General features: G+C 38.3%; 3 protein-coding genes across 8 annotated transcripts in view; all 3 read right to left on the bottom strand.

The window, feature by feature from the left end:
• FAXC (failed axon connections homolog, metaxin like GST domain containing) overlaps window positions 1-107 on the bottom strand; it is a 77,284-nt gene extending 77,177 nt beyond the window's left edge. The window contains exon 1 of the mRNA XM_032275206.1: window positions 1-107. This exon is cut by the window's left edge and continues 169 nt beyond it. The gene's annotated coding sequence lies outside the window, so the exon portion shown is untranslated.
• Window positions 108-16,093: 15,986 nt separating this feature from the next.
• Window positions 16,094-40,616, bottom strand: COQ3 (coenzyme Q3, methyltransferase). 2 transcript variants are annotated; one of them, XM_032275202.1, is made up of 7 exons: window positions 40,490-40,616; window positions 29,537-29,663; window positions 26,580-26,732; window positions 24,235-24,334; window positions 22,793-23,035; window positions 18,530-18,689; window positions 16,094-16,512 (listed from the first exon to the last, which is right to left on the bottom strand). In XM_032275202.1, exons 1-7 carry the CDS (start codon window positions 40,593-40,595, stop codon window positions 16,292-16,294), a joined length of 1,110 nt encoding a protein of 369 aa, XP_032131093.1. In that variant the 5' UTR covers window positions 40,596-40,616; the 3' UTR covers window positions 16,094-16,291. The 2 variants fall into 2 exon arrangements, with proteins under 2 accessions (XP_032131093.1, XP_032131094.1); XM_032275203.1 differs by lacking the exon at window positions 40,490-40,616 and adding an exon at window positions 40,036-40,392.
• A 4,368-nt stretch (window positions 40,617-44,984) lies between these two features.
• PNISR (PNN interacting serine and arginine rich protein) lies at window positions 44,985-71,687 on the bottom strand. Of its 5 annotated transcripts, none has more exons than XM_032275196.1 (13): window positions 71,244-71,373; window positions 63,554-63,640; window positions 61,847-61,965; window positions 59,576-59,764; window positions 57,610-57,833; window positions 56,062-56,233; window positions 54,470-54,660; window positions 52,085-52,222; window positions 50,963-51,062; window positions 50,187-50,240; window positions 48,875-49,045; window positions 46,886-47,972; window positions 44,985-46,653 (listed from the first exon to the last, which is right to left on the bottom strand). In XM_032275196.1, exons 3-13 carry the CDS (start codon window positions 61,932-61,934, stop codon window positions 46,623-46,625), a joined length of 2,445 nt encoding a protein of 814 aa, XP_032131087.1. In that variant the 5' UTR covers window positions 61,935-61,965; window positions 63,554-63,640; window positions 71,244-71,373; the 3' UTR covers window positions 44,985-46,622. The 5 variants fall into 5 exon arrangements, with proteins under 5 accessions (XP_032131087.1, XP_032131088.1, XP_032131089.1 ...); XM_032275197.1 differs by having other exon boundaries at window positions 44,987-46,653; window positions 61,847-61,961; XM_032275198.1 differs by lacking the exons at window positions 44,985-46,653; window positions 46,886-47,972; window positions 48,875-49,045 and having other exon boundaries at window positions 49,388-50,240; window positions 71,244-71,687.
• Between the last annotated feature and the right edge of the window lie 402 nt (window positions 71,688-72,089).

Raw genomic sequence — 72,089 nt, 5'->3', positions numbered from 1 at the left:
TTCGCAGAGACGAGATGTCTGGTTTTACAAATGACAACAAAATACTCTACCTAGAGAGGTTTCTTTGACAAACCCAGTTCAAGCTTTTTCTCTTTGAAGTCACTATCAGGGAACTCGCTGATAGAGGGTTTTGGTTGGGGGGGGTGAGGATGCCTCTTTTGGTTAAGAAAATCTAACAACTGTGTGTGTGTTCAGTGTATTTTTTTCCTTTAACTTCATTTATTAAAGTTCATAAGTGCAAAGAATAGAAGCTTATAATATATGCACAGATTTTACCAAGAGCGTGGATAGTCTTAAATTGTTTGGAAGAACTGAAGAAGGAATCGGGCCATGGAGGTGCATCACTCTTAAGGTGGAAGGATGGATAAAGGAAAACCTCCAGGCTTTTGCCTGAAGAGCAGAGATTGAGGCGAAAGAGGACTCCTTTTTTTTTCTTCTCCTACCACACCAGCTCCTTAGAACAGGCCATGAGTGTGGTCGTATTGTTAATAAATAATAAATATGGACATGTTGCCTCAACGAGACGCGGGACGGAGGAGGGGCTAGTGAGCTGGTGCCTAGGCATCAGCATGAGAGACCCCCAAAATCCTCCTGGGAACATGTGGCCTCCCAGGAAGAAGAAATGTGTGTGGTTGGAAGTGAAGCTCCCAGGAGTAGGTTACAAGGAGTGAAACCCAACAGCCTGCTGGGGTGACTGAGGTGGTCACCAGACGGTCTTCCAAGGAGAGAGGACAGAAGACTGCCTGGCCTTGTCCGTAAGAAGCAAATTAGTTAAGTTTGGGACCAGAGCTGCAGTACTCTGGAAGAGAGAACAAGGAGAGCTGGCGTCAGGGATTCTCCATGCTCCGTCTGTGCCCTTCCCACAGAGCACTCAGCCTTTGCTCTCAGTAAACACTGAGCCAATATTTGAAGAATGTAAGTTTGATGTTTGGAATCACGTTATTTTCGTATCTAGGTCTAGCCATGGGCATAAATTACCTTGAGTGGAAGAATATGGAAGGCAAGAAGGAGAGTCAATCCTGACAAATCTTATGTCCCAAAACAAGTTAGAAACCAGAGGAAGTGTAATATTTTTATCCCAGAAAGCCACTGACTACAATTCACTCTCACTCATGGTGACCTGCCCTACCCACTCATGCAGGCCGGGGGCCCAGTGCTGCTTCCTGGTAGTATCAGACAACAGTTGAGCTTCACCCTGTCTCTAGTTCAAACATGGTTTAAGTGTTTAGAGGCAGAATGCAGTAAACGTCTTTACGAAGCAGATGTGGGCCAGGCGCGGTGGCTCACGCCTGTAATCCCAGCACTTTGGGAGGCCGAGTCGGGCAGATCATGAGGTTAAGAGATCGTGACCATCCTGGCCAACATGAAGAAACCCTGTCTCTACTAAAAAATACAAAAATTAGCTGGGCGTGGTGGCGCGCGCCTGTAGTCCCAGCTACTTGGGAGGCTGAGGCAGGAGCATTGCTTGAACCCGGGAATCGGAGGTTGCAGTGAGCGGAGCTGGCGCCACTGCACTCCAGCCTAGCGCCTGGCGACAAAGCGAGACTCTGTCTCGAAAAAAAAAAGAAACAGATGTGGGCTGAGCGTAGTGGCTCATGGCTATAATTTCAGCATTTTGGGAGGCTGAGGCAGGTGGATCACCTGAGGTCAGGAGTTCGAGACCAGCTTGGCCAACAGCTCTACTACACCTCAAACCCAGTCTCTTCTAAAAATACAAAAAAAAAAAAAAAAAAAAAAGCTGGGCGTGGTGGCGGGAGCCTGTAATTCCAGCTATTCGGAAGGCTAACGCAGGAGAATCGTTTGAACCCAGAAAGCGTAGGTTGCAGTGAGCAGAGAGTGTGCCATTGCACTCCAGCCTGGGCAACATGAGCAGGACACCGTCTTAAAAAAAAAAAAGGAAGAAGAAGAAGAAGATGATGATATAGGTAAAATAAAATCTCACAAGAGAAACTAAAATGTCTTCTTAATCTGATGCAGATTAACTTTAACTTTTAGATCCATGGCATAGAAGAGAAGAAAATGATTATTGCTAGGGCTGTATATGATGAAAGGAGGAAGAGTAGACTAAGGAGACAACAAATCTAGGAGTTGGACAAATGTTTGGTATCAGAAAGTCAGAACAGGCCGAGTATGGTGTAGTGGCTCACGCCTTAAATCCCAGCACTTTGGGAGGCAGAGGTGGGCAGATCACATGAGGTCAGGAGTTTGAGACCAGCCTGGCCAACATGGTGAAACACTGTCTCAACTAAAAAGATACAAAAATTAGCTGGGAGTGGTGGCGAGCCCCTATAACCTCAGCTACTCAGGAGTCTGAGGCAGGAGAATCACTTGAACCTGGGAGGTGGAGGTTGCTGTGAGTTGAGATCACGCCATTGCACTCCTGCCTGGGTGACAGAGCAAGACTCTATCTCAAAAAAAAAAAAAAAAAAAGGAAGAAGAAGAAGAAGAATGTCAGAACAAATCTTTGGGGAGCAAGGAAAGCAGCTCCAGCTGTGAAGGCACCGACTGATGCAGGCCTCAGCCAGCTCTTCATCCAAGGTCAGACTGAGTACCAGAGGGAAAAGCTGTTCCACAAAGGGGTGCAAGCCAGCTGCAGAAAGATGAGAGACTCAGGCTCAGGGACCAAGGGACTCAACCCCAGAGGAGTGATTGCAGTGGGATGAACTCAGTAGAAGGGAACTGAACACAGCTGGGTTAACAAGAGGAGCTAAAGAGGCTGACTCTTCAAAGAATGGATCCTCAGAATCCCTAGTGTAGAGCCACGTCCCAGACTAAAGCCACAGTAGCTATTCGGGGCCCCCACCCTAAGTTGAAGGTGAAGGAGCTGAGCATGTCTGCACCCCAGCTCTCCTCCTCAGGCTCCTATAGTGAGAAAATATGAAGACTCTGGGCACTAAGCTGGGCATCTCTACTTCGCTCCTTCTACCACCACCAACACTAATTCTGATGACTTTTTTTTTTTTTTTTGAGACAGAGTTTCGCTTTGTCACCCATGCTGGAGTGCAGTGACATGATCTCAGCTCACTGCAACCTCTGCCTCCTGGGTTCAAACAATTCTCCTGCCTCAGCCTCCCAAGTAGCTGGGACTACAGTACGGGCACATGCCACCACGCCTGGCTAATTTTTTGTATTTTTAGTAGAGATGGGGTTTCACTGTGTTAGCCAGGCTGGTCTCGATCTCCTGACCTAGTGATCCACCTGCCTCAGCCTCCCAAAGTGCTGCGCCCAGCCCATTAATTTTGACAGCTTTGGTGCCGTATGCATGGACATTAGCTCCAAGCTAGAAGCAACTTATTTTTTTTGCAAGGACTTTTTCTTAACTAACTTTAATTGAGGTGTTATAAGACAAGAAAAAAGAAGGAACTAATACTGATTGAACACCTATTTGTGTTGTATAGTGATTTTTTTCCAGTAACGACTTACATAAGTATTGTCATTTCAGTTTTACAACTGAAATAAACTACAGCTCAGAAGAGGCAATTAACAAGTTCAATTCCCAGAGCGAGGTGATACTGGATCCAAGCATGTCTCACACCAGCCGCCCTTGGGCGCTCCACCACCTACATCAGGGATGTCCAATGTTTTGGCTTCCCTGGGCCACACTGGAAGAATTGTCTTGGGCCACACCTAAAATACACTAAGGACAGCTGATGAGCTTTAAAAATAAATCGCAAAAAAAAAAAATCTCATAATGTTTTAAGAAAGTTTAAGAATTTGTGTTAGGGCACATTCAAATCCTGGGCTGCCAGTTTGGATGAGGTTTTGACCTACATGGTCTGTCACACCAAGAACAGTGTGTGCTGGAGCGCTGTCCATGGTATTCCTGCTTTACACTATTAGTGTAGGGCTCAGTTTTGAACTGTCTCAACTGAATAACTACAAAGTGTCAAATGCCTGCCGGTTATACTGTCACCTTCTGAAAAAGGTAGCTTCAGATATTTTCTTATGCAGATATTGGCATGCCCTATGTCACAAGGGTCTACAGCCTTGCCAAGACAATTAGGTAAAGACAACTAAATCAGTGTTTCCCAAACCTTAAAGTACATGTGTCACCTGGGGCTCTGTCATGCTGATCAAACAAGAGACAATTAGATCACAGGCAATTGAGAAGGTGGGTTGTGAGAAACGTTTAGGACATTTTGAGTGTGGGCTTCTCAAATATTACTGTGTATATGAGGTTATTTATTAAAATGCAAAATCTGACTCAGTAGTTCTGGGGAGAGGCCTCAGAGTCTGCATTTCTAACAAGCTTCCAGGTGATACCAGACCACAGTTTGTGTAGCAATTGTCTATACCACTGGCTTGTGAGGAAGATCAAGAACTCTGCCCACCAGGTGCACCCCGTGTTGGATGGTTTCTAATCAACCCAATCAAGTCACCACCTTTTATTAGTTTGGACATCATACATTGCAGATAAGAGTTGGGGCAGTACTTCAATTAGAAATAGGAAGAAAATATATCAAGACTCTAGAAGACCAATTAGGAACAGAGAGTAATGCATATTCCTTCTGAGAAACTGACCTGATGCCCAAGTGCTGGGAGCTGAGGGAGGAAGTCATAGGGCAGGAGAGATATAAGGGGAGGGGATAGGAGAGAAGAGAGAAAGAGAATAGGCAACTCATCATTTCTTTGTTTCACTACCTGGGTGATTAATAATATCATGGAACATTTTTCAGGCACCAATACAAATAGTATAAACAAATGAACAAAATAATCTACATATTCAATTTATCCTAAAAATCTTTTATCAGAATATTATACTTGATGTTTTAAAGTAGAGCTTAAGAGATTTAAAGCCTTTCTCCTATGGTAATAAATGGATATGATGTGACACTATTGCTGGTTTTTACCTAGCAACATTTACTATGCTACTGCATTAAAATATCTCTATGTTATTCAAATATAGACAATTTAATTGATAATATTTATGAATTTTGTCATAAAGCTTCTGCTTTCTTGGCTTGATTTGTGGAGAGGACATCTCATACCAAACCACCCACCTGACATAGAATTTGTTTTTTTTTTTTGAGATGGAGTCTAGCTCTGGTGCCCAGGCTGGAGTGTTGTGGCATGATCTCAGGTCACTACAACCTCTATCCCAGATTCAAGCAATTATCCTGCCTCAGCCTCCTGAGTAGCTGGGATTACAGGAGCCTGCCACCACGATCAGCTAATTTTTGTATTTTAGTAGAGACGGGGTTTCACTGTGTTGGTCAGGCTGGTCTCAAACTCCTGACCTCATGATCTGCCCACCTCAGCCTCCCAAAGTGCTGGGATTACAAGGGTGAATCACTGTGCCCGGCCCATAGGAGAATTACCAATCCTAACCAACATTATAGCTATAAGCCATTTTCTCACCATAAGATGACTTTGCCTATATACTTTCTGATCCACTGGACTTGAGCATTTTATAAACTATTATGCAATTCTCAGAAAGCATGTCCTGCAAGATTAACTTGATGCTGAGAAAAGATATACAAGTAATAACCAGGCTCAGATGAGTGAGAGGCAATTGAGGAGGTAAATCATGAGAAGAGTTTAGAACATTTTGTGTTTGAGCAGAGTATTAGTTTGCCAGGGCAAAGGACAGAACCCTAAGAACACCATATTTAGAGAATGGGCAAAGAAAGAGGGGACTATCCAGGAAACTGAGAAGGAGCAAAATGTGGCAGGGTGTCAGGGCCACAGAAGGGAACAGGGAGTTTCAAGATATTTAGAGTTAGAATCAATCGTGTCACATGCTCCCAAAAAGTCAAGTAAAATAAAGTTAGGCAGCAGGGCAGACGTTACTGACCTTGGTGGGTAAGCCCGTTCAAGTGCTGAGGAGGCAGAAACTAGCTTGAAAAATGTTACTGTCAGTAGTGTTCAAAGTGTCTGTTTCCTCGTCTCACCCTTACCATACATGATATTCTTGAATGTTTTGGTCCTCCTTAATTTGAAAAAGCAGTGTCTCCTTGTAGTTTTGAATTTGTGCTTCTCTTATTATGTGTGAGGTTGAATGCACTTTTTGGAAAGATTCATTTCTATCTTTCTGTGAACTGTACATTTGTTTTCTCTTAAGAGTGAGGTCTCACTATGTTGCCCAGGCTAGACTTGAACGCCTGGGCTCAAGTGATCCCTCCACCTCAGCCTCCTGAGTAGCTGAAATTATAAGTGCGCACCTGGTCCTGAACTATGCATTTTTCATTTATTTATTTATTTATTTATTTATTTATTTATTTATATGAGATCTTAATAGAGAAAAATAACTCTTGGTCTGTAAATCAGAGTGATGTAAATATTTTCCCCAGTTTATCTTTCCATTTTTCCTTTTCTTTTATTTATTTATTTACTTGTTTTTGAGACAAAACTGCTCTGTCACCCAGACTAGAATGCAATAGCATGATTAAGGCTCACTGCAGCCTCTACCTCCAGGGCTCAAGCGATCCTCCCACTTCAGCCACCCCAAGTAGCTGGGACTGTAGGCAGGCACCACCACACCAACCTAATTTTTTCTGTGCTTTTTTGTGGAGATGGAGTCTCATCATGTTTCCCAGGCTGGTCTCGAACTCCTGGGCTCAAGCATTTTGCCTGCCTCAGCCCCCCAAAGTGCTGGGATTACAGGCATGAGCCACTGCCCGGTCTCTTTCAATTTTTTCTTCTATGGCTTCTTGATTTTCTATCATAGATTTAGAGTGGTCTTATCCTCTGAATGGGATGCTCAAATCAATTATTTCAATGTTCTGGGGTGACCTCAAGTGCTGGGGTGTATTAAAGAAAAAATTATTCTGATACTTCAGTTAAAAACTATTAAAAAATGTAAAAAAAAAAAAAAGTAATCCCTTATACAAGGGACTACTGCAATGGGGCTTTGCAATAGGAGAGAAAGATTGAGCTTAATTCCAAATACAACATGGAAAAGTAAGGATTTATAGCCAAGTGGCAGAGAGAAGGGGGAAGATGTCAGGAGATGGAAATTACTATGAGAAGACATCAAGGCTAGGAGGTTAAACTGGCCCAACGAGATTCCTGATGAAGACAGGCCTGGGTGATCAGATGCCACCTGGAAGATGAGAAATTTGATCAGATACTGAAGGTGATCAAATATCAAGGATGGGGGAATCTGGCTAAACTGACTTAGCAGCATTCTCTCTAAAATTGAACAATGCAAACATGGACACAGAAGTTCAAATGTTGAGGCTTAGTTAAGGAGAAGGCTTAGTGGAGCCTGACTAAAATTTGGTCAAGAGAGAGTCTTTGTCAGTTGCAACCAGGAAGGTAGAAGCCTCTAGAGATAAGGATCTGTTGCTGCCAAGATAAGACACAGACCATCCACAAGGACAGAGGAGTTATTCAAGAATATGGGAAGACTTTGGGAGGGTAAAAGAAAAAAGATGCTGTAATTAAGGGGTGTGAACAGAAGTGGGAGTTTGGAACTGAGGAGGAATAGAGGATGGGAGAGCTAGACCTGAAACTTGGAGAAGAATGAGCTTTTACCCAAAAGTAATGGCAGGCAGTGAGTGAAGAGGACATAAACCCCATCTCCAAACTCTCTGAGGTTCATAGACCATGTGGAACTTCCTCTGGCTGAAATCATGTCCTCATAGGAGAGCAGGCTTCAGTTGAGGTAGGAAGTAAAGGGCACTACAAAGAGCACTTGAGAAGGCAGGGTAATTGGTACATCATGAAATGGGACTTACAGGGGTTATAGCAGAAAAGTATAGAAGATTGGTGGGAGTTAGCCAAGAAAAATTTAAGAAATGGGGTGTCTACGTGTTAAGCAATGACCAGGGATAGCAGAGATCCTTATCAGGCTATAAGAATGGCACAACCATCTGGCCTCACAGCTCCCTGGAGCACCAGTGACCTGCGCTTGAACTGATTGTTCTCAGGAAAAGGTATCATCTAAGGAGCACAGAGACAAATACTAAGCCTGTTCTAAGGTCAACAAAGGAGTGGAGAGCTTATGGGATATCAGGGAATTCTATATTCATTTGGTTCTGTCTCTCAATGAGAAACAAGGATTCAGACCTAGCTGAAGTGGGAACATCTCATGTCTATATTTACCTTGAAACTCTCCACTCCCCGTGTCAGCTCTGCCACCACATCATCTTTAGAACATATTTTTTTCTTTGGGTCCAACCATTTATCTCCTAGACAATGGTTCTTTATATGTGCCACATCACTTTTTTGCTCAGATACAAGAGGTTTATTGATCTCACAGTCCATTTTTTTTTACTTAATTTTCATACAAACGGTCAGTGACAGCTTTTTTGATACAGAAAAAGTTTGTATGTCATTTGCATCATTAGTAATTGTTAATTAAGAATTTCCTTTCTAACAGAGGTACATTGTATGTTAATTAACATTGTAAGTTGCCTGAATCAATTATTATGTTGTAGGCAATGCAAGTGCTTTTAATTTTCCATTTGAGTGACTGAATAGGTTAGTTTAAAAAAAAGATTAGAGACAGGGCTTAGAGAATATCTAACAGTTGACAGAAGTCACCAAGGGCTTGGAGATTGTGTTCTTCCACTATGTGTAAAAATGATCTCGTTTTATAAGTATATGTTTCTTGGCTGGATCTCATAAGACAAGTATTTATTCATTTCAACTCGTATTTAATAGTGGCTGTATGTACCAGAAATTACACTAGAAATGTCGAGATAAGACATGCAGTTCCTACTCACAAAGAGCTTCCTAATAGAGAACGAAGGGTACTAAGATGTTGTAAACACTTGATAGAATAAATGTAGAATCACAGAGAGGGGCAGGTAGAGGATAGAAAAGGGTGGCTCTAAGATGTGAATAATCAGTTCTACCTGAGTAAGAAAGCTGGTCAGGAATGGGTTCTTGGAGGCGACCTTTGGGCTGAGTCTGGAAGCAGGTTAGCTACTCACCCAGTGGAGGAGGGAAGAGTGCCGAGTGAATAAAGACATGGACATCTGCCATTGCCTCTAAACTGTCTTCATCCTTATGTCATCGTGGTCCCCTAGACCTAAAGTGGCCATTCTTATAAGGATTCTTAAATCATTGCTTTTCTTTGTGTAAGATCCTCCAGTCAACTCGTGTGAGGTTTGTTTGGGTTATTCATCCCTGTTCTCTAAGTGGTAATTTGGCTCTAGGTCTAGATGCTATGGTAAAGCAAACTACAATAAAGATTTGTCTTGTCTGTGAGTGACAGAAAGCCCAAACATGAGTAGCTCAAACAAGTTGATTCTCTCTGCCTCTCTGTGTTTCTCTCTTTCTCTCTTCTCTCAGGTCTGGAGGTAAACAGCCTAGGGCTAATATAGTACTTCACATCTCAGGCTTCTGGAGCTTGTTTCTCCAGCTCAGTCTGAGACGAGTGCTCCAGCTTAAGCCATCATGTCTTCTTTTAGCCAGCAGGCAGGAGGAAAGGCATAGAAAAGGGCATACGTTTTCTTTAAGGACATTTCTTAAAATTTACACTTATTATTTCTATTTACATTTCATTGGCCATAACTAAAAGATATGGCCACATTTAACTGCAAAGAAGGTTGAGAAGTGTAGCTGAAATATGAAATTATTTTGCTACAGACGGGAAGAGGTTTAGGGAGCATATATCAGACTTGGCTATCTATGTCTGTTCACAGGTGGCTGAGAGGGTCACTGAGGAGCAGTTAGTGGGGAACAAAAAGGAGGCTCTCCAGGCACTGGGGATGGCATGGGTTAATGTTCAGAAAGAGGAAAACAGGCCATATTCTTAGGAAGAAATAGGGGGAAATTGAGAATAAAGACAGGTACATTGAGTACTTTTCAAAACCTCAAGAAAATTATATTTATTTACTTGGCGTTCTCTGAAGGTGGTAATCCCAAAGTGAAGGAAGCGTTAAGTTTTGAACCTATTCAAAAAATTGGCTCACACCTATAATGTCAGCACTTTGGGAGGCTGAGGCAGATGGATCACCTGAGGTTCAGGAGTTTGAGACCAATCTGGCCAACACGGTGAAAACCCGTCTCTACTAAAAATATAAAAATTAGCTGGGCATGGTGGCTCACGCTTCAATCTGGCCAACACGGTAAAAACCCGTCTCTACTAAAAATATAAAAATTAGCTGGGCATGGTGGCTCACGCTTGTCATCCAAGATATTCAGGAGGCCGAGGCAGGATAATTGCTTGAACCTGGGAGGAGAAGGTTGCAGTGAGCCAAGATCAAGTCATTGCACTCCGGCCTAGGTGACAGAGAAAGACTTCATCTCCAAAAAAAAAAAAAAAAAAAAAGCCTACAGTAGCAACCTGTCAGATATTCAAATTACTGACTTTATTGGAACTTTGTTGGAATATATTGCCAGTACTTGATTCATTTTTTCATTTAATAAACACATATCATGAGCCAGGCACTCAGCTTGATCAGGGGATACAATAGTGAACACAGCAGAACAGTGGTCCCAGCCCACATGGTACTTACATGAGACAAATTCGAATCAAATATTCACATGAACAAATCTAAGCCTGTAACTGTGATAAGTGCTACAAGAAAGGAAACAAAGTGTAATATTAAAAGGGCATTTGCCCTAGTTGGGGAGGTCAGAGAAATGTCCCCAGGAGAGATGATGCTTGGGCTGAGGTCTGAAGGAGGAGTAGAGTGAACTAAGTGAGGGGTGGGTGGCTAGTGGTGAGAGTTTGAATGCTCCTGACAGTGGAGGGAGAACTGAGCAACAGTTCCGATAACAGCGTAACAACATGAGGACAGGGACAAAGTGCAAAACAGTTCCAATAGTTTGCTACTTTTCATGGAAGCAAGAGGGGAAATAATACACATTTCTGATTATTTCTGCAAAACCCACAAACCCAGAAATATAATGAGACTGGTTACTTACCATGAGTGAACAGGAATGGAGTGGAAAGAATGGGGCAATTGAAAAGAGCAGAAAAGATATAGGGGAGTGACATGTCTCTGAGTATAGCTTTTGTATAGTTCTGACTTTTAGAACTATGTTAGTGGCATATATTTCCAAAGCAAATAATTTAAATTAGCCAAGATGTGGACAAAGACAGACTCAAAATGAAATAACAGGCCAGATGCAGTGGCTCATGCCTGTACTATAAATGCCCTGGGAGGTGAAAGCAGAAGAATCACTTGAGGCCAGAAGTTCAAGACCAGCTTGGGCAACATAGTGAGACCCTGTCTCTACAAAGGATTTTTAAAAATTAGCTGGGTAGGCCAGGTGCTCATGCCTGTAATCCCAGCACTTTGGGAGCCCAGGGTGGGTGGATCACCTGAGGTCAGGAGTTTTGAGACCAGCCTGGCCGACATGGTGAAACCCCATCTCTACTAAAAATACAAAAATTAGCTGGATGTGGTGGCGCATGCCTGTAATCCCAGCTACTGAGGAGGCTTAAGGGATGAGAATTGCTTGAATCCTGTAGGTGGAGGTTGCGGTGAGCCAAGATAGCGCCACTGTACTCCAGCCTGGGCGACAGATGGCCAACATGGTGAAACCCCATATCTACTAAAAATACAAAAAGATTAGCCAGGTGTGGTGGCAGGTGCCTGTAATCCCAGCTACTTGGGAGGCTGAGGCAGGACAATTGCTTGAACCCGGGAGTCGGAGGTTGCAGTGAGCCAAGATTGCACCACTGCACTCCAGCCTGGGCTACAGAGCAGACTCCATCTCAAAAAAAAAAAAAAAAAAAAAAAAAATTTATAGGGACATGAAAGGACACAGGAGGCGTTTCAATGGCCAAATCTGGGACAAGTTGAAAAAAAAATACTATAATGAATAATCATTTCATGAAATGGTAATGAATAATAACCCATCGATGATAAATATCCATGAGTCTATATGGATGTAAATAAATAAATAAGTAAATGGAGGAAAAGGGACAGCTCTTCCTTTCAGAAGAATTCCATTAATAAGTGTAGAAAGAAACACCATAGTCATAATAATTTCAAGCAAGAAGCATCAATGGATGATACAACTAGTGGGCAAAATATGATGAAAAACAGAATATTTATATATTCCTAGGGTTATCTTGCTACAAGATTCTCATTCATTTCAAAGGGAAAAATACTAACTTTACAATGAATGAATCTAGTAGACACCACCTTAGTGAAGTAATTAAAGTTAACATCACCAATAGCAAGACAAGTTGACATAATGTGTCTCCTGGTAGGATGCACTGATGTGGAGAAGAGCACAGTATCATGATTGTGGTATTCTTCCCAAAATGCATTAGCAGAACTTAATCACAAAGAAAATTCAGAAAAGCTCAAGTTAAGGTACATTCTGAATAACTCTCCAGTGCTCTTCAAGTGTCAAAGTCTTGAATGTTAAAAGAAGGATGAAGGAACCATCCAAAATTAACTAAGAAGACATGACAATTTAATGCAATGTGGGATCTTGTTTTGCAAGAAATAAAAAAAGAACCCGACTAGTGGCACAATTAATACAATTTAAATAAACTTTTTAGATAACAGTATTGTATCAAATGTAATTTTCTGTATAATTATAATGTGATTAAAATTGTTAACATTTGGAGAAGCTGAGTAAAGAATATATGGGAACTCCTTGTATTCCTTTTGTATCTTTTATTCTAAGTCTGAAATTATTTTAAAATGTAAAGTTTAGAATTACGCAAAAGGCCAGGCGTGATGGCTCACGCCTATAGTCCCAGCACTTTGGGAGGCCAAGACAGGTGGATCGCTTGTCAGGAGTTCGAGACCAGCCTGGCCAACATGGTGAAACTCCCATCTCTACTAAAAACACACACAAAAAAAGAATATTAGCCGAGCATGTAGCCTGTGGTCCCAGTTACTTGGAAGGCTGAGGCAGCATTGCTTAAACCCAGGAGATAGAGGTTGCAGTTTACTGAGATCACGTCACTGAACTCCAGTCTGGATGAGAGTGAGACTCCATCTCAAAAAATAAAATAATGCAAAAGACTTGTAATGAACTGTTCTGTTATTCAAATCCAGCAAGCTTGTCAAAAAGCAAACAAACAGGCTTGAGAAGAAGGTAGGGCTAGATCATGTAGGAACTTGGTAGCCATGTTAAGGGATTTAGGCTTTGTATCTTAGGAGCAGTGAGAAACCACTGAAGAAGAGGTTGGGGCGTGGGGTCAGTACATCTGTGAGGGCTCCAACAGGAAAGAGATGGCATGCTCAAAATAGGTAATTTGAGAGAGATTTGTTTACATAGAGATTGTGTAAATGATACTCCTGACTTCTGAATCCTAACATTATCAAAAATAGGAAGTTTTCTAAGCTTACAGTTGTAGTAACATTGACACTTTCACTTGATAACACTCAGGGATAATTTAAGGAATGGATGCTGACAATTCTAGTGCCTCATGTAAGATGTAAAATAAAAGAAAGATTTTTGTTGTCATGTTTTACCATGAGGAAATATGTAGAATATGCACATGATGTTTTACTGATTTTATTTATTAGATTGCTAGTTTCTGATCTTGCCAGAAAGCTTCTCTAGGTTCTACAGGTGTTTTGTGTGTGTGCTGGGTACCGGCTCTTATGGTTCCTCACAGATGTTTTCAAAAAAGCTATACCACTTGACTTCTCTCTTGTTGCCACCTGCCTTGCCTTGTGACTCTTCCTTCTGTCATTCATTATTTTTTTCCCATTTATTTATTATATTGCATTTTAGGTTTTGGGGTACTTGCGAAGAACATGCAAGATTGTTGCATAGGTACACACATGGCAGTGTGATTTGCTGCCTTCCTCCCCATCACCTACATCTGGCATCTCTCCCCTTGCTATCTCTCCCCAACTCCCCACAGAGTTCTTTGTTTTTTATTGACACCGGATATTTTACATGTTTATGGAGTACATATGAGTATTTGTTACACGCGTGGAATGAGTAATAACCAAGCCAGGGTAATCTGGACTATCCATCACCATGCATGTATGCATGTTTCTCATTTTTGGGTGTTGTTATCATTTCCAGTCTTCTCTTCCAGTTACTTTGCAATATGCATAATAGTATTGCTGCATATGATCACCCTAGTCAAACATTAGGATTGTGCTGCAAGTTTTGCTCTCATAGTGCACATAGCTCTGGGAACCAACCTTAAATGGTCTAGGAGTTTTTATAATTAGTAGCCCCACTGAGCAATTTGACTGCCTTCATGAGGACTAAGTGAGTCATCTACTTGTGTAGGTAGAGTATGCATATTCATTCAGGTCATCTCTCAGTTTCCCACAGCTGTTCCTCTGACCCCAAATCAAAATCCCAAGCAAATTCACCTTCCTGCTTTCTCCAGCCTTGTTCTTTTTCTTCCTAAGACAGATCTACAGTCTTTTGCTGGACTATCAGCCCTAAAGTTTCCATCATTATTTATTGCAGGGGACTCTTGTGTCCCCAGGGTTCCTAAGGGAAGTTTTGCATATTAAAGTCCCTACTATAACCCTAACTGCTACATTCCTGGTTTTCAAAAATAGGTGGTTCTCAAAATTAGAACTTTTCGGCTGGGTAATCCTCACTTTACAAATACAGATTTAAGAAAATTGTAGTGTCTTTTTAAAGTCGATTTCTTCTGGAATATGATTGAAGTTGGCCTGCAAGATCAAATTAGATTAGGCACAGAGGCAAGATATATTTTCATCTATTAATTCCATAGGAATTAACAGAGGTTGCAGTGAGCCAAGATCACACTATTGTTCTCCAGCCTGGGTGACAGAGTAAGTTTCTGTCTCAACAATAACAACAACAAAAATTTAGTTATGAAAACTTCCTTTTTCAGCTAACATTTTTATAATTAAAAGGATTAACTTGAAATATGCTTTTATGCCTCTGGAAGTACATGAGTCTCTGGCTTTTTCTGAAAATTTAGATGCTGCATAAGGACATACGCAGAATGTGTTGGCCGAATGTGACAACACAGATGGACAGTGTGTGGCCCATGTAGAGGTCAGCTTTTACTTTCTGCTTTTTCCACTTTTCAGTTCATAGGTTTTTTATATTCCTTTGTCAATGTCTTGTTGGTTTAGGCTCCTTGGGCAAACACTTCCCAACTATCTTAGCTTATTGTTTTTTTCAGTGGCATTTTAGGGGAAGAAAGTGAAGAATTGGAAGAAAAACTTTAACTTCAGTTGCCAGTGACTAATTAGGGGACTAAAAATTAGGAGTTTCCATTGGACTTCATCTGAAAGTTCGATTCTTTGTTTTCTAGAAGCTTTCTTGCCGGGTCCTACTGGCAGACCCTGACCCAGCAGCGGATGAACAAATACACTCAGACACAAATATCTAGTGGAAGAGTGGACTAGGGGTCCAGGCCACTCACAGACACTGAGAAGGGTCTGGTAAACAGTTAGCAGCTGTGGCCCTGACCAGCTGGCACTCCGGGAATTTATTCAGTATAGATTTAGTGACAGAGGCTCCGAGTCAACACACTTGTGGATAATGATTAAAGGCCAGGTTACAAGGCTTAAAGCAAACACCATTTGTGAGTAATAACATTGTTGACCCCTTGAGTAGAGGGCAGTCATGCACCTGTGGATGTTCAAAGGTTGGCCTTAGAACCACATTAGTAAACAAGCTCTTTAGGTAAACTCCCTTACATTCCTTTCTGCCTAATTGCCTCTGGGTTAAGAACCACTGCCTTCGACTTATTGCTTTCCTGAGGTTTTTGCAAAAAACCTTCTGGCCTTCCAAGAAGATTTGCTTCAATTTCAAAATTTTTTCCCACCACCCTGAGTGAACCCCTACATCTACTTAGTAAATAAAGCCTTCTCACTCTATCTGTTGGAAAAAGAGGCGTTAGTATTAAAGATTAATCTAAGAAATATGTAATGGAATTGATTCAAAAGCAGTGCCCCAAACAAAATTCATTTATTGTAGAAAGAGGTGCCTAATTTTCACTGTTGTTAAATACATACATTGTTAAGTACTAGAAATTCAAGATGATTCAGTAATAACTACTTCAAGGTAATTCAGTAATAACGGCATATCACATATTTGGGAAGATAAAATATATTTTTTTCCTTTAAATTTTACTTTGTTGGAAAGCAAATGAGTTGTTAAATATGCAGAATGTATATATATATATATATAATTTGTGAGATGAAATGAATATGCATACCCTAGTTATGCAACAAAGGTTGAGAAACTTAAACTCCTAGATCACACAATAATAACCTTGACAAAACTTTTATTCATAGAATCCCTTGAAAGCAGCTACTAGATGAAATAACAAAAACTTTTGTCCAAGGTTTTAGCCCTTTTTATTGACCTTCTTTTCTTCATGATTCTCTCTCAAAGGATAAATTGTACATTTCTTATGTTTGTAAACATCAGATATCCAAGCCATATTACTACAATCCTCAGGAACAATTCATTTCTTCAGCTCTTCATGCACAGCTGGATTGGTGCAGGCAGTAGCTTGGAGCTCCTCTGTTTCTCTCTTTAAAACAAACTCAGCTGACATTGGGTGTTCCTGGACCCTGGATTTTACAGCATGAGCTACATAGTTAAGGCTGGTATTTTCACTCCAATGCCAGTAACCTGAGAAGGGGTTATACAGCATTCCTACCACTGTTTGAACTGACAGACCATCTGAAAAAAAATATCAGAAAGAGTAGATTTAACAAATATTTACCTCCTAATTTCCAAGAGTCTCATGCAACTCTCTGTATTAAAAATGCTGGGAGGACACTAAATGGATAAGAAAAGAAGGGAAAAAAGATTCCTAACTTAATCGGCAAACATATTTTGTAACTATGTACTAATCACAATTTACTGCAGAACTGCAGTCAGTCACAATTAGAACACATACTCTAAAGCAGTGTGTCTGGATTCAAATCCCAGCTCAGGCACCTATTATATGGTGACTGTGGGCAAGTCACTTAACTTTTCTAAACCTCAGTTTTCTTACATGTACAGAACTTGCATCATAGAATTGTTAGAATTAGATGAGCTGGCCGGGCGCAGTGGCTCAAGCCTGTAATCCCAGCACTTTGGGAGGCCGAGGCGGGTGGATCACGAGGTCAAGAGATCGAGACCATCCTGGTCAACATGGTGAAACCCCGTCTCTACTAAAAAAATACAAAAAATTAGCTGGGCATGGTGGCATGTGCCTGTAATCCCAGCTACTAAGGAGGCTGAGGCAGGAGAATTGCCTGAACCCGGGAGGCGGAGGTTGCGGTGAGCCGAGATCGCGCCATTGCACTCCAGCCTGGGTAACAAAAGTGAAACTCCGTCTCAAAAAAAAAAAAAAAAAAAAAAACCCGATTTAAATAAGCTATGGGTGTAAAATAGAGAAATGCTTTGAGTTATGGGGACGATCTCCTATTGGCAGGTGTTTTTAATAACAGCTAACATTTATTGAATACTTACCAAACTCCAAGCATTGCACTAAATAAGAATTAGATGAGCTATGTGTGTAAACTAGTGCAATGCTTGGAGTTTGGTAAGTATTCAATAAATGTTAGCTGTTATTAAAAACACCTGCCAATAGGAGATCGTCCCCATAACTCATCTTTAAAACATTTTTTTCCTACTTCCCTCCCTCCTTCTTTTCTTTTCTTTTTTGAGACAGAGTTTCATTTTGTCGCCCAGGCGGGAACACAGTGGCACAATCTTGGCTCACTGCAACCTCCATCTCCTGAATTCAAGTGATTCTCCTGCTTCAGCCTCTCAAGTAGCTGGATTACAGGCATGTGCCATTGTGTCCAGCTAATTTTTGTATTTTTAGTAGAGATGGGTTTTGCCACATTGACCAGGCTGGTCTCAAAATTCTGACTTCAAATAATCTGCCTGCCTCAGCCTCCCAAAATGCTGGGATTACAGGCATGAGCCACTGTGCACAGCCTTACTTTATTTTCAACAAAGTTACTCACAGAAATCTTTAGACTCTACTACATTGCTATGTACTGATAATATTCCAAGTAAAATCAAGTTTATTGATAATTATATGAAAAAAATTAGAAATATAGGAATCTAAGTACTCAACAGAAATACCAAATGCCAAGTAAATGAACTGACAAACATTATTACTTGACAGGAATTCATGACATAAATTGACTCTGTGTAAAGCAGAGCTAGGCATTGTAGTGAGTACAAAAAGGAGACATAGTCTTGCCTTCGAGAAGTTTACAGGCCTTAAAAGGATGAAAAAAACACCAAAATTACCATAAAGTCATGCTGTAAGTCATATGACATACATAAAAAGTGACACTGAAGTTCAAAATACATGTAACTGTGGTGGAATCAGGAAAAATAATACGTAAGATAGGCTGATACAAGCTGAGCTCAACAGGGCAGACTGAGAATGTGTAAATAGTAGACATCTGTACCTCATTCTTAAACAAGTGAGACTAAATAGCCAAAAAGTATTCACTGATCATGTGTTACCTGCTTGGCCCTGGGTTGGGGGCAACAGGTAAAAGGGAAGTGGTATCTATTACTTAATCCTAACATCAAAGAGTTTATGACCTAGTTGAGGAGATAAAACCAACATCCAAAAATATAGCGGCCTATTTTATTAAGTGCTAGGCTAAGTGATTTATGATTACTGGGACATTAAAAGTTCAGTTAGGCCTGGAAAACTGGAAAAAATGCTCTTAATACTTACTTGATTCCAGAATGCTCTCTAGTGTTTCAGGTGAAACAAACTTCTCCCATGTATGAGTACCTTTTGGTACAATACCTGCAATTTGCTCTGAAAAAACAATTCCCAAAGCATAGGAAAGTTGTGTTTTGTTGATTGTAGTAATGAATAAAGAACCACCAGGCTAAAAGAAATGAAATTATATAGAAGTAAAATGTAAAAGGTTAGGTGTATCAATTAAGGGTAAGTTTCCCCCTCCCTCCTCCTTTCTTCCAAATAATCTGAGTGTCATTAAGATATATATGTTTGAATAAAATATAATTCACCAAAATACTACTTTTTTCTCTTGGGAAATTCACTATAAAAGGCACTTTCGATGTTCTCAGTGAGTATATACAACAGTGCTTACAACTCTTAAGATCATACATAATTATGATTTATATTTATACATTCTTTTGTATATATCACTTTATGATAAAATACAGAATGAGATCAGGCTGCTTTTCCTTGTTACATGTCCACATTCACAGTCTAACATATGTCAAAATGGTTTTCACAGTAAGGGCTGAGCCTGTTTTGACTCGTTTGTTACAGCACAGAGCTATACTGTACATCTTATGCAGGGAAGCACTAACAATAAGTGTTCTCTGACTAAAACATTAATGATTAGGTTTGAACGTTTTTTGTTTTGTTTTGATTTCATTTTTATAAAAAATATAAAGACTGACCTGCCATGGTGGCTTACACCTGTATTCCCAGCACTCTGGGAGGCTAAGGCAGGGAGATCACTTGAGATCAAGAGTTTGAGACCAGCCTGGCCAACATGGTGAAACCCCCGTCTCTACTAAAAGTATAAAAATTAGCTGGGCATGGTGGCACGTGCCTGTATTCCCAGTTACTCAGAAGCTGAGGCAAGAGAATCACTGGAACACGGGAAGTGGAGGTTCTGTCTCTCTCTCTCTCATTATTTACAAATTTATGGGATTTATAAATAGTCCCATAAATACATTCATTCCAGAACAAGATAAGCACTGGAATGAATATAAAGGATTTATGGGACTATTTATGGGACTATTCAGTCTGCAATTTTATTTTATTTTATTATTTTTTGAGACAAAGTCTTGCTCTGTTGTCCAGACTAGAGTGCAGTGGCGTGATCCTGGCTTACTTCAACCTCTACCTCCTGGGTTCAAACAATTCTCTTGCCTCAGCCTCCTGAGCAGCTGGGATTGCAGATGCCTGCCACTGCACCTGGCTGATTTTTGTACTTTTAGTAGAAATGGGATTTCACCATGTTAGCCAGGCTGGTATCAAACTCTTGACCTCGTGATCCACCTGCCTTGGCCTCCCAAAGCGCTGGGATTACAGGCGTGAGCCAGCATGCCCGGACTCAGTCTGGCATTTTATAGTAACTATATTGATGGCGTTTCCTTATGTTGTCTCACAATGGCAAGGATATTCATGTCTCCTCTCTCTTTTATACATTGTCATTAGCTTGACTGGAGAAAAATGCCAAAGATTCCCTCCAAAATAATCATATTACATATAGATAGAAAGAGAGAAAGAAAAGGGGATTGGGAGAAAGAGATAATATATCTTAGATACCACTGTAAGCCAAAACCAAAAAAGATAAGGTGGGGGGCCCTGAAATATTGGGGTATGCCTTCAAAAACAAAAATATCATATACTATATTAGCACACATTTTAACTTTCCTCTATAAAGCTCCGGTATTCTAAAATATCTTTTTTTTTTCCTTTAGTGGTGTGAGCTATAAACTCTAAAATTCTAAAATATCTTAAGAATCACTTACAGGCCAGGCATGGTGGCTCACGCCTATAATTCTAGTGCTGAGGCAGGAGGACAGCTTGAGGCCAGGAGTTCAAGATTAGCCTGGTCAACATAGCTACAAAAAATTTATTGAAAAAAACTGTCAGGCATGGTGGTGTGCACCTGTAGACATAGCTGCTTGGGAGGCTGAGGCAGGAAGATCACTTGAGCCCAGGAGTTTGAGGTTATAGTGAGCTATGATAGTGCCACTGCACTCCAGCCTGGGTGACAGGGGAAGGACCCTGTCTCTGAAAAAACAAATTACTTATGAATATCTAATCTGTGTTCTACAAAATCATACTCTAAGGAAATGATGGTAAGCAATAGTCATTTTTAAAATATAGGTTTTCCATTAAAGCAAAAATTAGTTTTGGAGCCCACAATGCCAGCATCCCTCATACGTGTCAAAGAAGCACCATTCATACACACTGACTGACATACAAAATAAGAATTAATAATCAATTAAGAAATCTTATTTGGAAAATAAGAGATAAGCCTAATAAAACTCCACTTAAGAGGAAACAAGGGCTAGGCACAGTAGCTCACACCTGTAATCCTAGCACTTGGGGAGGCTGAAGCGGCAGGATCCCTTGAACCCAGCATTTTGAGACCAGCCTGGGCAACATAGGGAGACCCTGTCTCTACAAAAAAGTCATAAAATATCAAATTAAAAATTAAAATTAGCCAGACATGGTGACATACACCTGTGGTCCCAGCTACTTGGGGTGCTGAGACAGGAGCATGGCTTGAGCCCAGGAAATGGCTGCAGTGAGCTGTGATCTTGCCAGTGCCCTCCAGCCTGGGTGACAAGAGTAAGACCTTGTCAAGAAAAAAAAAAGAAGAAACAGCAATAAACTGTCACAGATTGAAAGAGACTAAGGAGAAATGGCAACTAAATACATATAGGAGTCTGGTTTGGATCCTCTAACAGCAAACTGATATTAGCAAAAATAAATTAATAAAATTTAACAAGCTCTGCAGTACAGTTAACAAGTATAATGTTGATGTTAATTTCTTAGTTTTGAGAACTGTACCATGGGTTATATAAAGGGCTAGGACTATGAGGCAAGTGAGGCTTCTAGGGTACAGAATTGAAATAGGCAACCCCTTTCAGGGTGTGCAAGCGCAGGGTCAGCACCTGAGAGGGACTGTCTCCTACAATTTTGTGCCCTAAGTGCCTCACTTGACTCAACCTAGCTCCTACCCTTATGATGTGAGATGTTAACCTAAGGGGAAGACAGGTGAAAGGAACACCGTACTATCTTTGCAATTTTGCTATGAATTTAAAATTACTTAAAAATAATTTTTTTAAAAAAGCTCTGTTTTGCTAAGAGCTAAGCATTTCATTGTTTTATCTTTGACCTTAGGATGTCACCTCCTGAGTGTGTGAACAACAGAGTCAGTGTAGTAATAATAATAATGCTTTAAGGGCATTTATTAAAAGAAAACTTAGAACCACATTCAAAAGATGAAGTCTATGGCAAATTATACATATAAGCACAATAAGTAATGGAGAGAACCAAACTTGCAGTCAAATGGTCTGGCCTTAACTCCCACTTAAATGGCTAGTGACCTCTGACATCTCACAAATCCTGAGTCCTCACAGGTGAAAGGATGTGATAACAACACCTGCCTTTCCTTCCTTATCTAGTTGTAGGTAAGATCGAGTGAGAACATATTTATGAAATATTCTTTAAAAGCTAAAAACTGTTATGCATTTACCACATACAGAATTACATATCTTATTTAATTAAATTTATGCTAATACTTTTTATTGATTTTTAAGTATTCATCCAAATCAATTTTTTTAATTGTCATTCAATATCTATTAAGTATTTAATCCCAACTATACCAATGGAAAAATACTGCTATAAATGTATGGTTTTCCAATGTTCAGCACCAATATTTTTCTTTTCTTTTTGGAGACAGGGTTTCACTCAGTTGCCCAGGCTGGAGTGCACTGGCGTGATCTCGTCTCACTGCAACCTCCACCTGCTGGGTTCAGTGATTCTTGTGCCTCAGCCTCCCGAGTAGCTGGGATTACAGGCATACACCACTATGTTCAGCCAATTTTTGGTATTTTTAGTAGAGACAGGGTTTCACCATGTTAGCAAGGCTAATCTTGAACTCCTGGCCTCAAGTGATCTGCCTGCCTTGGTCTCCCAAAGTGCTGGGATTACAGGTGTAAGCCACTATGTCCAGCCAGCACCAACATTTTTCAAGATCCCTGGACATCCAAGATACTAAAAGAACACAGGAAAACCCTGGTAGTGAGGGCAAGCTGAAGGACAGTAGAAATCTACAGCAGAGATGCTGCCCCCTTCTCCCAGCTTCCTGGTTTCATCTCTACTATACCTTGCCTGCTGGACTGCTAATGCATTATGGACCATTTTATTGCTATGGATACATATACACACACTCAGAAGAAGAAGTCAAGATGTAAACTCCATAAACCTTACTTTTAACACTTGACAGCAGCACTGTAAAAATGTTTCTATATCAATCACATGTTCTACAACTTCAGAAGCTACAACAGCATCAAATGTTTCTGCAGTCTCTTCCACAATCTCTTCCAGAGAACACACTCTGTACTCTATCCTCTTATCCAGGACTGGATCAAATGATTTATGGCATTGTGCTGTTTTAATGTTCTCATCCACAGGGTCGATTCCAATAACTGAAGCCCCAAGCCGCCCTAGAGGCTAATGGCATAAAAAACTGTTACCCTCAGGAAGAAAATAGAACACATGTTAGCAATAAAAAACTTACCAAAAATGAAACAACATTAACCATGAGGTGATAAATACTAGACATCATTTATGGGTACATGGAAATTCATATACCATTTTCTTTAGTTTGTACACATTTGAAATTTTCGATAATCAAACCCTTAAAGGTAAGAAGAACAATTAAAACAACAAAAACTGATTTAAAAAAAACTACTTGAAGACAGTGAAAACAATTTTGTCTATGTATTCTAGGCACATTTACTTGTACATAGTACAGTATTAACACAGTTAAAGTGCAATAACGTAATAAGTCACTGTAAAAATAGCAATCATTTCTGAAATATTCAAATTGTTTAAAGAACAATCTTTTCCCAAGTTTTTTTATCTGACTGACTAGAAATGACTTTTTCATAGCTAATTCTTCTCTCAGGTTTTGTATTTAGTTATTTCCCATGACATGTCCAAGTTTTTAAACACAGGTTGGCCAGGTATGGTGGCTCCTGACTGTAATCCTAACACTTTGGGAGGCTGAAGCATGTAGATCACCTGAGGTCAGGAGTTTGAGACCAGACTGGCCAACACGGCGAAACCTCGTCTCTACTAAAAATACAAAAAATTATCCAGAGGTTGTGGTGAGTGCCTGTAATTCCAGCTAGTTGGGAGGCTGAGGCAGGAGAATCACTTGAACCTAGAGGTAGAGACTGAGGTGAGCTGAGATCATGCCATTGCACTCCAGCCTGGGCAGAGTAAAACACTGTCTCAAAAAAAAAAAAAGATTAAAATCAACATTACGCTTTTTTTTTTTTTTTTTTTTGGAGACACAGTCTTGCTCTGTTGCCCAGGCTGGAGTGCAATGGCACAATCTCGACTCACTGCAACCTCTGCCTCCTGGATTCAAGTGATACTCCTGCCTCAGCTTCCCGAGTAGCAGGGATTACAGATGCCTGCCACCACACCTGGCTAATTTCTATGTTTTCAGTGGAGATGGGTTTTGCCATGTTGGCCAGGCTGGTCTCAAACTCCTGACCTCATGCAATCCACCCACCCCGGGCTCCCAATATGCATTTCTTTTTTTAATGAATAATATTATTTGTTGAACGGATAAATGAGGCACAAATCTACTTCTTAATATTTTTCCGTTAGTTAAAAGTGGCAGGAAAACTGTCACTTACTTCAGTTAACAGCCCACCACCACAGCCAACATCAAGAATCTTCATCCCAGACAAAGGTTTTCCTGGCTGGTGATTAGGAATTGTTTTCAGAAGATGGTCTCTTTAAAAAATTCAAAACATACCAAAATAAATAATTAATTTTATCAATGAAAAGTCTTAAATGTATGTAGTTTTCAAGGAAATATTAACTCCCATTTAAATAGATTATTTATATTTTTGGATAAACAGGTCTTTTATTTTCAACATTAAGTGATAATTTATAAAACATTTTCAATAATCAAAAGCAGGAGGCTTAAAGGTCTGAAATAATCTAGTAGTAATTATGACTTAATTATTGTTTTAGTAATAAGATAAAGGAAAAATTTCAAAATAATTTAGTTTAGATTAACCTAATTTCAGTTGCTTGAGATAGCATGACATGTTTTGGCTTTGCTGTCAATACTTGCTAGACCTATTTCATGTCAGTAGCAAAGAGGTTATTTCACAGAGCTCAGGAAAAGCATATAAGAGACCTATATTTTCAAAATTTGTCTATATTCCCTTCGAAATGGAATCTCTTTTAATCTTCTAAATGAGTGGTGTTTTCATGTATGAGCATGTAACAGGCATCTAAATCAAGTAAACTTAATTCTAAGATAATCACAATAATACTTTACCTATACAAACATATGCATACACACATATACATACAAGTATATATACATACCTAACAGTATGTAAACTAAACATATAAATATATATAGATTACATATAAGCTTTAATTATACCTAAAATATTATTCATAATTAGGATATCTTAAGATATCTTCTATTGCCATTAAAATTAACTGAATTCTAAGAATAACAGGGATAGTGGAAAGGACCCATTTCAAATGAAGTCCGATCCATTCTTTAAACAGCAGCTAAAACGACTTCTTTACATCATAATTTAGATTATACCACTTTCCTTCGATGGTTTCTAATTATGCTCAAAATGAAATCTAAACTTTTAACCATACCTTGCACTGCCCTGGGTTATTATGTATGATGTCTAATTAAAGATGTCACAGTAGTTTGAATAGATTAATTCTCAAACTTACTATGCATCAGAATCACCAAAAAACTTTACTTAAAACAGAGTGCTGTCCCCTCCCCAGAGAAGTAGGTCCCTTATGAGATCTGATAATTTGCATTTCTAATGAGTTCCTAGGTGAACTGATGTCACTGTCGAGGCCCTACACTTTGAGAACTAGTGTTCTAGCTTATATGAACAACATTTCTCTTTTTCTTTGCTTTACTGTTTGTTGCAGTGGTCCACAAAGTCAGTGGTATTAAAGCATGCCATGTAGCTCTTTTTGCTACACTGATTCTGGATGAACCAGCAAAAACCAACCAGGAAGTTCCTTGAGGGCAAAGTCTGAGTCAGATATTCTGTGTCTGTTAAAATGCTTTGCCCAAAATTGTTTGATGAATACACAAATGGACAGAAGAACAAATGAACAATGTCTTAAATGTAAGCCCTGATGAACTCTTGCCTTTCTTTAAAGCCCACAGCACCCTATAAATTCCCAAACCACACAGATTATGTTTCATCCGTCTTAGAATCTTTTACAGTCTAGCCCCTGAGCTCTGTATGAGGTAAGTTCTCAGAAAAATTTGTTGAATCAGACTTTCACAGCAGAATTCCCTTTACCAGAACTGCCTAAATCAATGAGGCCACTGCAGGTCTACAGGCATAAAATGGCCTTAGGCCAGGCATGGTGGCTAATGTCTGTAATCCCAGCACTTGGGGAAGCTGAGGTGGGTGGATCACCTGAGGTCAGGAGTTTAAGATCAGCCTGGCCAACACAGTGAAACCCTGCGTCTACTAAAACTACAAAAATTAGCTGGGCATGGTGGTGGATGCCTGTAATCCCAACTACTTGGGAGGCTGAGGCAGGAGAATTGCTTGAACCCAGGAGGTGGAGGTTGCAGTGAGCTGAGATCTCGCCATTGCACTCCAGCCTGGGTGACAAGAGCGAGACTGCATTTCAAAAATAAATAAATAAATGAAAAAGAAAATAAAGAAAATAAAATGTGCTTGAAGCCATAAGACCCTAGTTTGCTTTTATAGGGACTTAATTCTAATTGACTTGACAATGCACAAATATGCTTCAAATTAAGCTATGAAAGCAGCCTGGACCTTGGGTGATATTATTAAAAATTAATAGTTTCAAACAGTGGTCACTGAAAAGAATCTCTCTAATTTCCAAAGCAAACTTAAAGTGCAGCATTTTTAACTAGGTATATACCAAAACAAAAATGAATGTAAAATATGAATTCTTAAAAAGTTCCATTTAAAAAGACTTAGAGTTTCTGGAATGCTACCTAATAAATGGCACCCTCAGGTCATTCATGGAATGAAGAGGTCCATATACTCCTTGCTCATCCCACCATTTGTGAGCCAGGGCCACGAAGGTTTTCACCTCAGCGCTGTCGACAGTGGTTTGGGAAGTACTGTACAGTTTCACCCAAGGGTACCTATGGGGCGAAAATGAAGAACCAGCAAATACCACTGTTTTGAAGAAAAGTTTAACATGCGATATATTATATAGAAACATAGTCTTATTTACAATTTATTATATTCTAAATCTGTACATTGCTCAATATTGACACTTTAAAGCCAAGTTTTCCTATAATCACACTGCTTACAAACATATATATTCACAGATGAAACAAAATTACTTTCCAAGTAAGTTTCAATTCAAAATGGAACTTTATAAAACTTAGCCTTCTTGGTCATATCTAATAATAATAATAATAGCTACCATTTATTGAACACTTATTAAATTCAGGTAATGTTTAAGACCTCCACATATATCACCTCACTCAATCCTTCCGATGACTCTGCAAGATGGGTACTATTATTATCCCTATTTTACAGATAAGGAAAGGGAGGCTCAGAAAGATGAAGTAAATGGTGGAGCCGGGATTTGAATGCAGGTGCCTCCATCTTCTCTGCTTCATTTCTACTGCCAGCATTCTAACCCAGGCACCCATCGTCTTTTGCCTGAATTAGCCTTCTAACTAGTAGCTGCTTCCTACCTCATCCCGTTTCAATCTGTTCTCCATGATGCATCTAGAGTGATTGTTCCAAAATGGAAATCTGATGGTTATTTTCCTGAATAAAATGCTTCCATATCTTCCCAACGACATTAGAAAAAAAGACCAAAATCCTTAGTATAGTTTACAAAGTTCTGAATTATTTAGTGCCCAGTTTCCTCCCTCTCCAAACTCATTTCCTTCTATTCTCCTTATCATTCCCACTCCAACCACATGGGTTCTTTTTCAGTTCTTTGGACTGGCTGCACAGGCTCTTTCCTCAGGCACTTCACGTAGGTTGTCCCTCTGCCTGGAATATTCCCACCTCCTTCCTTTCCTCTCCCAAACACCTAATTAATTCCTTCTCATCCTTCAGATCTTAGTTTCAATGGAATGTTATCTAAGAATTTTCCCTGATCTGCTGTGCATGGGTGGCTTACATCTGTAATCCTAGCATTTTGGGAGGCTGAGGCAGGTGGATCACCTGAGGTCAGGAGTTTAAGACCATCCTGGCCAATATGGTGAAACCCGTCTCTACTAAAGATACAAAAATTAGCCAGGCATGGTGGTGGGTACCTGTAATCTCAGCTACTTGGGAGGCTGAGGCATGAGAATCACTTGAACCAGGGAGGTAGAGGCTGCAGTGAGTTGAGATCATGCCACTGCACTCCAGCCAGGGTGACAGAACAAGAGTCTGTCTCAAAAAAAAAAAAAAAAACAAAAAAACTTCCCTGATCTTCAAAACTGGGTCATGTTCCCCTCATTCCCCTATTTTAGTTCCTATACCACTTTGTACTTCTTCATGGGGCTGTGTGATTATCTGATCATGTCTGTCTTCCAATAGACCACTAGACCACAAGCACTATGAAGGCAAGGCATGGACTGCCTTGCTTACCATTTTATTCTTAGTGATTAGTACAGTTCCTGAAACATGGTGCTCAGGAAGCACTTATCAAATGAACAATCTGAAGGAAAAAGCCCAGAAAAGTATATAATTTTCCTAAAATTTTATTTAATTAAGTGGGATCAAAGAGGGGTTAGATCCATTTAATTAAACAAAATTTTACACTGACTTCCATGTCATAGGGTATCGTATAGAAAAATCCTTCAAAGGGCTGCTTGGGTAAAAGATAATAAGGATGTTAAGTTAGAAATGTGGTAATGCCATTTAAATTTTTATTAAGTTTTTCTTAGCTACATATGGAGAGTGTATTCTATATTCATTACTTTTTATTCTTTTAAGATTCAAATGTCATTCTTCTTTAATATTATCTTAGGACTATTAGCCCCTTTTTCCAAGCTTAATGTAAAGCCTCAGTAATCAAGGACTAATTTACAATAGATAACAGTAGATGGTTGCTCATTTGACTAAGAATGATTTCATACACACCCAATCTTAAAGGGGCTCATTTACAAGAAGGAGAAGCAAGCACTTAGAAACAGAATTCAAGGCCAGGTATGGTGGCTCACACCTATAATCCCAGAACTTTGGGAGGCCAAGAAGGGCAGATCACTGGAGGTCAGGAGTTCAAGACCAGCCTGGCCAACATGGTGAAACTCCATCTCTACAAAAAATTAGCTGGGCATGGTGGCAGGCTCCTCTAATCCCAGCTACTCAGGAGGCTGAGGCAGGAGAATCACTTGAACCCAGGAGGCAGAGGTTGCAGTGAGCTGAGATTGTGCCATTGCACTCCAGCCTGGGCAACAAGAGCGAAACTCCATCTTAAAAAAGAAAAAAAAAAAAACAGAGTTCAAGTATTAATGCTATGCAATATTCTGACAAGGTTAGAAGTTGGTTTATAAAATACAAATACAGAAAGATATTACTTTGATTCAATTTACTACCTTATCATATTTATGCTGCACACAAATTACTTATGATTTTAAAAAATTTTTAAATATTATATTATGTATTATAAGTAATATTTATGATTTTAAGCACTGCATTGTTCGTATCTTATAAGGACATTATGAGGAAATAAAAATATTCTCTAAGTAATAGTCCTATATTGAAAATAAAAGCTATCTCTGAATCTGAATGAAGGTTATGTATTGTCTATATGCTGTATTATTGTATCACTGTTTCTGTGGGATTGAAACTCCCCAAATCTAAAAATTGTTGGAAAATAAATTAGTTAAGATTAATTAAATAAACATAGCTACTTTAATCAAACCACATGAACTAACTGGATTTATTAAACATAATACTAAAAAACTATTTGCCACAGTAATAATAAACTCACCTGAAATTCTTTATTCTGTTCAAATAGGAAAAGGTCATCCTGTAGGATTTGAACCACATGGTTCTGTATTCATTGAAAACCTCTGGTTTACTTTGTAGAGTCCAACTGAGCTGGTTCTTCGCATAAACTGAAAAAAAAAAAAAAAAAAAGGAAATATCTAGAGAAAAGCATTGCACAGTAAGAATCCCTGATATGCACGTAATTGAAGGTTTTATTTTATTTTAGACTGTCTCACTCTGCCACCAAGGTTGGAGTGTAATGGCACAATCATGGCTCACCTCCTGACTCAAGCAATCCTCCTGCCTCATCTTCCCAAGTAAGGGGGACTACAGGCGCATGCCACCATGCCCAGCTAATTTCTGTTGTTATTGTTGTTGAGATGGGGTCTCCCTATGTTGCTCAGGCTGGTCTCAAACTCCTGGGCTCAAGACATACTCCTGCCTCAGCCTCCCAAAATGCTGGGATTCACTGCATCTGGACAAAATTTTATTTTATATGGTAATGCTATGTTACGTTACAATTGATAAACAAAGCGTTTTTGTTTTTTACTTAAGATTTTACCTAAAAATCAAAATAAAGGTCTTACATTCTGGTATCTAACTCTAACCCAGACATTTCTAAAATTATAATTAGCAAAACAAGTAATGCATATGTTTATAAAGTTTTTCATGCCATTAGTTCTTACATCTACATTATGTACATAAAATGACAGGAATGATATTCAAATATAAAGTATTATGTTTTAACTAGGATAATATTAATTCTGAAATTATTTGTCAACACTAGTTCAAATTCTGTCAATTCTATATTAGTTACATGAAATGAATTTTTACATATGCTCAATACCCTTTACAGAGGAAAATAAGATGTGTGCATATGTATCCTAAAATAAACATTCACCCAGTCTAGATGCTTAACTTATACAGGGGCCTGCTTTATGAGCCAGTTGCTGTGCTGCAGAACACTTAGTTGTTCAATAAACATTCAGACAAAGTAGACTTTGGAGCAAAGAAAAGTAGCCGAAACAAAAAGGGACATTACATCACAATAAAAGGGATAATATACCAAGAAAGAAAAGCAATACTAAATGTGTATATACCAGCCAGGCAAGTTATCTCACGCCTGTAATACCAGCACTTTGGGAGGCCAAGGTGGAAGGATCACCTGAGGTTAGGAGTTCAGGACCAGCCTGGTCACTATAGTGAAACCCCATCTCTACCAAAAATACAAAAATTAGCCAGGCATGGTGGCATATGCCTGTAATCCCAGCTACCCAGGAGGCTGAGGTAGGAGAATCACTGGAATCCAGGAGATGGAGGCTACAGTGAGCCGAGATCGAGCCACTGCACTCCAGTCTGGGCGACAGAGCAAGACTCTGTCTCAAAAAAAAAAAAAAAAAAGTGTATGCACCAAACAACAGAATTTCAAAACACATAAAGTAAAAACTCATAGAAATGAAATGGAAAATAAATCCACAACTGTAGTTGGAGACTTCAATACTCCTCTCTCAATAACTGCTAGACCCACTGGATAGAAAACCAGCAGGGATAAAGAAGAACTGAACAAGACCATTATTCAATAAAATCTACTTAAAATGTATAAAACACTTCTCCCAAACAACAAAATATATGTTCTTTCAAGCATGCATGGAAAATTCATAATGATAGACCATATCCTGGTACACAAAACAAATCTTCACAACTTCAAGTGAAATCACACAAACTATATTTTTGACTGCAACAGGATCAAATAAAAAATGAAAAATAACATTAAAAAGCAAAACACTTGGAAATTAAGTAACATATTTCTAAACAATCCATAAGCCAAAGACAAAGTCTCAGGGATATTTTAAAAATTGAAATAAATGAAAATAAATGTACTATATATAAAAATTGGTGGATATAGCTAAAGGAGCACTGAGAGGGTAATTTATATCACTAAAATAATCATATTGAAAAGGAAGAAAGGGCCAGGCATGGTGTCTCATGCCTATAATCCCAGCATATTGGGAGGCTGAGGCAGGCGGATCACATGAGGTCAGGAGTTCAAGGCCAGCCTGGCCAACATAGTAAAACCCTGCCTCTACTAAAAGTACAAAATTAGCCAAGGGTGGTGGTACATGCCTGTAGTCCCAGCTACCGGGAAGCTAAGGCAGAAGAATCGATTGAACCTGGGAGGTGGAGGTTGCAGTGAACCAAAATTGTGCCACTGCACTCCAGCCTAGGTGATGGAGCAAGACTCTCTCTCAAAAAAAAAAAAAAAAAAAAAAAAGAAAGTAAAGGAAGAAAGGCCTAGAATCAACAATCTAAGTTTCCACTTCAAGAACTAGAAAAAGGAAAGCAAAATAAACATATAACAAGCAGAAATCAGCAAATAATAACAACAGAAATCAGCTGGATGAGGTGGCACACATCTGTAACCCCAGCGCTTTGGGAAGCCGAGGCAAGTGGATCGCTTGAGGTTCAAGACCAGGCTGGCTAACATGACAAAAGTCTGTCTCTGCTAAAAATATAAAAATTAGCTGGGCTTGGTGGCACATGCCTATCCTAGCTACTCAGGAGGCTGAGGCACAAGAATCACTTGAACCTGAGAGGCAGAGGTTGCAGTAAGCTGAGATGGTGCCACTGCACTCCAGCCTGGGGGACAGAATGAGACTCCGGCTCAATAAATAAATAAATAAATAAGAAAATCAATGACATTGAAAACAAAACCAAAGAAAATATATCAAACCTGCTCAATAAATAAATAAATAAATAAGAAAATCAATGACGTTGAAAACAAAACCAGAGAAAATATATCAAACCTAAAGTTAATTCATTGCAAAAATCAATAAAATTGATAAACCTATAGCAAGGCTGACAAAGAAAAGATGTAAATCACCAATATCAAGAATTAAAGAAGGAATATTACTATAGACCCAATACACATTAAAAGGCTGACAAGGGAATACTACAAATAACTCTACACACAGAAATTCTACAATTTAGACAAAATAGACTAATTCCATAAAAACCACAAATTACCAAAATTCATGTAAGATAAAATAGATAGCCTGAATAATTGATAACTATAAAGAAATTGAATTCATATTTAGAAGCCTGAAGAAAACCAAATCTCTAGTCTTGATGCCTTTGCTGGTGAATTCTACTAAATACTTGTAGAGGTAACAACCAATTCTACTTAATCTCTTAAATAAAATAGAAGGGTAAGGAATACTTCCCAACGCATTTTATGAAGCTAATATTATTCTGATACAAAAATCAAAGAGTACAGCAAAAACTACAGACCAATTCCTCTCGGGAACAGACACAAAAATCTGTAGCACATATTAGCACAATAAAATTCTGCAACATATAAAAGAATAATACAGCACAACCAAGTGGGATTTATTCCAGGTATGAAACACTAGTTCAACATTTAAAAATCAATTAATATAACTGACCATATTAACAATAAAAAAGAGCAACACACCAGGTAGGGTGGCTCACACCTGTAATTCCAGCACTTTGGGAGGCTGAGATGTGGGGACTGTTTGAGCCCAGGAGTTTGAGACAAGTCTGGGCAACACAGTAAGACCCTACCTCCACAGAAAAACTTAAAATTAGCCAGCGATAGTGGTATGCACCTGAGAAGGCTGAAATGGGATGATTGTTTCAGCCTGGGAGGTAGAGGCTGCAGTAAGCCATCATTGCACCACTGCACTTCAGCCTGGGATACAGAGCAACAGTCTGTCTCAACAAAGAAACAAACAAATGAAAACTAAAAACAAAACAAATCCCAAACATAAGCATGTTGACTGATACAAACAAAGCATTTAACAATCCATATCCATTATGATTTAAAACTTCTGGCAAACTAAGAATGAAAGAGAAATTATTTTACGCAACAGCCATAAAAGCCTATAGCTCACATGGTACTTAATGGTGAAAGACTAAGCACTTTCCCCGTAAAATTGGAAACACAGTAAGCACATCCATTCTCACTACTCTTATTCAACATGGTGCTGAAAGTCTTATTCAGTGCAATTCGGCAAGAAAAGGAAATAAAAGGTATATAGAACGTTAAGGAAGAAATTAAACTGTCCCTATTGTCTATGTAGAATATCCCAAGAAATCTTTAAAAAGCTCCTGGAACTAATAAGTGAATTTAGAAAGGTCAAAAGACTACAAAGACAGCACAAAAAAAGCCATGTTTCTTTTTTTTTTTTCTAGGTCTGACAAATATACATTATGCAAAATGCCAAGACGTCTCTGCAATAAACATTTTCTTTTCTTTTTTTTTTAATTATACTTTAAGTTCTGGGTGCAGTCATGTTTCTATATACTAACAATGAACAAGTGGAAAGCAAAATTCAAAATGTAAAATGCTTTATCATTTTAAATCATTCCAAAAAAATATTTTCAATGTTGATAAATCAAACAAAAACATGTACAAATCTATATGCTTAAAAGTATAAAACACTGATGAAAGAAATCAAAGGCCTAATAAAGGTGAGACATACTGGAACATTCAACATAGTAAAAACCTCACTTCTCCCCAAATTGATCTATACATTTAATACAATTCCTATCAAAATCTCCACAGCTTTTTTTTTTTTTTTTTTTTTTTTGGTAGACACAGATATGCCGATTTTAAAATTTATAAGGAAAGGCAAAAGAGGCCGGGTGTGGTGGCTCATGCCTGTAATCCTAGAAGTTTGGGAGGTTGAGGCAGGTGATCACTTGAAGTCAGGAGTTCGAGACTAGCCTGGCCAAGATGGTGAAACCACATCTCTACTAAAAATAAAAAAATTAGCCAGCTGTGATGGTGGGCACCTGTAATATGAGCTACTCAGGAGGCTGAGGCAGGTGAATCACTTGAACCCAGGAGGCAGAGGTTGCAGTGAGCCAAGATCACACCATTGCACTTCAGCCTGGGTGACAAGAACAAAACTCCATCTCAAAAAGTAAATAAGCAAATAAACAAAGCACTTATGTACACCCATACGCACACACATCCTTACTCTCTCCCACAATGAGTTCATGTACAGGTGGCAAAAACCAAGTAAGGTCTGCAGTGGAGTCAATTATCATACTAAAGTTGATTTTCTGGTTTCAACAATGTACTACAGATGGTATCAACAATGAACTAGGTGAATAGTATATGAAAATTCTCTGTGTGTGTGTTTGGGTTTTTTGTCTTTTGGGGGGAACAGGGTCTTACTCTGTTACTCAAGCTGGACGGCAGAGGCACGAACGCAGCTCACTGCAATCTCCACCTCTGGTTTCAAGTGATTCTCCCACCTCGGCTTCCCAAATAGGTGGGACTACAGGTGCACACGCCATGATGCCTGGCTAACTTTTCGTATTTCTAGTAGAGATGGGCTTTCACCATGTTGGCCAGCCTAGTCTCAAACTCCTGACCGCGAGTGATCCACCTGCCTTGGCCTCCCAAAGTTCTTGGATTACAGGCATGAGCCACTGCACCCAGCCTCTCTGGGCTATTTTTACCACTTCTTGTGTCTTAAATTATTTCAAAATAAAAAATTTTTAAAAATCAAAAAGTGCCGGGCGCGGTGGCTCACACCTGTAATCCCAGCACTTTGGGAGGCCGAGGCGGGTGGATCACGAGGTCAAGAGATCGAGACCATCCTGGTCAACATGGTGAAACCCCATCTCTACTAAAAATACAAAAAATTAGCTGGGCATGGTGGCGCGTGCCTGTAATCCCAGCTACTCAGGAGGCTGAGGCAGGAGAATTGCCTGAACCCAGGAGGCGGAGGTTGCGGTGAGCCGAGATCGCACCATTGCACTCCAGCCTGGGTAACAAGAGCGAAACTCTGTCTTTGTAGGGACATGGATGAACCTGGAAACCATCATTCTCAGCAAACTGACAGAAGAGCAGAAGATCAAACACCGCATGTTCTCACTCATAGGCGGGTGTTGAACAATGAGAACACATGGACACAGGGAGGGGAGCACTACACACTGGGGTCAGTTGGGGGGAAATAGGGGAGGGATGGTTGGGGGTGGGAAGCTGGGGAGAGATAGCAAGGGGAGAAATGCCAGATGTAGGTGATGGGGAGGAAGGCAGCAAATCACACTGCCACGTGTGTTCCTATGCAACAGTTTTGCATGTTCTTCACATGTACCCCAAAACGTAAAATGCAATAAAATAAATAAATGGGAAAAAAAAATATAAAAAAGTACAAAAGTGTACAGTACAAAGTATCTCTCCCACCCCTGATTGTAGCTATCCAGTTTCTCTCCCTACAGACAACCAATCTTACTAGATTTGTATGTAAGATTCCAGAGGCATTTTATACATATGCAATCAATCATTTTAAAGTATCAGTTTCTCTAGTTTTATATAAAATATAGCAAAATACACACATTCTTCTGCATGTTTTTCTTCACCAACCAACATATCTTGGAGATTATTTCATATTTTTTAAAAGGCTGTGTGGTAATCCATTGTATGGCTATATTATTTATTTAAGCAGTACCCTAATAACGGGCATTTGGGTAATTATTAAAACTATGAGATTAGGGCCAGGTGTGGTGGCTCACACCTGTAATCCCAGCACTTTGGGAGACTGAGGCAGGTGGATCACTTAAGGTCAGGAGTTTGAGATCAGGCTGGCCAACATGACGAAAGCCCGTCTCTACTAAAAGTATAAAAATTAGCTGGGCATTGTGGTGCATGCCTGTAGTCTCAGTTACTCAGGAGGCCGGGGCACAAGAATCACTTGAACCCGGGAGGCAAAGGTTGCAGTGAGCGAAATGCACTCCAGCCTGGGCAAAAGAGAGACTCTGTCTCCAAACACAACAACAACAACAACTAGAGATAAAATTACATACGTTATTTCATTTCATATGTGTTTCAGAGTACCTGCAGGTAAAATCTCAAGAATTATGTCAAAGGGTATGTGCATTTGTAAATTTGTAACTGCCACCAAATAGATGTTGAACCAATTTACAATCCTATGGGTAATGTATGAGAGTGTCTAGTGTTAGTTTTCCCACACTATAACCCATACAATGTGTTAAACATTTTTGTTTGCTAATCAAATACGTAAAAATAGTAACTTAGTGTAGTTCTAATTTTTTGTTTTTGAGATGGTCTCACTCTGTCAGCCAGGCTGGAGTGCAGTGGCATAATCTTTGCTCACTGTAACCTCCGCCAACCTGGCTTATGAGATCCTCCCCCCTCAGCCTCCAAAGTAGCTGGGACTATAAACATGCCCAGGCTAATGTAGTTTTAATTTATCATGAATGAGGTTAAGTATCCTTTCTTATATTTAATGGTCATTTATATTTCATGTCTTATCTTTTTGTAGTCTCTGCACATTTTTCTCCTGGGCTTATGTTTATTTTGTTTTGTTTTTTAATCAGCGCTTCACAGTCCATCTCAAATCCATTACAAAGTTCTTTTTATTAAATAAAGTCCATGTGTCTAGAACTTTGCTCATTTTATTTTTTTAATTTAAATTTTATTTTTTTGAGACAGGGTCTTGCTGTGTTGCCCAAGCTGGAGTGCAGTGGTGGGTTTATGGATCACTGTAGCCTCTACCTCCAGGGCTCAAGTGATCCTCCTACCTCAGCCTATCCAGTAGCGGGGTCCACAGGCGCACACCACCAGGCCCAGCTAATTTTTTTTGTATTTTTTTTTTTGGTAGAGACAGGGTTTTGCTATATTGCCCAGACTGGTTTCAAACTCCTGAGCTCAGGTGACTCACCTGCCTCGGCCTCCCAGAGTGCTGGGATTAAAGGTGTGAGCCATGGCACCTGGCCTGGCTTTTGTTCATTTTATCCTCTTTTCCACCAACTCTTTCTGGATTACCTGTTAAGACCCAGTTCAAATATCACCTCCTGTACGACTTTAGGTAGATAAATGAGATATTATTAAAGAATAATTAAAGTTTAATTATGTAAACTGTGATAAATAGATAAGGACATATAAGGTATTACTATTATGAAACTAAGCCTTAGAAATTTTAACAATACCTGCCTTCTACTGAGAGACGACCCTTGATCGCTTACTTCCTCTATTTCTGGAAAATGAATCCTTAAGTAATCAGTATTGCTACAATTCTCAAGAGGTTTAAAAACCACCTTTGGCCAGGCACAGTGGCTCAATGCCTGTAATCCCAACACTTGAAGGCCGAGGTGGGCAGATCACTTGAGCCCAGGAGTTCAAGACCAGCCTGGACAACATGGTGATACCCCTTTTCTACTAAAAATATAAAAATTAGCCATGTGTGGTGGTGCCTGCCTGTAGTCCCAGCTCCTCAGGAGGCTGAGGTGGGAGGACCAACTGAGCCAGAGAGGCCAAGGCTGCCATGAACTGTGATCATGCCACTGCACACTAGCCTGGGATGCAGAGCAAGACCCTGTCTCAAAAAAATACTTAATTTAAAAAGTAAAAATAAAAACCACCTTACCACAACTTTAAGAGAGTAACTGAGTTTGTATTTAAACAGAATGCTACCCATTCCTTCTCTACTTTGAATCTGTGATCATCCTGGTATTTGAGATTTTAAAGGCATGGGAAAAGTTTTTTCATTTTGTTTACTCAAAGTCACTTATTCAGCACTTACCAGGCATCACATTGACAGTAAATAAAACAGGTGACAGACTTTTACCCTGCCAATACTTGATTTCTAGCAATCATAATTTATTATCTGGATTACTCTATGGCCTTCCTGGGCCTAGACTTGCCTGTCTCCGTCCCACTTTCTACGTAGACAGCTGCCAAGTGTTATTTCTTAAACATAAATCTGCCCATGTTGCTTCTTCAGTAATTTCCACTGTCTGCAGGATAGTCAGCCTCAGAAGGTGTATGTGGCCTTTCATGAACATGTCATGTCCAAAAAGGTCTCTTGCTTCATCCCTTGCCACACCCTGCCTTTACTTTCTGCCCTCCACCTACACACTTTACTTTTTAAGGAACCCTTTGTGGTTTCTCACAAACGTTCTTACAGATTCTCAAGCAGGTCCTTTACCCTCTCCAACTGCTTTTTTTTTTTTTTTCAGACAGTCTCTCACTCTGTTACCCAGGCTGGAGTGCAGTGGCGTGATCTCGGCTAACTGCAGCCTCTGCCTCCCAGGTTAAGGCGATTCTTCTGCCTGAGCCTCTCGAGTAGATGGGATCACAGGCGCCCACCACCATGCCTGGCTAATTTTTCTATTTTCAGTAGAGACGGGGTTTCACCATGTTGGCCAGGCTGGTCTCGAACACCTAACCTCAGGTGATCTGCCTGTGTCAGCCAACTGCTTCTAAAACTGGCCACCTCCTTCAAGATTTTTCTAACTACCCCATCCAAGAAGTTTCCTTGATTCCAAATAGGGATTAGATACTCCTTCTATGTTTATCCTTCCAAGATTGGAACTAGGTTTATTGCATCTTTTCTTTCTTTATTTATTTTTAAGGCGGGGTTTCACCATGTTGGTCAGGCTGGTCTTGAACTCCCAACCTCAGGTGATCCACCAGCCTTGGCCTCCAAAGTGCTTGGATTACAGGTGTGAGCCACCACACCCGGCCATATTGTATCTTTTCTAAATATCTGATTATAAAAGACACATATGTTTACTGAAAAAAAGTTCAGGAAAAGAAAAGTATATAAAGGATGATAAAATGTAAGAAAAAATCACCTACTCTACCACAGGCAATCTGCAGTACTGATTGCAAACTGCAAAATTTCTCTATGTATCTCCACCTTTAACTCCAAGTTCACTATACACAATGATTTGTAACTTTTTAAATTTTTTTGGCTCCTTGCAGGAAACAATGACACTTTACTTTCTTAACACTGTATCTTACTATTTTTCCATGTGGGTACAAATAGATTTAAATCATTTTTATTGGTTGTACTATTTTTCACTGTATGATAGTACCAACTAATAAACTTTATTGATGGGTGGTTAGATTTCCCATTTTTTTGCTCATTATATCCTGATCTTAGGTTTATCCTAACATTTTAAAAGAGATCCTTGGGCCGGGCGCCCTGGCGCATGCTTGTAAACCCAGCACTTTGGGAGTCAAGATGGGTGGATCACCCGAGGTCCGGAGTTCGAGACCAGCCTGACCAACATGGAGAAACCCCGACTCTACGAAAAATACAAAATTAGCTGGGTGTGATGGGGCATGCCTGTAATCTCAGGTACTCGGGCGGCTGAGGCAGGAGAATCGCTTGAAACCGGAAGGCAGAGGTTTCGGTGAGCTGAGATTGTGCCATTGCACCCCAGCCTGGGCATCAAGAGTGAAACTCTGTCTCAAAAAAAATAAAAGCCTACCTGAGGTGTCACTGATTTTTAAATTCCCAGGGCCCACAACAGTGTCTGGCATACAGTAATTGTTAAGAGTTCCATGTAAAAGATGAGCTTAAGTTTCTAGTTAATACTGGAAGTTCGAAAATCAGACTGCTGTCTACAAACACTGAGCGGTGCATTATTTTCTTGATCTCATTTGCAAATACAGTCTGCTGAATTAACCTATTAATCAAAAAGTAACATACTTGCCTTAAATTCTTTCCAGAAAAAAAAGCAAGCTCTGTGCAAACAAAACACAGATACAAAGCAATGCGTAACTACGAGGCGTGAGTTCTTCCTGCCCCGGCAAAGGAAGAATGCATGATGACCTTCAGACTCCAGCACACAAACGGCGGGTCGCCGGCTCCTGGGGCAAGGAGCTCAACAAGAAGACAAAGCTCGCACGGCGACCCGCAGCCTGCGCTTTTCCAGGCAGGACCACTGGTCCTGAGCTCTTTTTCCCGGCGTCCACCAAGGAGATTATGCCAGGTTTACAAAGGAGAGAGCTGGGATCAGGGTCAAGCCTGAGGTTTCGCGCTGACCCCTCGCGAGGTCCAGCGACAAACCCATCGCTCCACCCCCAGCGCATGCGCAGAAGCGCCAGCCACCTCCCTCCCCGGCAATGGACTGCGTGCAACGGTCCTCTGCACACACACTGACTTACCCGCCGAAGAAATTAGAGGACGTGCAGCTTGTGTACTCCGGCCCCCAGGCCCCAGCACGCTTAAAAACCAACCCCCGGACGAGCCCAGCTTACGGCCGCCCCACATCACGACAAACGATCCCACCTCTTTTCCGGTCCCTCCCGAAAAATATCCTCAACAAAAAGGTTCCGAGATCCACTTTCGCCATCTGCAGCTATTTTATTCTCTCTTCTTTTTTTTTTTTTTTTTTTTTTTTTTTTTTTAGTGGTCTGCTCCGTTGCCCAGACTGGAGTGCAATTTCCTATCTTGACTTTCTGCAACCTCCGCCTCCTGGGTTCAAGCGATTCTCCATGTTGGCTGGTCTCGAACTGCTGACCTCAGGTGACCCTCCCGCCTCGGCTTCCCAAAGTGCTGGGATTACAGGCGTAAGCCACTGCGTCCGGCCTGCGGCCGACTTTCATGATTGTATTGTAACTGTTATGTACGTATGGCTATACGTTCATGCTCATCTAGCAAATTGTACATGCAATGAAACTATGTTTTTACCACCATAAACAACTTTGAAGATCCTTTATATGACCACCTCAGTCAGGCCATTACTTTGCGCTGTGTGATCTTTTATTGCCATGTAGCTCTAACACTTAACAGATGTCACTTCAAGGACTTTTAAATTCCTGTAAAGACACTGATCCTAATGCTAAGAATCAAAAGAGTATGGGAGCACTTCTCCCCCCAAGGGAAGAATTGTTTTCCTTTTCAAGGCACTCAAATATTAGAGGGCCAGAAGGCCAAATTTAAAACTTATTTTCTGCAAGTGACTATAACCTAGACAGGGTATATAATACATCATGTAGTAGGAGGCTTCTGTGGCTTAGTCTAGGCAACTTTCATTAGAGCTGATCAGTGATCAGTGACAGTTTACTTCTAAATGCACAAAAAGTCTTTCTTTGGGTAAGAACAATGACAAATCTTGGTAAAGGGTTCTTGGGTTCTTTCAATTAGTGAAATTTACTACTCGGAAATAGTATTTTTTTCCTTTGAGACAATCTCACTCTGTTGCTCAGGCTAGAGTGCAGTGGCATGATCTCGGCTCACTGCAACCTCCACCTCCCAGGTTCAGGTGATTCTCATGCCTCAGCCTCCTGGGTAGCTGGGATTACAGGCATATGCCACCACTCCTGGCTTTTTTTTTTTTTTTCGAGACCCAGTTTCACTTTTTGCCCAGGCTGGAGTGCAATGGCGCGATCTTGGCTCACCTCCACCTCCCAGATTGAAGCCATTTTTCCTGCCTCAGCCTCCCAAGTAGCTGGGATTACAGGCACCTGCCACCATACCTGGCTATTTTTTGTATTTTTAGTAGACAGGGTTTCACCACGTTGGCCAGGCTGGTCTTGAACTCCTGACCTCAGGTGATCCACCTGCCTCAGCCTCCCAAAGTGCTGGGATTACAGGCGTGAGCCACCTCAGCCAGCCAGGAATAGTCTTCCATTTATGGTTCTTTGCTAAAATATTGACCTCCTCCTAAGAGTGGTTACACTTTTCGGTTGCTATGTTCTCTTCAGAGCTCTCTCCCTTTAGATACATGATCATCTCTCCAAATGAAGGCAGACAGCTCTGCGCAAAAGAAGATGTAGCATGTGTTTTATTTATTGAAGTGACACATCCAAGGAAAAAGCAAAGTGCAAACATGATTAAAGTTCCAGGAGCTTTGTTTAAAGGTTCTTTCTTTGAATGTACCACACATCACTGGGCTTCAGAGCCTTTCCGCTACAATGATTTGCCTTAATACTGACAAGCAACATATCTTTTGAACACCCAGAACTAGTCTGGCCCAGATAAGCAAAACTAGCTCATAGTACTTCTTGCTACAAACATCAACAAAGGGATTTCCCAATGACCCTTAAACCTAAGCAGCGTTGGAAAGTTTTATTGGCTGTAATGCAGTATATGGCCATTGTTGGAGATATTTCCCATACTATTATTATGGTCTCACCCATAAAAGTCTACATATTTATTTTGCTATAAAACTCTTAAATGTCTACTTTGTAATTCAATTTTATAAACTTTTTTCATCCAAGGGTAAAGTGCTCCCTTGTAGTTTTGAAATGATAGATGGCTGGGCGCAGTAGCTCACACCTGTAATCCCAGTACTTTGAAGGCCAAGGCAGGTGATCACCTGAGGTCAGGAGTTTGAGACCAACCTGGCCAACAGGTAAAACCCCCGTCTCTACTAAAAAAAATACATAAATTAGCTGGACATGGTGACAGGAACCTGTAATCCCAGCTACTCCAGAGGCTGAGGCAGGAGAATTGCTTGAACCTGGGAGATAGAGGTTGGAATAAGCCAAGATCACACCATTGTACTCTAGCCTAGGCAACAGAGTGAGACCCCATCTCAAAAAAAAAAAAAAAAAGATATAAACTTACATAAATTGGTAACTTCTATCATAACCACCATAATCAGAATGTGGATTTAACCAGTCTTTTTTTTTTTTTTTTTTTTTGAGACAGGGTTTTGCTCTGTTGCCAGACTGGACTGCAGTGGCACAATCTTGGCTCGCTGCAACCTCCCTCCTGGGTTCAAGCGATTCTTCTGCCTCAGACTCCCGAGTAGCTGGGATTACAGGCTTCCGCCACCACACCTGGCTAATTTTTGTATTTTTAGTAGAGACGAGGTTTAACCATGTTGGCCAGGATGGTCTCGATCTCTTGACCTCGTGATCTGCCCACCTTGGCCTCCCAAAATGCTGGGATTACAGGTGTGAGCCGCCATGCCTGGCCAACCAGTCTTTAAAAAAATAAAACAAAGCAAAAAAAAAACTCTGTACAAACCACAGTGCTTAAAAAAAAAAACAACTCTGATAAACCTTTATGGTGTGAATATAACCCATGTGTGCTATTTTAAAAGCTAAAGCCCATTTTCTCTTTTAAACTTTATACATTACAACCAAATTCTACTTAAAACTGAGAAACCTGGCCTGGTACAGTGGCTCAGACCTGTAATCCCACACTTTGGGAGGCTGAGGCAGGCAGATCACCTGAGGTCAGGAGTTCGAGACCAGCTTTGCCAACATGGTGAAACCCTGCTTCTACTAAAAATATAAAAATTAGACAACTGTGGTGGTCGGTGCCTGTGAGACCAGCTACTCTGGAGGCTGAGGCGGGAGAATCACTTGAACCCAGGAATCAGAGGTTGCAGTGAGCTGAGATTATGCCACTGCCCTCCAGCCTGGGCGACAGAGCAAGATTCCATTTCAAAAACAAACAAAAATAGTAACTACCCAGTCATGTCGCTTAACATGGGAACATGTGAGAACTGTGTCAATTACGTGATTTCATTGTGATGTGAACACTGAGTATACTTATACAAACCTAGACAATAAAGACTACTACACACCTAGGCTACATGGTATAGCCTATTACTCCTAGCCTACGAATACCATATTGAATACTGTAGGCAACTGTAACACATGGTTTTGTGTATTTAAATACAGAAAAGGTACAGTAAAAATACCGTATTATAATCTTATGGGACCACTGTTGTATATGTAGCCTGTCATTTACTGAAATGTCATTATGTGATGTATAACTGTACTCAGTATACTTTAGAGGTTTCAACATATTAAAATACATATAAAGTTATGTAAGGGAAGAAAAAGTCATTCTACATGTAAAGATTTCTATAAGGCAACACTACAGGGACTGTAAACCTAATACAACTCCTATGTAAAAATTCCCAAATACAATAAACAATTCTTTACTATTACCTTTCAGGCGTTTTAGGTTACAAAAAACTCAGACACTAAAAATAAACTATGTTTGCAAAATTTATCTACTTGGTATTACACCACTAGAAACAGATGCTGAAAAGGTAATTTTATAATGGCAGAAAACATATACACTAATGAGATTCCACACGAATCTTTATTTATAATTTGGGGCCTGAAACAAATCTTATAATCACCTCTTTCAAATTAACATTTTATTCCCTTAATGGCGTGGTTTACACCCTCTCCACAAAAACAATTATAACTAATACACTAGAAATATTTTGTAATAGAACCTCTTAAAGAAGACATTTTCGTTAACCAATCCAGACCAAGGATTGCCTCAAAAATGGAATCTGTTAATTTTCTGGTGGTGTTATTTTAGAATAGATTTCATAACCAAATTATACATCTAATTAACTTATGTGTTAAGTTTTTGCATTCACATCCTAAATCATGGAAGCCCTACCTTATAAAACCTTACCACTCAAGGTAAATACTATATCACATGTCAAGAAAATAATGAATCTTCTAAATCTGCCACTAAAGTCTGAAAAACCCAAATTTCAAATTACAATAACACTCATTTCTACTAATAATCACAAATGTCGTGACAGCTTAAAAAAAAAAAAAACCTACAGGTTTAACTAATAAGCTTGAAAATTACAGCAGAGTAAATAAAACTGTCAAACACTAATTTTGGCTCTAGTTCTTATCTTGCCCAAAAATGTGCATATCATAGCCAACAGAATTTTTCTGTAGAATTTTATTTTGAAAATAAGATTTCACTTCAAGATCTAAAAAACATTTTAAGATATGAAAATGTTATACAACTTATCTATTACAAATTAATCAGATAATTCTGCAATTAGGTACACTGTGTTAGCTTGCCTACATAAAAAATATTGCACATTTTCCTTTGTCTTCAGATGTGACTGATGTCTAAACTATATAGAATTCCAAACTATTTTAAAGTTATTCTGTGAAATGTCATCTTTATAAATATCCGAACTAAATGCACTGTAAACAGCCATTTTAGTAAACATGCATTTATTCACAGTTGATTTATTTCCTTTAGATAAATGCATAACTGCTCAAAATTATATAATAACCTATGTAGAGGTACAAGAGCACACTATACAAATCTATTTCTATCTTCATTTTGAGGAAACACTGATCTTGGCAAAAATCTGGTATGATTTTTAAAATGAACTATTGCTGGTAAGAAGGCATACTTTAAAATTTTTTCTGTGGCCTGCACCTGCTTTCTTTTTAAATTAAAATGTAAAAGCATTTGTTTTCAGAGATTCATTTATCACTGTATAAGTGATTACATTAAAAAATGGACCCTGAAAGCAACTGAGTATTTAAGTTAAAATGCTTTGAGAGCCCCATTCTACTCATAAGTCATGAATGCCTTAAACTGTTAGACCACTCACTGATCATAATTTTAAGAAACAGAAAAAAATCAGACCATTTTAATGTTATGAAATTGACACAAACCTGCATAATACAGCATTCCTCCATTGATCTGAGGTCATATTATACTTTAAAAATATAAATAAATATATTGAATCATGAGTATTATTTCTATAACCCCAAAAAGTGTTTCAAAATGCTTCTAAAACAGAAGTGGGTGACTGTAGAATATAGTTCCAGACTTGACTATTAGTGTCAAACACAATCGTTCCTTACAAATAACTCTACTGGTGCACTGGCTTGATTGATTCCAGCAATTTCATTTTACAGGAGTGAACCACACTTTATATACACAGAGAATATATTACTTGAAAATCCCCAAAATAGGAAGAAAAGTTTAGAAAGTTGTCAAATACTTCCAAATGAAAATAAAGGTCTATTTCTAGCCCTCTTTCATATCCTTAAAGTTGGAATCTGGCAAAAGTCCATGGGTACAATTTACAAACTTTGACAAACTATTAAGTAAAAACCATTTTCTTTGGGGGAGGTGAGAGAAGGTACCTTTAAAACCTGTTATACAAAATTCCAGCTGCCTTTTTATAAAAGTACGTTCCTTAGATTAAAACCATAAAATTAAGGTGCAAGAGTTTAACAAAAATGAACTAAAGAGCTTTATTGACATCACAGTACATTCAAGAATAATTTTAAGAACATTACAGCTGAAAGAGAATGGCATGTTTATAGTCTTATTACGCACTATTTTTTTTTGAAAAAAAGTAATACAAAGAAATCCTATTAAGTAACTTGGAGCAGCATTGGAAAAAGTACACCTATTTACAGATTAAAAAAAAAAAAAAAGATTCTGGTTTCACCTACACAGCCACAATGTGCCTCTATAATGAGACAAGCCCTTAAAACTCATGGAATTTTTTTAAACAACATCATGGCATTCTTGCCACGTCATTCCTCAGCGTTTACGACGAGGAGGGGTTGTTGATCTGAAAAAAAAGGGAAAAGACAAAATTTAAAAATAAAAATGTATTTTAAACTAAAAATCTGCAATTTCAAATAAATAATATTATATAGGATTTCTAACATTTAAGACTATGATTATTTATCAAATACCAAACTGAGTTTATTAAAGAGAGAGAGAAAGGACACTTTCAACTTTGTATAAATTCAGTCAAATTTTTTAAAAAATCAGACAAAATACTTTAAAAAGTATACTACCTTGATCGGGACTTAGACTTGTGTTTGCGGCTTGCCTTCTTACCAGACCTTTGAGATTTCTCCATGGATCGCGATCGACTATGTTTAGGCTTCTTAGCCTTCTTTTCTTTGCTGCTTCCTGGAGACTCAGAACTGCTCCTTCCACTAGAATCAGAGCCTGAATGTTTTTTACTGTCTTTGGTAGTACTTTTCTTACTATCCTGTCTAGAATCATGTCTTATGATTTTAACAGATATAGAACCACTCCTAGAGAATGTTCTTTCACTTTCTCGTTTCCTTTTTAACCTATCATCCTGGCTACTGAACTTAAAATCTTTTTCTTCCCTTTTTTGTTTCTCTTTTCTTTTATCCTGTTCACGTTCCCTTTCTTTGTCTTTCTTTTTCCTATCTTTATCTATACTTCGACTCCTCTCCTTTTTCCTCTCTTGTTCTTTAGCCTCACCTTTATGCTTATGACTGTTGCCACTAAGATTTCCACGTTGATCATCAATTTTACGCCTATCTCGACTCCTACTTCGACTGGAACGATTGGTTCGTCTATCCCTTGAGCGACTTCTACTCCTACGTCTCTCTCGGGAAGGACTCCGATTTCGTCGTCTTTCTCTTTCAATGCTATTTCTATTAGATCTCCTCCTATCTCTTATCTTTACCCTAGCTCTATTGCTCTCTATTTTAATTCTGCGAGAGTAGCTTCTACTCCTGCTACGTCTAGCTTTGATTGTTGGAGATCTACTCCTACTGTGTCTCTTTTTCCTTTTAGGAGAAGAAGACCGAGAAGAAGTACGACTACTACCTGAGCTAGAACTGTATGAAGAGCTAGACACAGTACTACTAGTACTACTAGTTCTGCTATTGCTACTGGAACTACCACTACTAGAACTTCCTGACCTACTCCTTCCTTGTTTTTCTTTTTCTTTATGCTCTTTTTTTGGTTCTAAAACTGATGTGGTTTCATTTGGAGTTCTCTTCTTTTCATTAACCACATCACCGTCTGCTTCTCTTGCTTCTAGTAGTGATAAACTATTTTGCTCTTTATGGATAAATTCATTCATCTCTTTTGTAACCCTTTCTGTTTGTTGCTTTTCTTCTGAAACAGAAAAAGACAAAAATACTAAGAAAATTTTAATGTAAAAATTTCATACTACCAGACTATAACAATAGAACACTACTGTTCAACAGAATTACAATGCAAGCCATGTAAGTAATTCGAGATTTTTTAGTAACCACATTAAAAAAGAAAAAAGAAACTGGTAAATAACACAATACACCAAAAATATTATCATTTCAATACACAATGAATGTCTTTAAAAAGTGAGATGTTCTCTTTTCTAAGTAAAGTTTTGAAAGCTAGCATGTAATGTGTATCTATAGCACATGCTTAGCCACATTTCAAGTCCTCTATAGGTACATGTAGTTAGTCAAGTTACCCTCCTGGGCAGTGTAGCAAAACACAGTATCAAGATGTAGAGGCACATGTGAGGCAAGTAAGAAAAGACTTCCCTTTTGTCCAATTAAAGCAAAATTTTAAATGTAAATAAGTGGTTTACAGAAAAGTCACCCTTAATAATCACCTTTCAAATTGTCCAATTTAGATTTTTCAAAGAAGAAATTCTAAGTAAATTTTCTTGTTATTCCTAGTATTATTATGTAAAGTATCTTAAGTAAAAACTTCTCTATTATCCTTCCATATCCTAGCTACAAATTACTTTTTAATAGTCTTACAAATATATTTTTACCATTTCAAAAGTCATCTTTTTCATTTCAAGAATTTTAAAAAGCAACAAAAATACCCTAAATAGCTTGGCTTATAGCCACTGCAATGAATGGTTCCTAAAACAACCAAACAAAAATTTTGACTTTAGTTTCAGTTATATCACATATTACCTATAATCTAGCCTTTATTTTATTTTTTGACATTTTTAGGTTGGTTTAAAAAATAAAAAGAAATACAAAACTGGACCAAAATTAAGTCTAAAAGGTATACTATACCTTCCATCTGTTTATCATGTAATAGCTGCTGTTCTTTTTCTTTTCTCCAAAAAGCTTCCTGTTTTTGCCGGATTCGATGCCGTAATTCTTCATCATCAGTGTCAGATGACTCAGAGCCTCTGTCACTCCTTTCATCTTCGCTGTCTCCTGATCCATAACCACCCAGTCCACCTGTGTGCATAAAGCTCAGTCTATCATATGAAAAATATTATACTATGCACTAAAAACTTTTCAAGGTCTGAGAAGAAAGCTCATTTCTTTTTTCATTGCCTTTTCCCGAAGAATATCCTTATTCGGGGTGGGGAGAAGTATATATTCAGATGCTTAAGGAGTTCACAGAATTTTCAGGCAAAGGTTACTTATTATCTTATTCTTTCTGGAATATTTCATATTTTTCTCACTGTAAAGGAATCATAATGGGTTTGTTGTACTGTCCATGCTAACCAACAAAACCACTTAACAGGGCAGTAACAAAGCCACACTAAAGCTTAATCAATTCAATTACCTTAATGAAATTTATGATGATCCTGAAAATATTTCTAAAATTAACTTACATTGTTCAAAGTTTAGAAATCTCTAGCTAAGCAATTATTTCCCTAAAAAAATTAGAATACTGTAGTCTCCCCGGTACAGAAATATCATGGTGCTGAAACTACTCCCCACCCTGAAATGATCTAAATAACCATAACAAAAGCACATGAGCATTTGGTTCTACCCACTTCTCTGGGTCCTCACAAAAATTAATTTGAAATGAAGAATTTGTGGAAAAGGCAAATTCAATCTTTTACAGCCTTGATAATATTCCATGCAAATAGTAAATTATGAACACATCACTACTATTATACTATGATAAGATAAACCCTTTCCTCTATATTTAAACTTGACTTGCTGCAAACAATCTATATAAAAGCTACTGAAAGCATTAGTGGATAGGTTCTTCCCTAAGGCACGTATGCAATAATTCTGAAAGTGAGCTTAGATACTACCATGGCTAAATTATGAATTAGTAAGTACAAACTATAGGTGTTCATATATAATTATATATAATGCAATACTGGAGCAATAAGGAAAGCCTCCAATATAACTTGCCCCAATAGACGATGAATTAACAATCACATTTATAAATTTCTCACTGTGAATGCATTAGTCAAAAAAAATAGGCAAACCTTTTTAGACACTGACATCACCCTAAGACCTAGGTTTTTATAAACTGAGTAGGACTAATACAGTTTCAAAACAGAACACGTAGAGAGACAATGTATGTGTGATTTTTTTCCCTTTAGGCCCTCTCACAAATATGAAAAACACTTACCGAGTCCAGTGAGGGAAGCCAGTGCACTGGACTGTGCCAGCTGTTTTGCAGGAGCTTTGTATCACATCAACAACAGGAACAACATGTTAACACAAATAGCCACGATTTCATAGTCATGAGAGTCTACGGTATTGTTAAATCTACTACTATTGCTGCTTTTTGGGGAGAGAAGAAACATTAAAAACATAACATTCATTTTAAACCAGTATCATGTCTGGCTTTGAAATTATAACTCTGATGTGAGCCGAAATTGGTTTATAATGAGAAAAAATGTTGACAAGTATATCTGTATGTCTATTTCTGAGATTATGAAACATAGTTTTTTTTCAATACATTTTTAAGTGTTACTAAAAATTTAGGGGTAGGGAATCATTTGCTTCTGTAAGAGATAACTGGTAAACTAAAAACTGTAGGTTGATAATTCAAAATTCATTAGTCAAAATAAACTGTATTAAAAGTCATATACCAATGCCATGGTATCTATAAAAAAAAAAAAATATCAGGTGAAATAAACTGAACATCAGGAATTTTCCATAATACATTTTAGAGGACAACAGCATGATTGCTAATTTGTACTCAAGAAGGTCAGATAAAACAAAAATAGTTGTGTATAGCTTTAATATGGTGTCTACAAATCTAATCTTTAAGAGTTAAAACATGCAAGAGAATATTCAAATATCTGGTAGAAATCCAACAAGGACAACAAAAAAAGTCCAAAATAGTCATCAAAACCAAAATATCCCAGGAAAAGCAAAACCCAAAACACCAAAATATACCTTTCGTTGCTTTGCGGTGTGCATCTTTGGCTACATAATAAATTTCTTCATCTGTGACATCCAGTAGAATTTCTGTCAGAAGCATTTTTGTCAGCAACATCTAAAAAAAGAGTATTTTACACAGTATTTCTAATTATTATAGCTAATAATAGTGTGACATTTTCAAAAACATTAAAACACAAAGCCTTTTTTTTTTTCCCCAGACAGAGTCTCACTCTGCTGCCCAGGCTGGACCGTAGTGGTATAATATCGGCTCACTACAACCACACCTCCAGGGTTCAAGTGACTCTCTTGCCTCAGTCTCCCAAGTGGCTGGGACTATTGGCATGTGCTACCATACCCAGATAATTTTTGTATTTTTAGTAGAAATGGGGTTTCACCATGTTGGCCAGGCTGGTCTTCAACTCCTGATCTCAAGTGATCTGCCTGCCTTGGCCTCCCAAAGTGCTGGGATTACAGGTGTGAGCCACCATGCCCAACAGCAAAGCCATTTTATAAAATATTTTCAGACATCAGAGCAGTCATTCCAAGCAATAAACTATCTTGAACATTTTTCTGTAACATCAAAACTTCAAAAAAATTCCAAAATCAAATGGATCAAAGAAAAAATATTATAAATGTATCTTTATAGCATAGACACTGAATTCAAAATACTTTTTTTTTTTCTGAGACAGGGTCTCACTCTGTCACCCAGGCTGAAAGGCACTGGCACCACCTCGGCTCACTGTTAACTTCCCCTTTCCCAGGCTCAAACAATTCTCCCACCATAGCCTCCTGAGTTGCTGGGACTACAGGTGCACCTCACTAGGCCCAGCTCATTTTCTGTAGAGACAAGTTCTCAATGTATTGCCCAGGCTGGTCTCAAACTCCTGGACTCAAGCAATCCTCCTGTCTCGGCTCCCTGAAACTAAGATTACCCCAGCCTGAAATCAAAACATTTTAAAAAGTCCCTATTAATAAAAGTTTCTATAAACATTTTTAGTTGAAAGGAGTGTCTCTTCATTTAATATTGGTAGGCAGCTCTAGTTTCTATTTTTTCCTTTAAAATTGTCTCAAAAAAAAAAAAAAAAAAACTGCAAACAAAATAAATCCTTCTACATAGTAAGAAATTTAACATTCTACCATTTGATACTCTTTCTCCTCTTCAGTCATCTCAGGCTCACTGTGTTCTTCTTGAGGAACTGGGGACGGACTTCTGGTGACTTTCCCACTACTTGCAGCCTCAGCATTTTCAGTGTCTTCTTCTTCCTCATCACTATCCTATAAAAAATAATCGTATAGTAGTCTAAATCCATGTTTATAATGTAAAATCCTTATCTTACATATCAAAAATCTTAAAGCCCAAATTAAAGTCTATGAAACAGAAATATGAGAGAAACTGCTATCTAAATTACATTTACTACAGATTTCATTTGATAATTTAAAAAGTATAACCTGGGAAAAATATAAGATTATAAGATAGCTTAGGAAAATCTTTTTTTTTTTTTTCAATTTTCTTTTTCCCTTAGTCAATTTTAACCTTATTTTATAACTACCCAGGAAAACATCATGCCCAGAGACTGATTTAATTAATATCTATTACATATGATGGACCTGAAATGAGAGGCTTATACAACTTTAGGTAACTGATCACAGACATATTATTCATTTTAACTTTTATAGCTATATATTGAAGCTATTTACCTAAAGTTGCATGACTTAAAATGAAAAATCTCTAATCAGATTTTTCAGCGTCAAGATCTCAGCTGGCCCTGAAACTCAGTAAAACTTGCTTCTTTTTAGCTCCATAATGAACAGACAAAAACGAGGTCTACACTTCAGACTTAACAAATGTCAGCAGTTTGTCTTCTTTGTATGGTTTTAGGTTTCAGTAATTCAGACAGCATGTGACCCTTTCCTTTGTCAGAGAAGTGTCCCCTAATCACTTTTAATAATCTTACTAGGTAAAAGACAAGATGACCATCTAAATACTACTACTGAAAGGCTACTTGAACCAGGGGAAAAATATATGTAACACAATCCCACAGGCATTTGGGAGGAAAGAGGAAGGATAATTTCCAAACAAATTTTTGACACTTAAAAAAAAAATCAAATTTGGAACACCACTATTTCATAAAGATTAAAAAAAAAAAAAAAGACGGGGCAGAGTGGTTCATGTCTGTAATCCCAGCACTTCGGGGAGCCGAGGTGGGAGAATCGTTTGAAGTCAGGAGTTCAAGACTAGCCTGGGAAATATGATGAAACTCCATGTCTACAAAATATACAAAAATTAGCCAGGGGTGGTGGTGTGCACCTCTAGTCCTAGCTACTTGGAAGGCTGAGGTGAGAGGATTGCTTGAGTCCATGAGTTCAAGGCTACAGTAAGCTTTGATCATGCAACTGCACTCCAGCCTGAGCAACAGAGTGAGACCCTGTTTCCCCAACTGCTAAAAAAAAAAAAAAAAAAAAAAAAAAAAAGAAAAGTTTTAACAGTGTTTTCCTGTTGTTTCTTATTTTTGTTAACAACTAGAATAAAAACACTGGTTTGGCACAGGGCTTTTGGAAAAAAATAATTTAAGCAAAACTAATGCCTGCCAAAATCTAGTTATTTTCCTCTCCTTGAGACTTATTTCTAAAGCAGAAAATGGCTGTGGAAGAGAGACTTATTTCGTGAGTTGCATGTGGCTATCATATCTGTTGAATACAAAAGTGCTGTGGCTATCACGTCTGCTGAATAAAACAGTTTCTAAACCACTCAATCCATCTAACTGATGAAGATTTAAAGATTTAAAAAACTGTCATACTTCCAGTGCTCATGTCAAAACAATAAAAATTATTACATCCTCAGGTATAGTTTAAATGTTCAAAAGAGGCAGATTTTATTTCTCTATTACTTATTTTAATGTAGATTTGTATTATATTCTACCACTAGGGAGTCAGCTGTACCACAATGAACGAATACAAACTATTTATCAAGATCTAACCAGCTCTCTGGAATGGAATGTTTATAAACTTACCGTCCCATTTTCTCCTTACTCTATCTTCAGTAACATAAATATAAAAACAATCCTCGGTTGGGCACGGTGGCTCAAGCCTGTAATCCCAGCACTTTGGGAGTCTGAGGCAGGTGCATCACCTGAGGTCAGGAGTTCAAGACCAGCCTGACCAACATGGTGAAACCCTGTCTCTCCTAAAAGTGCAAAAATTGGCCGGGTGTAGGGGTGTGTGCCTGTAGTCCCAGCTACTCGGGAGGCTGAGACAGGATAATCACTTGAACCCGGGAGGTGGAGGCTGCAGTGAGCTGAATTTGTGCCACTGCACTCCAGCCTGGGTGATAGGGCAAGACTCTGTCTCAAAAATAAAATAAAATAAAATAAAATAAAATAAAATAAAATAAAAAACACAATCCTCAATATATTAATGAATGTAATCTTAGGAACATCACTCTAATACTTTTCTATGACTAAAATATCTATCTCACACAAACAAGATTATCGCGTGGAGTTTCATGTTGGAGATTTTACTTACAAATTTACTTCTCTGAGGTAAACGAGGGCCATCCCCACCTTCAGCATCTTCTGTGGCCTTTTTTTCTTTTTTAGACAACTGTGAACGTTGTTGTTCCATTCTTTCCTTCTCCAATTTCTTCTGCTTTTCACGTTCCATTTTTTCAAGACCTTCACGAATCCAAGCTGGAAGAGTCCTGCGTTTTACTGCATCTGTTTCACATGGGAAAAATATATACAAGTCAGTTAAGTAAAAATATTTCTACAAACTTGTGAGTAAATTTTTAAAATATCCCATTAAATATCATGCTTTTCTTAAAAGCCACCACTTTTAACAGCAAGGAACACTGCTCTAGTGCTTACAATTTGCCAGGACACAATGAAATCATGTTAAACCATCATCTCATTAATCCTTACAAAAGCCCTCAGAGATCACTACTATGTCTCCACTTTTTTCCACAGGTGAGGAAACTGAGACTCGAAAAAATTAAGTGATTTGCTAGTAAGTTAAAAAAGTAGTAAAGTTAGAATCGTCCTAAAATGTAAAAAGCAAAGATTTATTAATAAATGCTCTTAGGCCGGGTGCAGTGGCTCATGCTTGTAATCCCGGCACTTTGGGAGATTTCAAAATAAAATACAAAAAATATAATCCTCAATATACTTAATGAATGTAATCTTAGGAATATCACTCTAATACTTTTCTGTAGGCTAAAATATCTATCTTACACAAACAACATTATCACGTGGAGTTTCATGTTGGAGATTTTATTTAATCTCCAGTGGCTCATGCTTGTAATCCCAGCACTTTGGGAGGCCGAGGGAAGGTGGATCCCGAGGTCAAGAGATCAAGACCATCCTGGCCAACCTGGTGAAACCTCCATCTCTACTACAAATTCAAAAATTATCTCGGCATGGTAGTACATGCCTGTAATCCAAGCTACTCAGGAGGCTGAGGCAGGAGAATTGCTTGAACCCAGGAGGTGAAGGTTGCAGTGAGCTGAGATCATGCCACTGCACTCTAGCGTGGCAACACAGTGAGACTCCATCTCAAAAAAAAAAAAGCTTTCGTCCATTAAATATTGAATGATTTAGAACTTTCCAGATATAAAGTGGCACAAATACTTATTTGTCACCTGAAATAGGATAGCTCTAAAATGTTATTTAAAAATTGAAATTTTCTGCCAAAATACTTAGGCAAAGTGAAATAACCAGAGAATATTAATCTGACAGCAGTACATGAGATGAACTGAGAGTGAAAAGAGATCAGAGATTAAACAATTAGGTTTAAAAGGAGAAGGGCTCATATATCTGCATAATGTGCTGAAATGACTATAATGAAGAAAATACCAAAATGCTATAGCTAGCAAAAATTTACACTTCATCACAAAATCTGGAGTTTAATGTAAAGATTTAAAGAAAATTATTCAAACCTTTTAATATTTTAGACCATCATTTTTGTAATTTTAAGCTTTATGACTATAAAAAACAGGGTATTAAAGTGTCAACTCCTAACATATCAGAAGTACTAGAACAATTTTAAGAAAACAAGACACCCTTTTTATATGATAAAAAAGTCATGCCAATCTGGTCCACTAAACTAAGTTAAACAGTTACCAATTTGTGGAGGCTCCTGCTTCACAGGAAGAGCAATAGGTGAACGCTGCCGATCCCTGAACGATGATGGCCTTTCTCTTCGATTCTGGGGAGGTGCTGGAGGTCCTGGAGGTCCTGGTTGCCAATAAGGAGGATGAAATCCACCTTGCGGTGGACCAAAAGCAGCCCCATGCTGAAAGAGTATTGCAGTTTATTTTTTCTTCAAATAAATACAATATACTCTCTGGGACACACGTGTGTTATGAACTGGGACAGTAGAAATCCATGTGTGCAGCACATCCAAGAATTCCATGGCTCTAATATCCACCGATACTTCTATATTCCCAAGAACCTACGCTTACTTAAGATTATCTGGCTATGTAAATGCAAAGAGCCTTCTACAAGCCAGCTGATGAGCTACTTCAAAGAAGTATACAAAAATTTTCATTCTGAATCTATTTACAAGCCAATCCTACCAACACTAAGATATCAAATAAATATTAATTTTTCCGTAACTAGAAATACTTGTCACTTTCAACAACCTACTTACAGTGAATAAAAAGTGAACTAAACAACTTAAGCTGTTTGTATAATCTTGCAAGATATATTCATTTATAAGCAAAGATAGGTTACTGAATCATTACATCAAATATTTTTTGCAATTTTGCTCTTTTCAGAGGCTTTTCTAGGCTAGCTGCCAAAACAGCTTTGCCTTGTTTACAAGGGATCTACCACGTAAAAGTGAGGTAAGCAGATGCTCCCTGCCATTGTATTTCTTCAAACAAGATAAAAACCATTGTATCTGTATACCAAGTATACAAGCATTTGGATATTTATTAATGAGGATTATCATCTCAAGGTGAGTATTACATATGCATTATCAAATCTACCTTAGAATTCACAAAATAATTTTTCTTTCAAAATTTTAAATTGTGATAGCAGTTTATAAATTATTAGTTGTAATCAGTTATTTCAAAATGATACCTAGCACTATAATTTAAGGGTAGACCCTCAAAGAGGGAATATAGTAAATTAAGCCCAACGTATGACACTATTCCCCACAGAGTTCTATGTCCCTAGGAATGAATTGGATGCTACAGAGGAAATTATATACAATTCCATTAACAAGTCATGTCAGAATGGAAAAAAAAAAAATGAAACTAGAAAAACAGTAATAATTCTACACAGCACAAGGAATTACACTTAGGAAAATGATCTGTGTTCATCTTTTTTATTCATGTCTTAACCATAATCTATATTCAATTACTGTGCATTCTCTAGTCTTTAACATTTAAATATACCATTTTGAAATAGGAATTAGAAAACATCATATAGCTATTGCACTTATACATTTTTAATTTTTTCAAAAATTTTCCCTAATGATCTTTTATACCATTTTCCTAATGAAATAAAAAATACTCAAAAATTGATAACTTTTCTGAGACAGAATATGCTTATTTGTACAAGTCTGAAAAATGAAACACGTATCTTAGGTACTCTTGATGAGACACTTCCAAAGAATGGATTACGTGCACATCTACAATATTAAAGCAATAAAATATCTTTCACCTGATAGTCAAACTGGTTCACTGGCCCCACTGCAAAATTATCGGGTGGTCCACCAAAGTTGTGATTGTTCTGGTTAAATATATGCCTGTTGTCAGGGGCAAATTCCCCACTGTCCTGACTGTTGCTGTCTTCAGAAGGAGGAACAATGTCCATTGGGCCTGGTGTTGGTGGCATCCATGGCTGATCTGGAGGGGGGTGTGGGGGTTGCTGATGCATTCCCCATTCTATTTAAGATTTAGGCATAAAAACATTCAACAGGGGGTTATAACAAAATCAACACAAAATTTTAAGAGCTCAAGAAAGATTTTTCAGTAAACATACAGATTTCAAAAAAACAACTTATGACTTCTTGGAATTCCTTTCGTCTATCTTAAAAATAAGCAATGAACTAAACTGTCATATGTAATTCAAGATGAAGTAATTCCACTCTAATTCATATTCTAACCAAATGCCCAAAATTATTTTTAACAAATATAACAAAATCCAAAGCACTATTTTTGTTGAATTTTTATATTTTTGTTTAGTAACAACAGCACAAAAATAATACCTTGAAGTTTTATATAATTTCTTTCTTACATGAACACATTTATCCTCACAACATCCCTGTGAGGTAGGGAGAAAGCAGGTATTATTTTTGTCAATTTCAGGAGGGAAAATTGAGGCACACAGAGGTAAATCACTTGCCCAGGGTCACAAAGAAAGCCAGTAGAGAAAAAACTAAGGGGTAGGGATGCCAGGGGAGTCATTTAGGAACTTAAACTTAAGAATTATAACATTTTCAAATATGGGGAAATTTCGCTTTCAAGAAAGCTAAAAACGAACCACCTCACAGTATCAAAGACTAGAATATTTATGTTTTAAAAAGTAATAGCAGGCTGGGCGCGGTGGCTCACGCCTGTAATCCCAGCACTTTGGGAGGCTGAGGTGGGTGGATCACCTGAAGTCGAGAGTTCGAGACCACCTTGATCAACATGGAGAAACCCCATCTCTTAAAAAAAAAAAAAAAAAAAAAAAGAGTAATAGCATAGAATTACTTCCTGAATTTTTTTTTTTTTTTTAAATGAGAGACTCATTCTGTCACCCAGGCTGGAGTGCAGCAGCTTGATCAAAGCTCACTGCAGTCTCAGTCTCCTGGGCTCAAGCAATCCTCCCACTTCAGCCTTTCTGAGCAGCTGAGACTACAGGCACGCGCCTCTATGCCTGGCTAATTTTTAAGTTTTTTTTTTTTTTTCTTTTGGAGAGATGGGCCTCATTATGTTGCCCAGGCTGGTCTCGACTGAGGTCTCCATGCTTATAAGGAGAAACAAAAAGCATTAATACAGAAAGGAGGTTATGACTTCACCATCAGCATAACCAAATGTGAGGCTGATTCCTCCATAATTTCAAGTGACTATTAAAAAAGAGTAACATAAGCTATGGAAGACTGAATTAGCATCAAGAAATCCACATCATACTGTGAAATAAAACAAATAAAGAAAAAAGTAAAACACACAAAAACTTATGAATCTTCACTATCTGAAAAAAAAAGGGAAGAAAAAGGTAGGCGGGATGGTAGGGGCAGAGTATATTTGACAGACTAATTTGTCACACAGTGACACAACTTTTCTTTAATTAGAGGCTAGACATGTTTTACTCTGCCAGTGCTGCTTCTGAAAAGGCCAGAGGTTGCAATAGAGAGACAAAGAATGCTCTCTTCCCTAGATGCCAAGTGAGGTTTCCAGAGTGTTCCCAGCCCCTGTCAGCCTAGGAATGAAGAACCAAGAAAAGAATCAAACCGAGTGCCACAATGCTAGCAGACTGAGTACAGAATAATTTTAACCACAAAATGTCAAAGTCAAATCAAATTGAAAACTGCCTATTCTTTGAGTATTAATTTTGAGAAGTCATAAAACTAAGCAAATTAAAAAACTTAATAATAATCTTATGTTTTAAAAGTCCTAAAATTTTGAAACCATAAACAACAAACCTGGTTGCCACATTCTGTTGAAGTTTGAATCCCCTTGGAAATTCCCATGATTGTTTGGACCAGATTCCATTGTAGACATATCTTGTCCATTTGGCATCATTCCTGGTGGTTGTTCTACCATGCTTTGCTGTCCTGAAGCTTCTCTTTGGGCAATCCAAGCTTGGGCCAATGCAGCCCAGTCAATCTGGCCTAATGTAAATTAACATTGAATTAAGCATTCAGAATGCAGGAGATAAAAGAATAGTGCCTCTATGTAAAACAAGCATCTCACTTATTCCCTAGAAGAGATCTTAAATATTTCAGACAGGGAGATTATGAGGGACATTAGATAAAAAAAAAAAAAAAAATGAGATCTTAAACATTAAAGCATGCTGTGTCTGAAAGCATGCTTAGCAAATAACTCATATTCAGGCTAAAAATTAATATAAACTGGCTGGGCGTGGAGGCTCACGCTTGTAATCCCAGCATTTTGGGAGACTAAGGTGGGTGGATCACCTGAGGTCGGGAGTTCAAGACCAGCCTAACCAACATGAAGAAACCTGGTCTCTACTAAAAATATAAAATATTAGCTGAGCGTGGTGGTACACGCCTATAATCCCAGCTACTTGGGAGGCTGAGGCAGGAGAATTGCTTGAACCTGGGAGGCAGAGGCTGCAGTGAGCTGAGATCGCACCATTGCACTCCAGCCTGGGAAACAAGAGTGAAACTCTGTCTCAAATAATAATAATAATACAAACTACTTAACACTTTCAGAAAAGAACTTGACAGAAACACTCAACCCATTTCTAATATTAATTCATACAAAATTTATCCCCTGCATCTTAGTTTACTGAGTTGTTTAAAATGTCATCCCTTAAAAAGAAAAAATATCACCAAAAAATTAATCTAACACAATCATTTCTTACTTTAACATGTTCTATTTATCTTTTCAGGCCTGCATTCGAGCCTGTAGGCCTTGGGTAAGTGCAGCTACCTAACTCTGTTCTTCCTTACGGTTGCCCTTCTTTAAGTAAGGCTCCCTTCTCTAGTCAAAACATGACCAGTGTAGTCAGGCTACAACTTGTTAGCCAATCTTCACTCAAAATTCATTTTCCCCACTATCTTGAAGACTTTCTTCCCAAGGGGTATTTTTTTAGTTTTTAAATTTTTATCTATCTATCTATTGATCGATCAATCCATCATCTGGGTTATAAGCCTGGCTAATTTTCATATTTTTGGTAGCAATGGGGTTTCATCATGTTGCCCAGGCTGGCCTCAAACTCCTGAGCTCAAGTGATTTGCCCACCTCAGCTTCCCAAAGTGCTAGGATTACAGGTGTGTATGTGGCCTCTCAAGTATCTATATTTAACATTTTAAGATCATTTTAATAATTATTATTTTGCAAATCCACCCAAGAATGCATTAAGATCTAATATTATTAATAAAGTAAACAATGTAGTATAAGATATAGTTTTCTGCATCTTAGCGTAACGAAGATTAAATAGGCATTCTCCTACAGTGTGAAACACTGGCAAAACCCCTATGTGGTTACACATGGCAATGAGCACCTGAAATTACCATGACTTAACAAACCTAGTTCTTTTTGTGAGAAAGTAATTGGACAAGTGAATAATGATATGTATACAAGATTATGTTAATTGTTTTAAAAAGGGAAAAGCTATAAATAATAAAACCACCAAAAGTGGCTTTGTTATAGTACTGTCCTACAACAGAATGATACATGGCTATTAAAAAAAGAAATAGCATCAGATTAACCCAGTGAGGGCCGAGCAACGTAAGTGGTCTTATGGATGAAACAAAATAGGCCACTACTTAGTAACTGTTAAAGACAAGTAACAAATGGGGGCTCCCTATACTCTTCTACCTTCGTATATGTGCCAGAAATAGTCCACAGTAAAAAGAAAATTTTAAATGATATAGCATACCATCTAGTTCAATATGATACAGATATACCTGTAAGAGAATTCATAGAGGTGTGTTCTACTTAAGCAACATATTTAGACTTTTTTCTTTCTTTAGGAAAACAAGGACTCAATCAGTTTAAAAAAATGTAAAATCTTCAAAAAGCTTTCTACCTTTTGACTCTTCCAAAGGGAAGTCCACTTTCTGCTACAAATAGTATGGCAAGTCTATTTATGAGAAAATTAAATTCTGACCATAAAATGATCCAATATACCAATCTTAATTCCATATCCCTTAACCCTATCATGTATTTTCTACCCATTTCCATATATCCAATCCCACCCTTCCATATTCAATTTGTTTCCTTACTTGGATCCTGTTGGTGCTGGAATGACTGCATCCATTGTTGCTGGTTCAAGGGCCACTGCTGCCAAGGCTGTCCTCCTTGATCCCACATCCCTTCTTTTAAAATATACTTGATTTTCTATCTTTAATAAATTAAACATAGTTTAAAAATAATGAGTTATTTAATCTTAAAACTTCACAGCAGAAATTATTATATGATGGTACATTTATTTCATCAGAGGTCCAAAATTCTGGTCAATAGGTTGCCAGAGGCAACTAGAATTTTTAGGGTACCAAACAAGAGTAGAAAATTTTACATTAATGCTGATCTCAGAATTTGATGGCAAGCATAACTATAATCGGTTTAGCCGAAAAACTTTAAAAACCCCAATTTTTGTACGATATAAATTTCTGGATATTTAATTATTTTGAAGATTATAAGAAAAAGTGATTTCATTTCTCCCCAATCAAGATTCCAAGATAGTAACCAAATAGCTTCAGCTGATGAAGAAAAACTCTTCCTCATAAATAATTACAGCTAATAAAAACAAAGAATGTAGAACAGAATTAGAAAACTATTGTATTTCCAAAAGTAATAAAATATTAATTCAGGAACCCTTACAAGAAAAGTTGATGAGAAATCAGAAATTCAAAGGTTACCAAAATATCACCCCTACAGATTAGCATCCATTATGCTCCCAGAATCACTAAGAATTCTCATCAAAAATGTTTCAAGTCCAAATGACCTTTTGGATTTTACTTCCAATATAAAATAATTTTGTGATAAAGAAATAAGATAAACAGTATAAATCCAGAAGGTAAGACAGCCTCCAAGACGTGGTTTCTTAACATAGAAATAGCATGAAAAAGATAGAGGGAAGGTACTTTATGTTAATAACTATTAAATCTAGGAAATGGTATGGGGCAGGGAATCATCTCGCTAGCCTAATTTTTCTGTAAGCTAATCTGAAAATGTTCCTAATAAAAGGTTTAAAATTCTTACAAGTCTAATATCTCTGTACTTTATCCAATACTGATATACAACCCTGTTCAAGAACCAGTGACTCACATAACCAGGGCATGGTTTCTTCATTTTTGTATCCCGAGGCTTAGCTCATAAGAGGCATTTAATAAATCTTTACTAAAAGAATCCTTGTAGACTGATTTTTTCCTGTACCAAAAAAAGTAGGAAAGCCGGATAGCAAAAAAAATAGAGACATTAACTCTAATAGGACAACTGGCGATTACAATCCAGGCTTTTAAAAGTTTCCAACTCCAGTCTTCACAGAATTCCCAGAACACCATACAGGTATAGTTCTATCAGCAGCAGATCCTAATCTCGCAACTAAAGAACACTGAATTATGGGAGTGTATTTCTTTGTTACCTTGATTTACTTATGAGTCAGATGTACCTATCTTCAAGTTAAACTAACGTAATCAATTACAATGGCATTATTAGAATATGGCAAAATAGGCACTACATAGCACAAATGAGGCCAACAACTGGTTTGGGTATCAGTTCCAAGTTAAATATACTTCTTCTAACCTCTCTTCAGTGTTTCCTTCTTCCTCCCCTTTTTGTCCTCTCCAGTTTCCCAAGTACACCTTTAGAGCCCTTTAAGGCTAAATAGGTTATCAGAGCCCTTGAAAAGTAATTTCACATACAACTTTAATTAAGAGTTAACAAATAGAAAACACCACGAAGAAATACCAACTGCTATTTAAACTGACCTCAGAGGTTCACTGTCCACCTTCTGTTTAAAACTCAGGTTGATTCAGACTACAGCTTCGAAGCATAGCAGCAAGATTATTTATGCCCTGGGGGAGAAAAAGTAGATGTCTGCTTATAGATTATTATGATTAGCATAAAAATAAATTCTAGAGGTGTAACGTGAAAGTGTGATCATCTCCAAGTTAGTCAATTTTCCTTGTATTAACTTTATAATGGGGAATTATTTTATCATAATAAAGTTAAGGAAAAGAGATACACCAGAGAGGCAAAGCTTTTTAACATCTTTTTTTCTTTCCAAATATCTTTCATTTAGTTGAACAATTCATTCATAATAAAAAAAAAATCTCAAACTTTAGGGATTTAGGGATTGAGGAAAAAAAGGAGTAACAAATGTCTGAAATGAAGATCTTGTCTACCTGTTATTAACTTAGATGAGTAATAAAATGTATTAATAAAATGTATTAATTTAAACTTTTCTATAGAATTCTATGTTTAGAAATTAACATTAGCAAGGAGAGAACAGTTTGTTCCTGAAATGGTTTACTTTCCTTTTATTCAATCAACAGCTTTTTACAGGTGACAGAAAGACAAATTTATCCATCTTTTGATTTTCAAGAAGATACAAGAAAGCATCTTGCACATAGCAGGCACTAAATAAATACCAAATAAATAAACAAGCAGTTTCCAGCTCTTATTTTCTGTTTAAAGGCTAATGATAAGGAAGCTGTTAACGTATAAGCATCAAAAAGCTGGAGTAAGCACAGCTTGCTGTGCTTTCCAACGCATTATCGGTTTATCAGAGTGCAATGCACAGTTATTCTGACTTAAATTGTAACACACATAATACAGACATTATCAACAGCTCTACAAACTGCTTACTGAAACTGAAAATGTGCACTTACTAAAACCATTTTAATGATGAAAATGATGTATAATGACTCCCTACCATCATTCCCAATCCATAAATTTACTTTTTCAGAAATTAAATAAAGGTTCTTTTTCTTACTCATGTTTAATGGTTGTCATGGACAACTTTTTTAGTTCCCTTTTTACATTTTCTGGTCGCCACTTGTCACCCAGACTTCAGAGCACAGGCTCTGGTTCAGGATGCCCAACTACATCCGTTTGTTAGTGGTGTAAACATGGGTAAGTTATGCTCTAACCCTTTGTTTTCCAATCTGTAAAACAGAAGACCTAAATATCTACACCCCAAACGATTATTATGAGGATTAAATAAGAAACACATAAAAACTAAGCATCAGAAGCTTCAATTAGTGGTGGTTAATATCAATACCAGAACTTTCTCATCATCACTCTGGTAGCACTTTCAAGTTAACAACTATTGGGGGTTTAAAAAAAAAAAAGATGATCAAGCCAACCAGCTTCTGCTCAACTCCATTTTCTTCTCCAGAAGAATCTAAAACTTACGGAGGTTTCACTTTATCTCTGAAAGAATTCTTTAGTCTAAATTTGTCTTCCTGTCCCTATTTCTTAGTTCATAGGTTGAAGCTATTATTATTATTATTATTGTTATTTATTTTGAGATGGAGTTTCACTCTTGTTGCCTAGGCTAGAGTGCAATGGCTCGATCTTGGCTCACTGCTACCCTCATTTCTCAGGTTCAAGTGATTCTCCTGCCTCAGCCTCCTGAGTATAGCTGGGATTACAGGCATGCACCACCATACCTGGTTAATTTTGTATTTTCAATAGAGACGGGGTTTCACCATGTTGGTCAGGCTGGTCTCGAACTCCTGACCTAAGGTTATCCACCCACGTTGGCCTCCCAAAGTGCTGGTATTACAGGCGTGAGCCACCATGCCTGGCTGAAGCTTTTATTATTAAACACACACACACACACACACACACACACACACACACACACACATTTTCCTATGCACAAAGAGATATTAACTTGTATATTTTCAAGAGTCTGATTTCTATCACCAGTAATCGTTTTTCTGTATGTTTAAAACAACCACTTCTACTTTTGCTATGTTTTCAGAAGGTTTTCTTCCCCAAAGTTTTAATGGAAGCTACTATTCAATTAGCACAATGTTTGGGATACTTAGGCTGAGAAAAAGTAAAAAAGGTGAAATTGTGAGAAACAGAGCAAATTTAAAAAAACAGTGAAGAAGGTGATGGTAAGTTAATGAAGTTTGAAGTCAGGGACTATTTATTAAAGTGCTTTACTCAAGTCTGGAGCTGAGAAACATGATTTAGTTATAGAGGATGACTACTGGATGAGGGCAGAGGTGGAACACTAAATGGTTAGTCTTTTTAAAAGACAATTTAACATTAAGGCATCTTAACAAAACTGTACATACACATCCCTGACACAGTAATTCCACCGCTTAAACCTAAACCATGAATGTGAATATTCATCCCATAATCCAAAAATTGGCAGCATATTTTATAACAGTAAACATCTGGTTTCAGTGACATTTAATTGAAGGCAAATTAAATAAATTAGAGTGAACCATACAGTAGACCTCTATTCAGCCATTAAAATGAGTAAGGTAGATTTTTATATACTGGTATGTAGTGCTGTACAAGCTGCATTAGGCAAAAAAAATTTACATGATACAGCATGAAAAACGATGCCACTTGAAGCTTTTTCAAGAATGTAGTTATGTATAGACAATTCCTAAATTACAAAATCCTCTCAAAACTGCTAAGCTCTAAGGATTGGAAACAGGGATCAGATAATTTTAATCTTTATATCTTTCTGTATTCTTTGAATTTTTTTATTCTATGAATGTATATTTTTAGAAAAATATAGACTTTTAAAGATACAAAGAATCAAATGAAGCTAATGAACATGGTCCATAATGACTAGTACAAGCAGTAAAAATTATACAAACTTCTTCAACTGTGAGACATTGGGCAAATGTCCTGTCTCATTTTCTTATAGGAATTAGAGTAAATTTTTATTATCTCACTCATAACAGGTAACTCTGGTCATGAAAACTAAATTTGGACTTATACACAGCACAATGCTTGCTTAAGAGGTTTCATTAACTATTTTTTAATTAAAGAGTCAGATTATAAGTAATTTTATGGCAAGGATTTAGGAATGCTACCTCTTTGTTCCTTCCTCTTCACCATAAAATCTTCACTACCAACAAATCTAAGAATGGAAAACAGAGGGAATACACAAGCACAACACACAGTAATCAATAGATACATATTTTAAAATTTCACTATGGTTTAACGAAATAACCGTTTACCATTAAAAATGACATTTACAAGTTGGTTTAAATATAATTTGGAAAATGTTGATAACTTAAAGATGGGCATTTACTACCCTCTTCTTTTCCACTGTTTGAAAGTTTCCATTTAGTAAGTTAAAGATGATGTACAATACTTTTTAGAGAGGGTCTGCATTAAATTTGCATGTTTTTGTCTTGGCTCAAACAAGAATCTTCTTTAGGGGAGAGGAAACATTTAATAATAATTTAAATTCTCCATAGTGTCTTGTTCATATTAAGTGGTTAAATATTTTATAATTCACTGAAATGTTAGGAAGTAAATACATTAATATTCAACCATAAAAATGACATTCCAATATTGCTACTGTGATTTTATAACATCAAAAATTGATTCTAATTTATTCACTCTTCCTTTAGATTTAGTTTTAAAGTCTGTTAGGCTCGACTTTTCAAGTTTGAAGAAATCTGATTAGTGACGGGTAAGGTTGTAAGACTTTCCTAAGAGTATTGCTCTTTATGCTATTTCCTTGGAAAATTTCCCTATATGCTATTTCCTTGGAAAACAAATGGGGTCTGGGAAGAACAGAAAGATTAATAACCAAGGTTTGTATCAGATCGTCAAAACTATCACACACTGCTGCAAAAAAATCAAGTGATGGTTATCACCAGTGTTATGGAATGAATTGTGACCCTGTCCAACAGATACACTGAAGTCCTAACTCCCGATACTTGTAAATATGTCCTTATTTGGAAACAGGGTCTTTGCAGATGTATTCCAATTAAGATGAGTTCATATTTGACTGGGGGTACTTCATTAAAAAGGAGACATAGACATTTACAGGGAGAATGTAACATGACCACAGTGGTAGAGATTGGAGTAGATGGCTCTATGAGCCAAGGGACATCAAGGATTGACAAGAACTACCAAAAGCTAGGAAGAGACAAGGATCCCCCAAAAAGCCATCAAGGAGCATGGCCCTACCAAAACCTCAATTTCAAACTGTTAGCCTTCAGAACAGTGGAAGAATAAATTTCTGTTGTTTGAAACCAGACAGCTTGTGGTAATTTCCTATGGTATCCCTAAAAAGCGAATACAACCAGAAATGACCATCATTTATTTTATCCTTTTCTTAAATGGATCTATATTAGAACTTAATTGCTTTGAAGTTCCTAAAACAATTTGTTTAAATAACAATCATTTATTTACTTATTTTTGAGACAGTCTCACTCCATCACACAGGCTGGAATGCAGTGGCATGATCCCCACCTCCCAGGTTCAAGCAATTCTCATGCCTCAGCCTGCCAAGTAGCTGGGACTACAGGTACATGACACCACACCAGGCTAATATTTGTAATTTTTAGTAGGGATGGAGTTTCACCATGTTGCCGAAGGTAGTCTCGAACTTCTGGCCTCAATGATCCACTCACCTCAGCCTCCAAAGTGCTGAGACTACAGGCATGAACCACCTAGCCTGGCCAAAATGACAATCATTAATATTTACAAAAGTCACTCAGAGACTATGACAGATATGGACGAGAATTAAAATGTGGTATTTTAAAGTCCTTGAGCATCAACTACAAAATCAAAGAGGTGCAGAAACACATCTATCATTTGATGCATAGGATGAAACATTTCTACATCAACCACAAAGCTGAGGAGCCAGAAAATACCACAATCCTCTTCACCCCTGACATTTCAGTCTTATATACAAGATGACTGACCTCAAAGTCAAAAAAGAATTTGTTTAATTCAGGTTAGGTAGAAATGGCACTGGTAAAGATTAATCTTATAATCATTTGAAATACGGAAAACAAAAATTTTGCTACTTTATGTGACACACATTTTAGTATATACTGAAAATACTTGCAGTTCGTAGCTCAAAAGACATATTTTTAAAAGTGGAAGCCAAGCATCATGGCTCATGCCTGTAAATCCAGCACTTTGGGAGGCCAAGGTGGTTGGATCATTTGAGGCCAGTAGTTTGAGACCAGCCTGGCCAACATGGCAAAACTTCTGCTCTAATGAAAATACAAAAATCAGCCAGGCATGGTGGCGCACAATTGTAGCCGCAGCTACTCAGGAGGCTGAGGCACGAGAATCACTTGAACCCAGGAGGTGGGGGTTGCAGTGAGCCAAAACTGTGCCACTGTACTACAGCCTGGGCAAGAGTGAGAAAAAAAAAAAAAAAAAAAAAAAAATTGGAGAATTGGATAGTTGGTTATAAATATCCCCCAAATAACAATAATTTAAAAATATATGTAGAGAGAGGGCCCAAAATGACACCCTAGTAGCAACAAGCACGCCTTTAATATCACTCAATAAAAGGAATCAGGGATCCTTAAATAGCTGATTCTAGGACTCGACAGGAAGCATAAAAGATGAGTCTGGAGCATGTGTACTGCCTGGAAGTAATAAAGTGCTAAAAAAAAAAAAAAAATTTGATGGGAGCATGTCAAAGGAGAACAGTAGACAACTCAAAGAGCTGCCAATGGCCAGAGCTGAAACAATTTGAGCAACAAAATAAAGTACTGGATTATAATACAAGTTATGTAATAAAAATTCACAGGCCCATACTGATATGATAAATTAATAAATAAATGAGAGGGAAGAGACAAATCTCCCACAGAGAATTCCAAATAATTATGTAAATATTCCACCCTAACTGAAGAAGTGCACAACTCTCCATTCAGTAAGCATGGGCTCTGCAAAGTGACTTCCTTCCAAAGAGAACAGGATAAAAAAGGGTGGGAGAAGTAACTTTACAGTGGAGCAATCTAATAAACACTACTCCAGACGGATAATCAAGGTCAATATCAATGTGACAAATCACCTTGATAGTATATATCCTTGATAGCATGTGCTGAAAAGGGCATGTTATCTCTGTGATCTTCCTCCGACATAGTCTGTAACACCATTTTAATCATGAGAAAAATGTCTGTAGCAGGGCACTCTACAATATACCTGGACCCATACTCCTCAAAAATGTGAAGGTCACTGTATTAATTTCATATGCTTGCCATAACAAAGTACCCAAGACCGTGTGGCTTAAGCAACAGAAATTTATTTCCGCACTGTTCTGGAGGCTTATCACCTAAGATCTATGGGGTTGACTTCATTTTGAGGCATCTCTCCTTGGCTTGTAGATGGTTGTCTTCTCCCTATGTCTTCACGTGGTCCTCCCTCTGTGTCCTACTCTCTTCTTACAAGGGCACCAGTTATTATTATATTGTGGTAAGGTTCACCCTAGTGACCTCATCTTACCTTTTTAAAGACCCTTTCTCCAAATACAGTCACGTTCTGGGGTACTGAGGTTAGGACTTCAAGATATGAATTTTAGAGGGGCACAATTGAGCCCTAACAGTCATCAAAAACAAGGAAAGCCTGAGAAACTGTCACAATCAAGAACATACAGCCTAAGAATATGCATCAACTAAATATAATGTGAGATTCTAGCTGGGATCCTGGAACAGAGAAAGGACTTTAGGTAAAATGTGAGGAAGTAGAAATAAACTATGTACCTTAGTTAATAATTTATGATTATTGGTTCTTTAGCTGCAACAAATGCACCACACTAATATATGTTAATAAGAGAAACCGTGTGTAGTGGGGACATCCTATGTGCTCAATTTTTATGTTAAAAAAACAGTTCTAAAAAATAAATTCTATTAGTAAGCTTAAAAAAACTCTCTCAAGAGCATCTTTAAGAACTGTTTTGTTTTCCCTATAATCTCTTTGCCACTTTAAAAAAGAATCCCACAAGTAAAATCTTTAGCGTTATGGTTTGTTTCTGTTGTTTTTGCCCTAATGAGGAATTCCAAATTTACTTTGTTTTATTTGGGGGCAGGGCGAGGTAAAAAGACGTAAATGATTAATGCTGAATTAAAATCTTAAGCTAGAATGTTAATTTAACAACTCACAAACAAATTTGTCTAGTGCTCAATTTGTTCAGATGACGATACCATCCACCATAGGGTAAAAAACTGAAATATCGGATACTACCTGTTCCCTTCGTGAAGCTTATTAACACATAATATCCATCATTAAGAACAGACGAAAAATACAAACTAAAGAACCGCGCCTGCGTAGTCGGGGCCTCAAAGGATCTAAGCTCCAGGTCGGGGGACCCCGCCTCCTCCCTCCCACAAGCCCCCTCCCCACAAGGGGGTTCCCACTGCGCACGCGCAGTGTTTAACGGCCGATCAGGAACCCAACAATTAGTCCCTTCTCGTCCGAGAGGAAACTCTCTTAGAGGATGGGGTCGTTAGCACTCTCTTTAACAGGGACATTTCTTTTTCAGCGAAAGCACCGCTCTGATTTACCAAGCCTGGCGGACGGCGCCGCTTTAAGGGAAGGAGGTTCCAGCGGTCGCGCCAAGCAGCGTACGCAGCCTATTTTAAGTTATGCTACCTTCGCCACAGAAACCAAGAGGGTTGTAATGGTCCGGCAAGTGCTCACGTGTAATTGTTCTCCATTACTTACCCACTCTAGTTCGGGAACACCCTTGTCGCCACCGTTCCGGTAATACCTCTCCAACGCTTTCGATGCTTCCACTTCTCGGGAACAAGACAAGATGGCGCCCGATTTGTGTCACCCGGAAGTAAATAATAATAACATCCGTTCGTCATCTGAAGCCAAACCATCTCTCATCCAGGTTTGTGAACACGTGATTATGCCGATTGACATATTTCGGCGCCATTTTTGTTATGGGCAAAACCATCTCTACTCTGGTCAACACCAGGAAACTGAGCCATTCCTGCACGTTACTTTTTAATGTAACCGGCGCCATGCCCGACTCATCTCTATCGTTATAGTGGACAGAAAGCCAAGAGCGTAAGTGTTCTACACATAGGGAGCCTTCAAATTTTTTACTTGAGCAACGCGATCTTCCTTCAAGGGGAAGTATGCTCTCTCCTAGAAACACTCCCGCCTTGGAGAAAGGGTTGAGTTCGCAACTCCACTTACAGACAGGGTCAAACCAAACCTACTCTGGCCAGTTGCTTAGTGCCGTTCAAGTTGCTTAGTGCGCTGGAAGCGGCATTTCAGGCAGTCCGACATCCGGCTGAAACCTCCTCAGAGTAGTATTCCAGCGCTCAAGTGAGAATATTCCATGTTTGGAATATTCTCGCTAGAGCGCTGCCGAGGGTTCCGCCTCAGGGAAACAGGAGTTTGTGAAGGTGACCAGTCTGGGTCAGAGCGAAAGTACAGACCTTAGTTGACCCTGCTGTGTAGTTCTCTTTGTTAACCTCAACACATCGCGCCCCCTCCCGGGTACACTTGTTCATCTCTCTTCAGCTTAACTAGTCCCGTTTTTTCATACTTTATCTG

This window comes from Sapajus apella, unplaced genomic scaffold (genome assembly GCF_009761245.1).
Source record: "Sapajus apella isolate SASKATOON/1434 unplaced genomic scaffold, GSC_monkey_1.0 scaffold6, whole genome shotgun sequence".
NCBI classification, from domain to species: Eukaryota; Metazoa; Chordata; class Mammalia; order Primates; family Cebidae; genus Sapajus; species Sapajus apella.
The sequence above is the reverse complement of the archived record's forward strand: the minus strand, read 5'-3'. Positions and strand labels throughout refer to the sequence as shown.

Excerpts from the sequence above, each read along its gene's own strand:
- COQ3 (XM_032275202.1), bottom strand. The coding sequence starts at position 40,595 with ATGTGGGGCGGCCGTAAGCTGGGCTCGTCCGGGGGTTGGTTTTTAAGC. Across the intron at positions 29,664-40,489 it reads TCCTCTAATTTCTTCGGCGG|TTTATGCGAAGAACCAGCTC; the intron begins GTAAGTCAGTGT and ends TTTTTTTTTCAG. Across the intron at positions 24,335-26,579 it reads CTGAGGGTGCCATTTATTAG|AGACCATCTTCTGAAAACAA; the intron begins GTAGCATTCCAG and ends AATTTTTTAAAG.
- PNISR (XM_032275196.1), bottom strand. The coding sequence starts at position 61,934 with ATGTGGGATCAAGGAGGACAGCCTTGGCAGCAGTGGCCCTTGAACCAG. Across the intron at positions 54,661-56,061 it reads GCAGGAGCCTCCACAAATTG|ATGCAGTAAAACGCAGGACT; the intron begins GTAACTGTTTAA and ends CATGTGAAACAG. Across the intron at positions 47,973-48,874 it reads ACATGATAAACAGATGGAAG|AAGAAAAGCAACAAACAGAA; the intron begins GTATAGTATACC and ends TTTCTGTTTCAG.